General features: G+C 45.3%; 2 protein-coding genes and 3 long non-coding RNA genes across 6 annotated transcripts; 1 reads left to right on the forward strand and 4 right to left on the reverse strand.

Annotated features, from left to right (window-relative positions):
• Positions 1 to 1762: 1762 nt before the first annotated feature.
• Positions 1763 to 2728, reverse strand: LOC119454409 (microtubule-associated protein 1S-like). The gene has a single exon (XM_037716355.1). The coding sequence runs from the start codon at positions 2726 to 2728 to the stop codon at positions 1763 to 1765; it is 966 nt and encodes a 321-aa protein (XP_037572283.1).
• A 16724-nt stretch (positions 2729 to 19452) lies between these two features.
• LOC125945993 (uncharacterized) lies at positions 19453 to 25838 on the reverse strand. 2 transcript variants are annotated; one of them, XM_049668462.1, is made up of 4 exons: positions 25696 to 25838; positions 24028 to 24069; positions 23024 to 23206; positions 19453 to 20578 (listed from the first exon to the last, which is right to left on the reverse strand). In XM_049668462.1, exons 1-4 carry the CDS (start codon positions 25829 to 25831, stop codon positions 20358 to 20360), a joined length of 582 nt encoding a protein of 193 aa, XP_049524419.1. In that variant the 5' UTR covers positions 25832 to 25838; the 3' UTR covers positions 19453 to 20357. The 2 variants fall into 2 exon arrangements, with proteins under 2 accessions (XP_049524419.1, XP_049524420.1); XM_049668463.1 differs by lacking the exon at positions 24028 to 24069.
• Positions 25839 to 35112: 9274 nt separating this feature from the next.
• On the reverse strand, positions 35113 to 59040 carry LOC125945997 (uncharacterized). The gene is made up of 3 exons (XR_007467304.1): positions 58959 to 59040; positions 36960 to 37132; positions 35113 to 35217 (listed from the first exon to the last, which is right to left on the reverse strand). It is a non-coding gene; the product is annotated as an uncharacterized LOC125945997 (long non-coding RNA).
• Positions 39161 to 42661, reverse strand: LOC125945996 (uncharacterized). The gene is made up of 3 exons (XR_007467303.1): positions 42288 to 42661; positions 40832 to 40935; positions 39161 to 39283 (listed from the first exon to the last, which is right to left on the reverse strand). It is a non-coding gene; the product is annotated as an uncharacterized LOC125945996 (long non-coding RNA).
• On the forward strand, positions 48875 to 51939 carry LOC125945995 (uncharacterized). Its single transcript, XR_007467302.1, has 3 exons — positions 48875 to 49208; positions 49309 to 49378; positions 50450 to 51939. It is a non-coding gene; the product is annotated as an uncharacterized LOC125945995 (long non-coding RNA).
• Positions 59041 to 70676: the final 11636 nt, after the last annotated feature.

Genomic DNA, 70676 nt, shown 5'->3' on the forward strand with positions numbered 1-70676 from the left:
CGAACTTCTACTTCAGCCACGGTCAAGTGAAAGTTTGTGACATTCTCGGCACTGTGGCTCCGCTCGTCGCTCGGACGCCGTCGTGTGATTCATGGGTTTCGTTCCATCCTGGTGGGACGACAGCAGCAACCGCAACCGCCGGCGCCGCAGAAGCCAGCTCGTCTGGTTGTTGTTGCACACTCGGAAAACGACAAGAGAATGCACCTGTTGCGCCGAAGAAAACATGCCACGAGCGCAACGAAAGCGCGCCCCAACGGCTTTTCTCGTCGAACCTTCAGCAACGAAGCTGGCCGCCCCCAGGCTACGGTGGCCTTCCGCCGAAGAGGCTCTTCGTGCCTTGGCCGCCATGGCCAACTCGTTCAAGCGCTTCCTGACCGTCAACGGCTACAAGCTGGACCACAAGTGGCAAGTGGGGAAATTAAAGGCTTGCGTCAAGAAGACCGGCAAAGGCGGCGCGCCGGCCTGGAGCAGCGTTCACTTTCCCATCGACAACCTGCGTCGCAAGAAAATGATTCGGCAAGTTGGACGACAGCAATGTCGTGCCCCAGGAGTAGCCAGCCTCCGGGACCTACTGTAACTATACTGGCAGGTAGTGACAGGTCCACAACCTTTCCTTTCTAAGCTTCAAGCCCTTCATCAAAAACCACGTTGCTGCCTTGTTCCTGGAAAACCTACCTGTCCTTTCATCTCGCCGTCCTTCCTCGCCTTCCTTCAAGAACAGCCCTTCTACGAAAGGACTTCGTACCGGACTCCCGTTGTACCGAAGTCCTCCCAAGCCCCTGAATTCAGGCCGTTGTTCGCTTACCATGCTTCAACTCGACGCCTGCATCTGTGAACGTCGTTGTATCTCACACCGCGCACTATTGTACCTCTGTCAACTCGAAGCGTGAAAACGGCCGACGGCAACCGTCGTTTCCTGCAAATATGTTATCGTCTCGTTCCTATAAGATCGACCGACTTCATTAACCTCCGCCACGTCCGACGTGCTTCCAACCCATCCAGAGTCGTCAGCCAACTCCAGTTTCTATGTGCCACCCCTCTTCACTGCACTGTGGACCGGATGTTTTCATGTGCTATAAAAGGTCGTTCCTGATACGTAGTACTGTCGATCGACCAGCAGGACCGACGTCCTGTGCAGCGTATCTACCTTCTGAAAGCGCACACGCGCAACGCGGCTGTGGGAGTGTATTGAAAACTATAGAAGAAGAAGAGGTTTATAACGCGTGAGTCGAAGGCTCGCGCTAGCGCCATCGTACCAGTTGGTTCAATAAACCACAACCGGTGGACGCACAGTCAATTCGTTCCTTACAGGCCATACAGTTCTTTCGCATAAAAAAGGAACCCTGTCAATGTAGAGCACACACTTCAAAGCCCAGTAGAAGTTAACCAGCCGAAAAGGCTCTCGCCTTTACAAGCGGTACGAATAGTACCTTAATCCTTTCCTCATAGACGGCTGGAGAAATGATCCCGACGTGTGGCCCAACGGGAAATTCAGCGACACATATGTTTACCTCGGGAGCACACCTGTGTAGGAGGGACGTGACGGCGGCTGTACGAGCCGTGCCGTCGTCCCTGATAAGAAGGGCGAAGGCGGCGAGCCGAGCGACGGGGCTGCGACGACCAGCGTGGCTGGCTTTTTTTTTCTGGCTTTTGGAACGACCTGCGCGTGCTGAGCTTGCGCCCCGAGCACGCGCTGCGCTTCTTTATTTTTCTTTCTTTACAGCGCCGACCATAGCGCTCCGCGCTGCGGCGTTGGTTGGCGCTACAGGTTGGCGCTACAGGTTGGTTGGCGTTGCGGACGCACGGTACACAGAAGGCCGGCACGGAGAGGGTGAAGGCAGACGTCTCTGCAGCAGTTCACGCAGACCTGGCGGAACGAACGGGAACCGTGCGCAGTCATTGGTGGGCATGACAAGCCGCTAGCACGGTCGTTACGCGCTCGCAGATGCGTCAGCTCTGGTGGATGTGGCTTAAGCGCGCGCTTCTCAGGGTTTGCCCTACCAATCGTAGAGGTCGCAAGCTGCAAACATCTGCGCGCGACACCACCCGAGTCAAGAGAAGAGGGTCCGGGACGCGCGGGCCGGAGTCTCGGTCTTGCCACGGTCAACGGCCTTGGGTGTGAGTAGCGCTCGATACGGGCAGGAAGGCGTCGTCGGACGACGCTCGATGACGGCACCGGCGCAGGCTGACGAAGATCTCGTAGAGCCGGGGCAGCAGGTGCCGGGTCGTGTTGCTTGGCGAGCGCCAACGTGGCCACGACGCGAAGGACCGGATCAGGTGGTGGGTGCGAGACACCATCAAGACTCGCGTCGCGGGATGGTGGAGGCAGCCCATCTGACGTATCCTCGTCGCGCGCCGATTGTGCACAGCCGTCAACCTCCGACTTGGCAGAGTAGTCGCTAGAAAGGCCCAGCGGCAAGTTGACCGAAGGAGAGGACGAGGAGCGCTGGGCAGGGAAGAAGGTCGCTGCTGCTGCTGCTGCGTCGCTCTCGCTGGCGGGTAGATTTCGCGGTGTAGCGACAGCTGACACGGTCGGAGGCAGCGGAGTCGGCACGGGGCAAGGCTCGTGCGCTGACTCGGAGGCTCGCTCAGCCGGCAGCGTGGACGAATTCGGTGAAGGGTTCGTAGAAGCCCGAACGGCAGAAGCGACGTCGTTGGTGGCAGACCCGATGGCGTGCGGCCCAGGAGCCGGTGTAGGGTCGGCGATGGCACCACTGTCGCGTGTCATCGTTGGAGGCGAGCAAGGCGATGACGTGGCCGGTATCGCGGTCGTGTCGAGCGCTACTCACACCCAAGGCCGTTGACCGTGGCAAGACCGAGACTCCGGCCCGCGCGTCCCGGACCCTCTTCCAACGCCGCAGCGCGGAGCGCTATGGTCGGCGCTACACCTGTACCAAGCACAACACAGGAGCAATGAAATCGCGCCGCTCGTTTGAGGCGTACGGAGTTGCCATGGAGGGACATGCACGGAATATTTCGTTGAGCTCACTAAACATTGAGGGTGCAGACAATTGTCATTTACGATCAAGAAGCCCGATCACTATTCAATAGGCCTGGATCGAACCAAAGCGCGATGGGAAATGCACGTGTGGCAGCAATTCTTCCACACCTGGCTAGGGTACAACTGAAAGTGTCTGTGTGGTACGAATCGATGCGGAGAAGGTTGATTTGTTTGTTCAGTACAGTAGCAAATCGCTTTTTGTTCACCCCAATCTAATATAATATTTCAAATGGACGGCTGTATACGTGTCATATGCTGTTTTCATCACGGGAACTCCAACGTAACTGCATTTTTTGTGGCGTTTGCCTCAAGTTGCCATTTGTCGCTGCACATTGCCAGCACCCACGTTTGCTCCCACTTCTCGTCTCTTGGGAAGCTTAAATTGCCAGTACTACTGTTTATCTTGCACGATTTACGCATCAAGCCGCGCAATAACTCGCCAGCATGACGAACCGGCTCGTCGGACGAGCACTAAGGAAACGATACAGGAAACTGTAAGCTGATACGTACGCGGGTATAGCGCAGTTTTTGCCAACAAGTGCTGCCACGTGTACTCCAAAATCACGGGACCGACTCGTCGTGACGTGGGGCGGAAGAGGTCGATTCCTGTAGTTCATGCAAGCAGCGGAGCTGATACTGAAAGACAGAAAGTGATAGTTTTTCCAGCACTAGTAGCTAGTAGGCAAGGGCGAAGGTGACGTATCGCTGCAGATAACCACGTGAACTGCGCTCCCTTCCACCGTAGCTGTGGCCGAGTGGTATGGGCGTCCGCCACAGCTACGGGAGGTGGCTGGTTCGAAACCCACCGGCCGGTACCCACCGGTTTAATAAACATGAGTACAGGTGTCCCCCGACCCGGCGCCCGGTTTCCGCAGGGGTGTTAAGACCTGGAAGTGATGCGTGGAGTCCCGCCGCGCCCAACCGGGCAACCTGTTTCGACGCTTGAGCCCGAAAGGGTGGTATTCGATATATGTGCTTGTCCTTGTGTTTCACCCATCAATGTCCACCTGCCTAGCGCGCACATGACTGCTGGAGCGTTACGCCAGCCGTTCCTTCTCGCAGCGCGTCTTGCGTGCAGGCTCACCTCAAAGCTCAGAACTCAGTGGCTGCATGTCAGGCGGGCACTGCACCATGTCGATCACGCACGCTTTTTTTCCGCGAATAGAAGGCAGTCTCAGAGGACAAATAAAAAGGGTTATTATAGAGTACTTGCATTCAATACTATTTCTTTTCCACTTCAGAATCTTCTACGAAATCGGGGATCTCCCAAACAGCAGGGGAGAAGCTTGATATACCCAATAACACAAACATTTTTGCAGGCATATATTTCAAAGCTACAGTTTAGCGCTTATCCCCTGTTGCGATAGTGCCGGCACCGATTTCTTCATCCGGAAACCAAGGCGAAAACGTTGCCTTAAATTGCACTTGTACCTATGAAGCTGGCAGAGAGATCTATTTTTTTTCGGTTAATAATAGCAAATCTGAGATATTGAGAGTGACTTAAGGCTTACCACAAGATGTATTCCTGCTCTCTAGTCTTCTTATATACATTACAGTCCTAATTGTAAAGGTGCCCTTCAATAATTGCATGCTTGTAGATGACTGCATTATTGACAGTTATTTTGTTATTGCTATTATTACTATTCACTATTATAGTAATTAGACTTGCAGCCTTGGTGCCCACAGTAAACGCATGCCTACTCAGCTCTCGAATTTTTTTCTGCAAGTAGTAGCATTTTTATGAGCCGGCTGGGACAAACGCGCGCACTCTAGCGTTTCACCTGACAGGACGATGAGCTTTAACGTTTGTACTTTGGCTCGCTATTCTATTGCTACAATCCGTGCGAACTGTTGCAATCCGGTGTAAGACATGGCGGTGGTAATGCGCCGGCATTGTTAACACCTCTTCGCGCTTCGGACGTGGCTCACCAACCTGCTCCTCTCCTGCACCCTCGTTTGTGCCAACCGCAAATTTATTGGGACGACAAAAACGAGATGTGGCGTCTCCATCAGTGCTTCTTGTAAGTTGACATTACCAGTTGCCGAAAAAATTACGTATTCTTTAGTTTTTTTGTGTTGAGCGTGTCCTCTCAAGCTATTCCTGCACACATCACTGACCATCTATTCTGACTCCTATTCTCTTTTCTCCATGTGGTTGAAGTCGAGAGCGTCACAGAAGCCCGTCTGGTTGTGATTATGCATTCTTGAAAGAAAGGATCAGGACACAAACCAAGGAGGGATTTAAAATCGTTAACACGTTCCATTTGATTGTAGACGACAATGCTTTGAAACGCCCAGATGATCTTTTCATCTGGCCGATAGATTGCTTTTTCACGGTGTTTTGTGGATAGTTGCATCATGATATGTGCCACCCTTCTGAAGTGGCCAAATTTGTGCAAAATGTGTAATTTGGACATCTATGGCCAAAATGCTCGAGCCAAAGCGCCTCGAGGTACTAAGGCGCCTGAACACTTTGCTAACATTGTTTCCCCATGTTTCAATATTGCTGTTCTAATTGAAACCTTGTTGTACAGTTACATATTTTTGTCTGACCTGTTCCTGCTGAATTACGATGTTACTCGCAGTGACAGTCTTGTCTCGATCCAAACAAACAGGCGGCGGTGTCATAATCGCTGTTGAAAGCCCCTAACTACGTTAAACGCCGCTACATAGAAAATACATAGCAATAAGTATGGATAGAAGTAGGTGGGAAGCGTTGTAGAAAGCAAATATTTAGATGTTTTTATGTACCACTTGAATCCTGTCAAGGCACATGAGGTCATCACATTTTTTGAAAATGTTGTTGGCGAGTATGTAGAGCACCAAATACTTATTCTTGGTGTCTTCAATATAGCGGGTGTTTAAGTCAACAGCAGGCGTGTCAACTACGCTTATTCACACTACAATAATTTCACAGTGAAGTAATGATACACTCTAAAGACTAGGCAGAGTATCACAGGCGTATAGGGGTAGATTTACTCTTCAAGGCATTGTTTTACTCTCGCAAAATGTCGGGTGGAGGGAAATGCATTGCTCACTCTGTCCGCAGGGAGAGAGTGAAATGCTCATTATTCTGTGTCCTTCTGAGAGAGAGAGTAGAATGCCTGTTCTACTCTTGCGGTACCAGAAAGCAAAACATAGCGTATACTGTTGCTTAAACTGCAGGAGGCTGGTCCGAGCGTGGCGATGTATCCCTCACGCACGCAGAGCAAAGAACACATCATTTTTCGTCTAAGAGAACAGGCATCCAGAGCGCAAACGGGTGTGGAGATCAGCGCACTATTTTTTTATTCGGAGTTGCGCCACCGCGCGCCCACACGACATCACGAAACAGCACAGCACCGGACAAAGAAGATCCGTACAGCGGGCAGGCGGCAGGCGCCAAGGCCATGCAAGAAAGGTCTTGCGTTAGCCATTTTTAGCCGCCGCGAAAAGAGGGCAGTCGTTCATCGTTCTTTGGGTTGAAGAACAAATCCTCCACTGTAAGTGATTTCTAACTTACGTGGCACACTCTTCGTTTATGATATGCTATCGCCAGGCATTCATCGCGAAGTATAGCTGCCGCGATTGACATCCCACTAGACATGCGTGCCGCTTCATTCGATGTCAATCGAAAAAGCCGCTATCCGCAAGAGCTTTGAAAATCGCGAACGTTGAGTGAACCATGGTGTGTTCAACAAGAGCTGATGCGCGGAGTCGCATCAAAAGGTTTTTCTACTAGCACATGATTCGACGCCCATGCGGAGCGTGCTTAGCGTGCGTTTTATGTGTTTGAATTTATTTAGTTTGGCAGTCTACTGTGTGCGCAGCGCGGTTCAACTAATGAGTTACATAAAGAAAGTTAGCAATCAGATTTTTTTTTATTTTTGTTCCCACTCCTGTAAGAGCCTGTCAAGGCTTACAGTAATAATAAAATAAAATAAAATAAATAAACTAAAGGCGTTAACTCGCTGGCAGCATGTTTCGTAATGTTAGGCGCGTGCTTCACAGTGTCTTTCGCCCATGGGTAATCTGCGGCCACTAAAGTTACGTGCAGCGCTAGTGCCAGTTAGAAACTGCACTCTGCGGGAGGTCAGTTTAGCGCGTAATGTTCTTTTGGGCTGAATATGATGGACCTCTTTTTGGTCATGGATTAAAATGGCGTAAATTTACGTCTGACTTTGTGTCTCGTGTTGCGGTTTTCGAGCAGGGTGCGAATCTGACACGGCGCATATGGCTTATCCGCAAATTATGGCGTGATTAGTGGCATTACCAGAGAAAGAGAGACAGAGAGAGAGAGGGGCGGGGGGGGGGGCGTGCAAACTGGGAACGTGCCTAGGATGTGTTACAAGCGGTCTGTGTGACACATCTGAGTTCGTCATACAGCTTTGCGCTGTTTGATTTTTGGTAGGTTACACAAAGACAACACGGTCCACTGTTCACATTTAAATGACTGCAGATATGAGTTCTTCATATTGTAATCCAGCTTCAACTGCAGCCTAAGCAGAACATACAGAAATGGGCCTCATAAGTTTGGAGGGTTCCGTTAAAGGCGGTTTAACTCCTTGTCATGTCATGTTCCCTAATTCGTCTGGTACCACATTTGCTTTATTATTGGCCACTTGTGTACGCCGATTGTAGTCTTTACACTTTTCTTAACTGCACTCGTTTTGTTCCCTTTGCTTTGGCGGCTGATTTCTTTTGTTTTAGATGAGCCAGAATTCTCTTTAGGAATATATGAGTTGATAACATAAGAAATTAGATGCGCACCAAACCACCACTGCCCAGCATTCATTCATACTCACGCTCTTTCCCCAGAGGAGGCGAAGCGTTTAAGAAGCGTGCCAACATTGACCAATATTCTATTTTTGACCAGAAGTATTGTAACATTGGTGCTTGACTGAGACATAAAACGTGGTTATTTATTTTTTTCTTTAAATCTAGACATCGAAATTATTTCAGCAGTTCACTACTGCAGTAATATAGATGTTTGAAATGATTTTTTCGGTAGAAATACTAAGTGCTAAGGCTTCTCTTTAGTGCAATGACCTTTTTCCTTGACTCTCTTGATGTGGTTTTACAATATTTCATCGTGTTCATTTCTGCCCACGGTATTTTTCAGGCACCCGTTTTATATAATTCAAGAAGGCAGTTGCAAGGACACAAGGGCATCAAGGATCCAGCTCAGCACTACTCCACATGGCGCAGAGGAGCGCTCCCCAAAGCATCCAAATGCGTTGCCATGCAATTTGAATGAGAAAGCTAAAATGTAGGTATACTGGGTGTATTATGTAACTAAATGGCACTAAAACTGTCAAAAGACAGTATGCCACACTAAGCTGAAAATTCCTAAATGCTCTCGGCAGTCATCCTGACTTAGTAATTTTTGTAATGTCTCTGATGGGCAAGTGAAGATAAAGTATGCTCTCTAAAGACATACACATAGGAAGATGTGTCATTGAAAAGTTTGAAATATGTTTTGAAAAACATATGGTACAATGAAATTGCACATTTGCTTAGTGAAATTAAACGTACTTGCAATGAGCAGGCTGCCTGTGTTGACTATAAAAAGAAAAATGTCATGCTATGTTTGCTGCTGCCATAATTTAACACCACGCAAATATAAGGGAGCAAATACAAACTACTGTCATTCTGAATTTTAAATGATGACATGAAGCAGGCACAATTTCATGTCTTCTCTTTGTTTTCTATTTTTACGAGAAATTTCAGAACTATGGCTTCCCTACTAGGATTCATGAAAATGGGAGTATTAGGGGCAGATCACTTCAGGTTTAAGAAGGCTTTATCGTTTAGCTACATGCTCACGGGACCCGTTCATTAAAACCGCTAGAGCCTAAGGAAGCGGGAGCAAGGCGTTTGACGGTTGCAGACACTGTGGTGCACACCATACGTCTTAATTAGAAACCACAGAGTCGCTTTCAATTGAAAGATTTGACACATATAAAATTGTGGTACCTCCTTCTATGACAGGCTCATCTTTGTGCTTCCGGCAGGTATTTGATATTTTGATGGTGGTGACAATGTACCTGCCAGCCAAGTTTGTAAGTGGAAGCAGGGATGTGTTCAATGCAATGAACTGTCAAAGCATCAGCGTGGAACACTTGTTGAGCAATTGGCGGATGTGAAGATACAATCGAGGAAGAAGAAAACCCCCTAGCTAGGTTGATGGCTCCTGCAGGCAAAAGTTCTATATGGTAAAATAAAATAAAACATTTTTGTACATAACAAATTTCTAGATTTTAGAGTGCACATTGAGGTGAGAAAGATGACAAGGGCTGTTCTCGGTAGGTTAGAGAGCAGTGGTGCCTATATTTTCATCGAATTCTTTGCGAAGTCTTATGCACGCCATCTAGCATAGGTGTCACCGTCAGTCAAAGATCCGTGACCTGTTAAGCTTACATTTCCATTATAAGACCCAAAACGCACTTGTTGAGCATCTTAGAAGTCTTGAATGACAACTGGAAGAACTGATTCTGCCAATGCAGAGTCCAACATCCAATGCAGAGTCCAACACTGAACACATCATGTGTTCTTTCAACCTTACAACTTGTGCTTACAACTTGTACAACTTTGTCATGGTGCACGTTTGTTGTCAAACAAAAACAACTCACAAGATAATGTGAACAAATACGCTCAAACAAGCAGCAGGCAACGTATAGATGTATGTTTCCACTTCATGCTTCGTTATGATGAATGCTCCTATAATTTCTCCTGTCACCAGGTCACGATGCCAGTGCAGAACCTGCACCGTCTCGATCAGTGGCTGGCATTTACAGGCCCAGCAGTGCTTTGCTAACTGCGAGCATATTGCTGCCTTGATATTGCAGTGTTTGCTAAGGCACTTATTAAATGCCTCCCTGTCTACCTGAAGTAGATGTACTTGAAGGAGAAAGGGATCTCATGGATGGCAGAGCATGCGTATGTACCAAACATGGTGGCAATACTCGTTGTGAAATGCCTGCACTCTGAATGTCCCTCTCAACTTCCTTCTTTACCTTGTCCGGACTTCCGAAAAGCAACGCGCCTACGAAGACCGACAGCGAAAACAGATTCCAGAGTGCAATCGGCGCCGGCGGGCCGTAAACACCAATTGTCCACCGATCAAGGCAAGTAATGACCACCAGTCAGGACAATAAATGTGTGAGCGTACCTTTCATAACGATGACCACTAATCAAGACAATAAAGACGTTCGTACCTTTGTTCAAAATTTTTGGTCATGTCTGTGTCGTTTGCTAAACAACTTCGCTGGTCATCCGCCTTCAAACAGTGGAATAGCTTATGATTTTTCTTCCTTGTCAAACATTTGCTGGATGCTGTGATGAGAGAGTCCAATGAGGTCATCTTGAAGTGCTCTTGCTGTTCTCGTTTATATTCCGGAGAGTGCGGTAAGAAGCGTAGCCATGCGTTCGTGTCCAGGCATGCGCTGTTGACATTATGCATTGCCTTCGGATTTGTTCTCAAATTAGTTTTAGGCGGCTCCTGCTGGGCCAGCATGATAGGAGCCAAGGGGCTTTAGTTGTGCTCTTGAATTCACTGACCACCCGAGCGCTTCCTCTACATGAGAAGTGACGCTACTGCCCCCTTGTGCATCAAACTGTTCTTGCTCATATGTTGCAGTATTGGTATCTCCTTTTGATCTTGGGGTATAACGTGCAGCGAAAATAGGCACTATTGGTTCCAATCATTTGATGTGTGCGTATGAAACAAAAATAACCTTGAAAGTATCTTGAAAGCCAACTGCGTCGGGGACAAAGTCCGCCGTGCGCGGTCTTTTCGCGACTTAGTTCGCGTTGAGACGCAGTACGAAGGTCACTTCGTTCGCTGCTGCAGGTGCGCTTCTTCACACCAGCGTTTTGACAGCGAGTGTCCGCGGTCATCGAGTGCTAATGTTTGCCTGTGCATGCTGACACCATGCTTGGTAATTTAGTCAGTAAGCGAATGTTTAAAAGTTTATACGACCGGTAAAACTACTATTACAGGAAAGCTGTATATGACTAGGGCATGTCCATTGTCCGCGAACAAAAAAAGGTCGGAGGCCTGCGCGGCACACGCAGCACAGTCACAGCGTAAGCTTGTGGAGCGGCTCAAGAGTAGCTCCAATTTCGGCCCCACGCACACCAGGGTCGTCACGAGAGTCTCTTTGCCTCGTTTTGACGAGAACGATCTGAACTGTCCGCCGGGCGTCGATGGCGAGCTGCGCACGATGCGTTTGCAGGCACGTTAACTAGATGGCGCCACCATACATGCGGAGACTGGGGATCGCGTTTTTTTTTTGCGCGCCCCGTTTGAATGGCATCTCTGCGTCTGCGCCTTAACTAGATGGCGCCACCAAACTGGCGGAGGCTCGGTTCATCTGCGTCTGTGTTTATAAGGTTTTTTTTCCGCTATCACAAGCGCTTGCGAGGCTGAGTGGTAAGGTATCCGACTCGCGCACAGCGGTCCTGGGTTCGATTCCGGCAGAGACTTGCTACCTTTTGCTCATTTCCGGCGAAAGCGTTATGCGGCATCATCGCGACCCTAAACGGCAATTGTAATAAGCCTATAACAGCTGACGCTGTAAAACTATCATCATCAGTAATGGCTGGAATGTTGTCGTCGTCTTCCACAGCTCGTTGGCGCCCCTCGGCGCAACCCCGCGAACGCGCTTGTGCCACTGCTGGTGTGTTCGTCCTCGTCTTCTTTCACAGCTGGCTGCGTTGTGCAAATCACGATCATCATCGCATCGAAGCGCACTTTAGCTGCCACCTGTATCCTTGAAACGACATCTATCAGAGACTGTGCTGGACTTTAAGATGAAAATAAATGCTTTCTAACCTTGGTTTCTTACTGAAGTATCTTGCTTTCAGGTTCAGAAACCTGCGCAAGGTTTCTGAAACAGCGGGCGGCCGATAGGCGCAGCGCGCGTCGTGATCAGCCATGCTCGAGCGAACATTTCTGAGGTTCATTCGAGCGGTGAGGGTTGACTCGCAGCGCCTCCGCAGAGTTGCGGCGGTAGGTAGCAGCGGCCGCTCTTCCACAGGCCGTAAGGAGAGAGGGAGCGCGCGCGTCCAGACCGGCCGTGGCTGATTATCAGGGCTAGTTTTAGAGTGTCCCGCTCTCTGAGGCCATGCTTTCTGTTGGCCTCCCATCGTACAAGGTGCGTGACTTGCCTCTTGGACTTTTCAAACGGTGGCCAGACTGCCACCGTCCTTCGTGAAAGTAAAGTCCAGGATACCGAGTACGTCCACCTTGGGTATACCATTACTGGCCAATGTTGGGTTTTTTGTCTCCTGGGCAGGTCGCCCTCTCGTCCCCTATTTCAGGGTTAAAAGTAGGTGTGTGCAAATATTCAAAACTTTCGAATAACGAATAGGCACTATTCGTAAACGCGAATATTTTTCGAATACTTTGTGAATATTTCAAAACGTCCATTGTGTCCCAATAAACATAAAATTGGTACAAAAATATGGTAAAGTTTTACCCCCGCAGGCATCGTATAGACATAAAACATGAAAACTTCCGCAGTGGAACAGGCTATGTCACTTTGGTAGCCATATTTAAAGGCTGTACAGAGACCGTTCGCACTCTCTGAAGAGCCCTGTGCACGTGAAGAAACATGTTTTCCCCAATTCTCCATTTGTGTTTCTAATAAAAACAGTTCATAACGTACTATCTAATCAAACAAACTTGCTCACATTAGGAATACTGGGATCTGAACATTGTTTTATATTATTTATGATAACGGCTGTTCACTATTAGAAAAGTATTCGATATGCGATTCGGCCTCAGAAATCACTATTCTCACGCTCCTATTTAGAAGCTCCGACTTTTCCGGGGTGCACGAGAGACCTTAGCTATGTAGGTAGAACTTGTTTTTGTGCACGGCTTTTTGTAGGACGTCTTGTTCTTCGCCCGGCAATCCCGCGCAAGTCCACACGGTTAGGTCGTCCGCATGTATGGTGCGGCGAATACTCTTGATGTTTCCCAAGATGTTTGGTGGTCACCTCATCGCTATATTGGACAGCAACAGGGCGGTCACCGACTCCAGGGGGGTTCCTTTCCACGGCATTTAGATCTTTCTGGTCCTGATGTTCAAAAGGCCTATGCTCGCCGCTCGACCCATCTGGAAGTCCTGGACGTAGTGGTATGTCCTTAGTCCGCAGTTAGTTAACTCTAGGCTATTTAGCAGCATTCCGTCGGAGACGTTATCGAATGCCCGCCTCACGTATAAAGCCGGGAAGGAACTCTTGCGGGGGGTGCTGAGGGCGTAGATTACTTCGTTTAGCAGCTGAAGTAGAACGTCTTGGGCGGAGAGGTGAGACCTGAAACCGTACGTTGTGTTCGTAGGTGCATCCCTTCTCCCAGGTAGGGAGAGAAGCGACTGTGAACCATTTGCCCGAAGTGTTTCCGCGCGCACGACGTAAGGCAGATTGGGCGCAGGCTCTGTAGCATTATCGACTTGCTGGTTTGTTTGTATCGTCGTTACGTCCACGTGCTTTTAGGCTGCTGATATACTGATGTTCTCCCAGCTTTCGTTGACGTAATTTAGTAAGCTCTCTGTTGCTCCTTCGTCCAGGCTATGCAGGATCTAGATGTTAATTTTATGCAGTTTGGGCGTCGCGTTTCTCGTGAGGTTTCTTAACGCTGCTCAAGGCTGCTAAGACCACTGGAGCTTAATTTAAATCGACACATTCCTGTTAGCTTACCCTTTATGCTTTAATACTTATACATGCTTATAATAATACTTATACATACTGGATGAAACACCAATGGCGCAGGTAGATAACGACGCATTGCACCACCGAGAAGAACGTTTCGGCGATGCTGCTGTAGGTGTCAAAGTTTCACTCGCTTTAGACTACTCGACAGAAATCTTTAGCAAACGGGTGCATCCGTTAACCTGTTCTCTGATGTTGAATGAATAAAGCTTTGGTGTTGCATTTATACCGAAGCCATGATACTTAATGGTTCACTTGCGCACTACGCGGGGGTTGGCCCACTAGCTTCGGGCTTGCACTTGTGAAAACACTTGGAAGGGTGCAGTGCTATCCACTGTCAATCCTTCACTAACGGGCGACCTTTAGCGCGTCACTGGACATTTGTTAAAACCCTATGCAGTATCAGCTACCCATGGCACCGTCTACAATTCCCCACCGCAGGTTTCAAGTGCTGTGGCTGTAGGTGGCTTTTGTGCTGAGAAGCCCATAAAACGACCCTTGAACATTGCGGCTCAAGTGATCGTTTTACATTTCTCGCTACTGAGCAAGCGCAGCAAGCACCTCCATGGCGGCGGTTGCCTGATTTTGCGTCTGTGCCCTCAGCTGATTACTCGCTATCGAAGAAAATATCAACGAATAAAGGTTTAGTTGAGCAATTTTAAAATGAAACCAGTAATCGCCCAGCCCTAGTAAGTTTCATGGTGATACAAAACGTGCGTAATTCATGAATGTAGCTATATATGAATCTGATTTCTCTGTGCGTACACTGGTAATCACTGTTCTTTCCTCGATAACCATTACACATCATTTTCGCCCACGAGACACCGCTGCGTCTGTGGATCCGCCTGACTTGCTGCTTTAATTTTCGCACATATTGTGAGTGGTGTATTGCACAGCCATAAAAATGTTACGATGGTAATGTTTCCCGCCTTAGGATGGATAAAGAAATATTGCTTGATATATTCCACCATATTCTTAGATGTGTTGGATGTCATTTATTTTTTTGCTTCTCCCTATTGGTCATATACCTTTCCTGTGCTGTACGTTTCTCAAGTTTTTTTCCTCCTGCTGCTGCGTACCTAACTCCTGCCTTTACGTGGACTTGGTCAGTATCATTACAGTAGTAGCACGCTGGATTTATTTATTGATTGATGTATTTATTGATTGAAATATTAAATAGTGTATCATGTTTCCTGTAATTGTTTAGTTATTTAATTAAGATATTGTGACAGCCCGAATGAACTGCAGAAATGAGTGTAGAAGATAGAAAGAAAGCGCAGTTAGTGATCGCAAAAGAAGGTATACGGCATTTTGCGAGGCCATATTGAATGGTTGAGCATCACTTATGACAGCAATGGTTGTGGGAAAGTGGCGCTATACGTCGGTTCTGACCAGCAAAAAAGAATCGTTACGGACATCGGTGGTAAACCTGCCTGGAAATGATGGTAAACGTGCATGTGACGGGGATCGCTTCTAGGCTTATATGCAGCAAGGGAGATGAAAAAGCGTCTGTCGAACAATTTGTCACGGTATATTTGAAGAAAAAAAAATATTTAGACGAGTGAATTAACGGCCGCGAAAGAAGACAGACAAGCTGAAAGGTTTGTTCTTTGTCGGCACTGTCCGGACGACTTGAGACGATTTATACAGATGAGTGTAGAAATTACAGCACTCAAGCCTACTTTTTGGCGAGAAGCAGACCGCCTTAGTAACACCCGACAACTTCAGAAATTATGCTGATGTTAACTAGCGCAGCAGTGACAAAGGAGTGCACTGCGTACCATGTGCTTTGACTTAGCTGGAAAGCAGCTTTATAACTTAGTTTGCAATACAAGCATTTTGTGATAACAATAAATTATTTAATGATGACATTAAGAAGGGGTAAATCTGAGGTGACATTAAAATGTCATCTGAGGTGGCCAAAATTATACCGGAGCCCTTCACTACGGCGTGCCTCTTAAGAACTGGTTTTGGCACGTAAAACCCCGGAAAGAAGATGAGATGTACCCATTCTTATGTTCTGCGCGTCCGTATGTCCTTTATTGGGCGAAACAAGTTTTTAATTTTATGGTAGAGGCTTAGCGGCAACACTTTCTGCCTGTATATTTGATGTTTCCAAGACGTCACTAGGCAGCGTATAAGCATAGCGAAACTTTCTTGTTGACCATCGAAATTATGTTCGTTTGGGGAGAAACATTTATTTCACTTTCTATACAGCAAGTAATCTAGAATTCGGTGAACTCGCCGGCAATTTCTTCGTGCTAGCCGGCCATCCATGCATCACGAGGCTTTCCCCTTCTGGTTTAGAAAGACATATTTCTTCGCAGCTATATATGGCAATCTGAAAAATAGAAATCGCTAGGGTTAGTGGGGATGATTGGAAAAATACGGACATAGATAATTGTTACTCACATGAGGTTGCTCTTTCGAAGCGTAACTCCTGATATTCTGCCAAAGTCGCACTAAGGCGTCATTGCACAGTTCTTTCTGCTGTTTTTGCTTAACTTCCCCTGTAGCAAAAAGGAACAATAAACACCAGTATATATATATATATATATATATATATATATATATATATATTGTGACACGTCAACCGATGCCTTGCCTTTATTTCCGAGCAGTCACCCGAGTCAGAGACGAAGCACCGCACGAGACAAAAGATGCTGAGTTAGTTGTATGTACAGATGACGACGACGATATGCGCAAAATGCGCTCACACTAACCCCCCCCCCCTTCAGGAAAGCGGTCAGCAAGACCGCAAGCTAGAAAGGATAGGTACTGCGCAAGTACGGTTTCAGGCGAGATACGTGAAGGATTTCCGTAGTGCGGCCGCGGCGGTCAGTAGCTGAGCTGACAGGAGTGACGCGGTAGTTAACGGCCGAAGTTCGTTGCAAAACGGTGTAGGGGAGGAGATATCTGTAGCGAAATTTTTCACAGAGCCCCGGTGCACGAACAGGTGTCCACAAAAGAACTTCGTCGCCTGGGCGGAACGAAGCAACGCGACGCGTCGCATCATAGTGAATTTTCCTTTTGTCCTGAATGGTAGCGGTGTTGGCGCGGGCAATTTCACGGCAGCGGGAGATGCGAGCGGCAAATTCTTCAGGAAGAGAGGCAAGCAGGTGCTGAAAGGAGTGTAGTGTCCAAGACGAAAGACGGCGCACGACCGTACACAAGGAAAAAGGGACTGTAATTGGTTGTACGTTGGACGGCAGTATTATACGCAAACGTCACGAAAGGCAGGATGGTGTTCCAGTTGGTGTGATCGGGTCAAACATACATTGACATCATGTCAGACAAAGTTCGATGAAAACGCTCCGTAAGCCCATTTGTTTGCGGGTGGTACGATGATGTGGTGTTATGGGTGGTGTCAGAGGCCTGGAGGACTTACGTAGGACATGCGATAGCAACGTCTTGCCACGGTCACTCAGGAGGACACGAGGTGCGCCGTGGCGCAAAACGATACTGTGCACGAAAAACTCGGCGACTTCGGAGGCAGTACCAGAGAGAAGAGCAGCTGTCTCCGCGTACCGCGTTAGATGATCCACTGCGGTAACGATCCAGCGGTGACCAGCGGGCGTGAGTGGAAGGGGTCCGTACAAGTCTATGCCCACAATTTCGAAGGGGGTGGACGGGCATGGTAGAGGCTGCAGAGGACCGGCTGGAAGGGATGTCGAGCGTTTTCTGTATTGGCATGACGCGCAGGATCCAACGTATTTGGCGACAGAGTTGGAAAGGCCCGGCCAGAAACAACGCGTTTTGATGCGGTCGTAGGTCTTATGAAAGCCCAAGTGGCCAGCCGTCGCGTCGTCGTGAAATGCTTCTAACACTTGGAGTCGAAGTGAGCGAGGTATGACTGGTACCCATCGGTTACCGGAAGGATGGTAGATTGATCGAAATAACGCTCCACCTTGAAGCTTAAAACGCGAAAGTTGTCATCTTAAGCGACTGTTGGGGGGTCGTGCCAAGCCAGTAAGTCGGTCGATCAGCGTACGGCAGTATGGGTCAGTACGTTGGAGTGAGACGAGGTCAGTAGACGGGAGAAAGTCAACTGAGGCAACTGACTGTCCCGGGCTACTGGGCGTGTGCTGAGACGTGTGGCTAGATGGTGACGTGCAGACCGAAGGTGAAGCATGGGCGTTTGGAGACAGCGGGCAGCGTGACAAAGCGTCGGCATCTTGATGTTGCTTGCCGGACCTATACGTGACAGTGAAGTCATATTCCTTTAAGCGCAGTACCCAACGGCCGAGGCGTCCAGACCAGTTTTTCAGGGACGACAACCAACAGAGAGCATGATGGTTGGTCACAACTGTGAAATGGCGGCCGTAGAGATAGGGTCAAAATTTTTGTATTGACCACACGATGGCGAGACATTCCTGTTCTGTAATTGTGTAGTTGCGCTCAGCAGAAGAATGAGCACGACTTGCATAAGCCACGACTTGCTCTTCGGACTTTTGATTCCGCTGCAGCAGGACAGCACCAATTCCATGCCCACTGGCATCAGTGTGTATACACACTGATGCCTTACAAAAAAAATTGTTGAAAAGTTGTTGAAAAGTCATTGGTCAATGTCAACAAATAGCATTGAAAGCACATTGAGGCTTTGTTGAAACATTATTGAGGAAATTGTTGACTGGTGTTGAAAATTGGCCCGCGACATTTTGTTGAAACACCATTGGGTCGTTTCAATTTGAGAAGTCATTGATGGATTGTTGAAACCATGTTGAATTCCAATATTGAAAACCCATTGAAGAACTGTTGAAGATGTGTTGAATGTCAGTATTGAAAACCTGTTGAGACATTGTTGAAATATGTTGAATTCCAATATTAAAACCCCATTGACATAATGTTGGAACAGTGTTGAATGTCAATATTGAAACCCCATTGAAATATTATTGGAGCAGTATTGAATATCAATATTGAAACCCCATTGAGATATTATTGAAGCATTGTTGAACATCAATATTGAAACCCCATTGAAGTATTATTGGATGAGCGTTAAACGTCAATATTGCTTGATGGAGGCAAAAGGTGCTACATATCAGAAACAGGACACAAGAGGAAGAACACAGACAACACACACGTTAAGCACCAAACGTGTGTGTTGTCTGTGTTCTTCCTCTTGTGTCCTGTTTCTGATGCACTACACCTTTTGCCTCCATTATACCAACAAGCCCAACGTGCAATGTTAGTGAATAGTGCAACACCATTTAAATATTATTGGAACAGTGTTGAACGTCACTATTGAAATCACTTGAGAGCCCACTGAAATATGCTGTTTGGTGAATAGTGTTGAAAACTGCACTAGACTTTTCTTTAAATACCGCTGAGCTACGTTGAGTCTCATAGCATTACCATTGATGCCATCCATATTGATGTGGTCCTTGCATACTAGAGGACAGGGGCAAACTTAAATGCAGGCACTTCTGTATTGCAGACCTGGGTCACCCAGTGATCAAAACCACTTTTAGATATAGCCTGTAATAAAACATATTATAGAGCTGCTATCAGAACCATTAGGCCAGTTTTTGAATTGGCTTAACACACAATAATACTCCTTCACGAAATCAACAGCTCAAAACTGATGTGGACAAAAAGCATTTTTTTATAGATGAATTGTTTATTGAAGCCAAACATTTGTTAACTGTACAGCCATGTGTGCCTTGAGATCAAAAAATTCCTAACACAATCTACAATCTGCCAGCAGCTTGATACAATAACGAAATTGAATACTGAGACATGCAAAGTTTGCGTGGCCCTAAAGTAAAACATTTCTGAAAATTGAAAGAAATAGAAAATAAATATTATACAAGCATTACAGTAAATACCATTAAAAATGTACTTGATTTCTCTATTTGGTAGCCAGTAACTTAATCATGGCACAATTTGCATGAGCCCACTGAGACTCTTATTTATTGGTTAAATGGTGTGCCCATTTCACTAAACGTTATCTACCTCCGAAACGACATGGTAATTACAATAACGTGTGCCATGGCAGCAGTTTATTGTGCTGCATTGCTTGTTGCACGATCCAGTTGCGTTTTCTGCCATGATTACTAGGTTCCTGGGTAGGTCATTACATACCAAGCGATTTACTCACTTTGACTACTTAAGATTTTTATCTGATACACAGTGGCCATTAGTTACCTGCTGGAAGACTTAAATGAAACTGGCATGAGGAAATTTTTTTTAATTTTTGAGTGCCGCAATACAAGTTAGAATGAAAGAATTTGCAAGAAATCAGGTTCATGCGTACATGAAAGAAAGCAAATCGCTGCCTTGCCCGAGAACTGTTGTTGCACTCTGAATTTTAGCAAACTTTTACCACTTACTTCTTACTATTTTGAATAGCAAAATAAACCATTGCTGCAAACAAATGTTAATATGTAGTTTTTCTTAAACAGAACCACTGTTGAACATATACAGATTCCACTTTACAGTGTACCTATGAAACCTAATTTTCTGTAAAATTTCTCACTGGGCCTACTTTTACTTTATCAAACTTGAAATGATGTGCCGTCATGGAACAGTCTTGGCATGAAGTGACCCGAGACACCTATGAAATAAAATAGTCAAGAAACACTATCTTTTGTAGAAATATATTAAAGATTTACATAAAAATGTACTAATATACAAACCGCAACACTTGTGCAATTAATTATTAATCACAACACAGTACTTGCGTCTGAACCATCCAACCTGGGCTTTTCAGGTGACTAGAAACATAGTAATAAAAAAATGTTGAGGGCTGCAAGTGCACAACACTTGAACTGTCCACAGACTTGAGCTCTTCTGGACACTTCAGGTCCCTTGCGAGAAGTGAGGCCAGAGTGTTCTTAATGTAGGCCATGTTTGTCCCAGGAAACTTGTGACAGGTAAAGCCTGTAAAAAAAAGGAAAAACCGCATGACGTTAAAGATCAATGTTCCACATGCAAAAGTGCGACATACAGTACGCCCTGTTATAATGAAACTGTTTAATTTTTTGTTTATTCCAAGTTTTCACGAGTTCAATTCTAGAGAATGACCAGCTTTCAAAGTGGAGTGGCACCGGAGGACTCCACTTAATACAATATGGAGAAGGCCAACAGGAAAAGCCCACTGTGGCAGAATAACTTCATAAATATCCTTGGTGTGAAAATGTGAACGTTGCTTGCTTAGGAACAAAATGGCGGAAAAAAGACTTCATACTGTTGGTGGAAAAACTTAAAGATAGACTACTGGCAAATAAAATTAGTTCTCTCAACAATCATAATCAAAATGTGCAGCACTTTATTACTCCACTTAATACAATATGGAGAAGGCCAACAGGAAAAGCCCACTGTGGCAGAATAACTTCATAAATATCCTTGGTGTGAAAATGTGAACGTTGCTTGCTTAGGAACAAAATGGCGGAAAAAAGACTTCATACTGTTGGTGAAAAAACTTAAAGATAGACTACTGGCAACTAAAATTAGTTCTCTCAACAATCATAATCAAAATGTGCAGCACTTTATTGCACTTTTCCTTGCAGGAGTTGCTCCAAATACGGTTATGCCGCCAGAATTGAGTATGGAATATCTGAATTTGTTTTACGAGCTCATATGCTACTGGAGTGCACTTCTCGCATCGTGATGACCATTATTATGCCTCTCTACTGAAAACAAAATACTGCTTATAACGAGGATTTACTGCAGTTGCACACCGACCTGGTTACACTAACACAAATAAATGAGAAGAAGAAATACGAAGAAATGCTCAGTCTTACAAGAGAAATATGCAAGTGGAGTGACTCTGCTAATCCTTTGAGAGTCACTGCCATGCATGTAGAGTGGTGGAAACAAATCGTGTGGTCACGACCATAAATATGAGGCGGCGAAAGAACATATAAATAAGCATACCTTTTAAGAATGAAGTGTCCCCAAGCAGCACATTACAGATTCTGTAACCTTCTGCGACTTCTACAAATATCCTGATTGTGCTGTTGCACCTTGGCTTCTTCCAAACCTGATCTTTCTCTTTATTCTATGGTGCCCATCACTGCAGTAGTTTGGGAGTATTCACCTAGTTTAATGTTTTGTGAGTGTCATTACATTTAAAAAATGTGATTATGCTAGTTTGCCCTGCATGCTACAATAAACATGGTGTATAACAGCGGACACTAAGAAACTTTTGTCACTTTGTGACCTAAAAAATTATTTACCCATTTTTTTTCTCGAAAGGTCACTCTGAGGAACAATCCAGAATAAAAATATAACGCTTAAATTGGGGGACGTTTGCCAGAAAATATGTGATCCTCAAAGGGTTAAACATGAACACCTACAAAGCTCATTTAATCTTTGATAAATCTAAACCCATAGTACTTGAGCACTGGTTTATAATAACGCTGAAAACAGGCAAGTGCGTCCTTGAAGTAAGAAAGCAGGAGACATTTCCAGCAATTTCAGAGTGGGAGTTGTGGACATGCCTCATGTTCTGTAAGAAGCTTTAGTAGTAGCTGCCAAGGGCCTATTGAGTACTGATCATTTTATGGGAACGTGAGGAAAAGTCAAATAAATACCTCTGTTTTTCCACATCCTAGAATACAATGTGATAAATTGGATCTTAATTGGTTGAGTGCCTAGAATGAATGAACATTGCTAAACATAGCAATGTTGACAACGAAGTTCGCAACTGTTCCTATTGTTGCTTTGATCGAAACAACCAAACAATTATGCCCCGTAACTTAAGCTCCCTCTGCTTAAAGGCTACTGTCTGCCACCAGATGGACCTCCTTCAAGACAGGAGCAACTTTAATTCAATGTGGTCTGTTGAAATAGGTGAAACCACTATGTTTTGCATTACAGAATCAGGAGGGCCATTTTGATTGCTGAAATTTGGTGGAAGTGCTGTCCCTCGAGTTGAGAGGTAACTGCACTTGAGCATAGCTTCTCCACAATTCCTATATTATAACAACACTTTCAGGCTACTTAAGCATACCCGCTATAGCACCAGATTGGTAGCAAGCTTCACAGATTGGTACTACAGATTGGTAGTTGCTTCATTGCAACTGTTCATTGCAATGACAGTCAAGTAGTGCAACTAATGCGCAAATACACCTAACTTTGTCAGTTGGAGCCACCAATCACTTCTGGCGGTTAAGGTTGCTTTTAAAATTTAGCACTTTAGTATGGAGGCGTTAGAGACTTGAGATCAAATGAACATTCATTCCAAATAGTAGGCTATTGTAGCACGTAGTTGCAGACACAGGCTACTTGAAAGTCATTTGTTGTGCTAATAGCAAGCTGGTAATTCCAAGTACAAAATGTGAATGCAAAAATGCAATGGGAAAAAGGATGTACGGTACTTGCCTATAACAGCGTTGACCCTGATAAGGCCAAGAGCCTCTTTTTGCCTATTGGTGGTGTTGTTTCCGAGAAGTGAGTGGCCCATGAGGTTCTCTGTGAACACATGGTGAATCAAGGCCCTTGCAAACTTGCCTGGTCCACCATGGCAAGCTGTGCCAGGATCATCTGAATGAGCACTTCTCCAACCTATGTTAAACGGCACGTTTAGGTAAATATTACTGATGTAGTTTAAGGATTTTAAGCACATTTACACAACAGCCACACTCTGCATAAATCACAGAAATACTGCCTGCTCCAGACCTAAAATGTCAACTAATGTCACTAATAAAAACAACTAAAGTTAATGTCATAGCTTGTTATGCTGTTAGGATGCCATGTGCTTCAGAAAAACAAGGATTCACCCAGTAGAAAATAAAATAGTAAGTAAACCAAAGCATTGAAAACTTTAAAGCAAGTAGCATTTTTAGGATACTTCACATTCTTTCGGGTGTCTGTCTTTAACTAATTTCCAGCCAATTTGTGTCACTTGATGGTCAATGGCCTAATGGGTAGGGCTGCTATGTAGACGGGAAGTGGGTTAAAAACCATCTGATGGACCTGCTTGGATCTCTGGGTATGTGACTTAGAGTATGTGCCACTCTTCAATGAATCTCTTTCACGCCATCGTGGGCAACTGCTGCTTGTGTTGGCAAGCAGCAGTAGCAGCTCAAACAGGAAGATAACTGTCGACGTTAATGCGATTACCACTACACATCAGATTCGCTTGCTGTGTCCCAGACCTACTCAGCTGAATGTGTACATAGGACACAAAGACAGGGTGTGCCAACTGCCCACCTCATCAAATAAATGAATCAACTCGCAAATCAAAGGCTACGCAAAATCGCAAAGGAGACACTTAATGCTACCCTTTTTACTAAATCTTAAGCATACCTCCCAGCAATACATTCTCCTGGCAACAGTGCATTTGATCATGGTGACGCTAGACGATGAATGGCCAAAGAATTCACCTTTCGCATTCCGGCTGTGGCGTCTCCAGGCTCGTTTTGATTCTGAAAACAGATGTCAGTATTAAAATGTGACGCCACGATAACTCAAAAGCAACAATCAAAACATCTACATGGACGATTAGGCCGACATAAATGGATGGATATAAATGAGTGATTGAAAACATTAAAGCATGGCTGCTCTTGCCACTGGCAGTGTGAGGTGGCCAAATAATTTATTTTTAATTTCTCTCCTAAATTTTCAAATTATTTTTGCTCATCTACTGCATGAACTGCTGCGGCCACATCTTAAAGGTAGCTCGTTCATATAAAACCTGTGTTGCATTTTTTAACTCCCCATCTAACTGCTGCTACTGCAGTTTGCTTATTCTCTAAGTATTCCACAGAACTGCTCCAACAACAAACCATTGTTCCAAGCTTATGGCAAAGCGTCATTTAGATCACAAGGATACGCTCCCCTTTAACTCTCTCTCCTCTTTAGTGTGTGAATTCAAAGCAAAAATAACTTATTGACATAGCTGTCTGCTTCTATCTCATAAAAAGCCATGCTATTTTTTGACATTTGTCGATAACGCTTACATGCCACTGGGAGCACAGTGGGACGACACGGCAAATATGCCCAACCATCTCGTTCCTTTACTGATTTTCGAACTCGGTTAAATCAATCAGTTACTGAAGGGCCAAAGGCTGAAACTTCACACGATGACATTATTTTGAATGTTTCATCCCACTAAAGCAGAACATAGAATCCCACAGAATCTGCCTTTTCCGTGAATATAGAGCGCCTACGCGAAGGCGTTAGCGCTAAGTACTCGATGGCGGCGAAGGGAGATAATGGTTAAAAAAAAAGTTCACCGCCCGCGTACCTGCGGAAAACAAACCACACATAACCTGATGATTTCACGGCATTCACTGGCATCAGCCCTTTTTTATCTCACCTATCACATAAAATCACATATACGCCATTGCAATTCTTTATTATTATCGCGCCACAGCGCGTGTCTACCGCACGGCGTGTCAGTGGACTCTGGCCACTCGATCCTGAAGCGAACAGGGTAGCAGAATACATTACAACGGCAAAACGCCCCGCGCATATTTTCGCCGATCCCGACACGCCATGTAGTAGATGCACGTCAATGGACGGCGTTGCGCGAACGAAATATACTTGATTACAGTACAGTTCGGATTATTTCGCGTCGCATTGTTTCCACGAAAACGGCAAAGCACGAGCGCTCATTAATAAGGCTAATTTCAATCGGTGCTGGAACACCGTACCAAACATCGTGGCGCGCACAACATGCCCTGTTTTAGCTGGCTCCACATAGCTGCCCACCAAAACGGCAGAGCACAAGCGCTCATTAATAAGGCTAATTTCAATCGGTGCTGGAACACCGTACCAAAAATCGCGGCGCGCACAACATGCCCTGTTTTAGCTGGCTCCACATAGCTGCTTTACGTCGCCGCAAGCGGGCTGTGAAGTTAAATCAGGACAAAACTTCATGCTCAATATCACAAATCTAGTGCTGCACAACCAATTCCTTGCAACGGAAGGATAGTACTAGAAATGAAAACGAGCACAGAGGCGCGTGGAAGACACGCACGGGCTCTGTACGCACTTTTGCTGATAGCGTCGCAAAGAACGAGCAAGTGGAATTCGAAACACTCACTCACCTTCGATGTGGCTGAGTCGGAGGCGATCATGGTGATCTTCGAGGCAACGTGTAGCCCATAACGAGCGAGCAACAAGTTGGAATATACCAAAGATGTCACAGCGAGGCAAAGGGCACAGAAAACGCAGCAAACTCATCACGCAACCCACACACATACGTCGCACGCACAAAGTTCCGGAATGCGCCAAAGAGTCAACAGCGCAAGCGCGCATTCACACAAAAACGCGCATACAAATCCATGCTTTCATAGATATGAATTGCCATATTTATTAACAAATCTTGTAATATAATGGTATTTCTTAACACTTTCTGTGGTTTGCAAGAGTGTGAAAGTTTTCTGCTTAGCTTCCTTGAGGAACTATTTTCTTTATCGCGGTAACGCAGTGCGCCGACCGGTCACGTACGGAGCGCGCGGGAAATAGTGCAAAATTCAAACGTCGCAAATGTCGCGCCCTGTGTGCGCGCACAGCTTTAATCGTTTGTATTAAAAAGAAATATTTATTTTAATACGTGAAGCAACCAGCGCGAAATGAACTACGGACCAGTAACGTACACAATTGTCGCTGTTCGCGCTTGTTAGTTTGACATCATGACGAACGGTAGACAGCATGCCGTCCCATTGATTAAACATTTGTACCTGTGCTTCTGCGCTACGATTTGCCACCGGCAAAGTATAACAGCGTAGATTGTGCGTGGTGGCCAAGCAGTTTCCCAGCACACTGGCCAGCACCCGTCTCTACGTGTTACAGAATAGACCTAGACTTTCATGTAAAATATGGGCACCACGTCGCAGAGATCACCCAAACTTGTTTCATTCTTTTGTGCGCTAAGGGCTAACAACTAAACGAAACGCACTCTTTAAAAAACATATTTATTTATTCTGCTAACATACTACTTTTCCCACCATCTTGCCCATAATTAACATGGAGGCAATGCCGTTTTCTGACACAGACAGGGCACTGGCCACTTACAATAGAAGCCGATGGGAATCCAGGAGGTGCCCAATCATCGGTCATTGGTCACTGCTTATTGAGACGTTTGTCTTGTGCTCCAATTTTGTGTATATATATTCATACAGGGTGGTCATTTTTAAGTCTTACGGAATTTTTAGAAATCGCCTGTGGCAGGTAGCATAATTCTTATCATTGAGCTGGGTTAATCGATGAGGCGGACATTAGTAGCACGAGCAATCGAAACATAGATTAAACTAATTAACAACAAATCACTAATTAGCTTCTTATCTTATTACTTTACGACACATTGCGATTTACGAATTTGAGCCGGTGAGCTTGTCAGGCGTATCCACTTGGAATGAATTTCCAAAATGACACCAGTTTGGAAATATGCGCCATCAAACTCGCCGTAAAAATGCACTGTTGTTACACTTACTTTGTTACCAAAATGCTGTTTTACACATTGAAGCACAACAGTAACTAAAACGCCCATGTATTTCGTCCCACACTTTGGGCAATAATATATCGAAACTGGTGTTATCCTGGAAGTTCATTTTAGGTGGATGCGTCTTGCAAACTCACCCGCTACAATTCATATATTGCAATATGTGTCGCAAAATAATTAATTAAGAAGTTCATTTTTCAATTTTTGTTAATTATTAGAATATTAGTTTCAATTTCTTGTGTTACTAATGTCCGTTTCTTCGAATAACCAAGCTAAGCGATAAGAATTATGCTACCTGTACAAACGATTTTTAAAAATTTTCGTAAAGCCTATAATTTTGAACACCCAGTATATACAGGGTGTCCGAACTTTCTTGCACCGACACTTAACTATAGGCAAATGCCACGTAGCTGGACAGAACCAAGGTAATGTTGTTTGCCGTCACTTACAGATACTCAATTTTTTGCGTTAGATAAATAATTAGATAGTCATTATAATTAATCATTATTAATCAATAAATAATAAATAATTAGCTTCTCAGATATTATATTTAGATGAAAAGTGTTAATCAGAAAATTATAGAGCAACAGGAAAAACTCCCGATACAGCTTTCTGTTGCCCAATACGTGGTGCATTAAAGTGTTTTTCCGAGCGTGAAAGAAGCCCGCGGATACACGCATAGTGCCTCGAGCGGCTAGTTGTGGGGCAATTTTGCGTGTATTCGCGGGCTTCTTTCACGCTCGAAAAAAAAAAAAGAAAAAGAAAAAAAAAATCAATTTTATGTTGCACGTATTGAGCAATAGAAAGCTGTGTCGGGAGTTTTTAGTGGCAGGAGCGTCGAGTGCCATTTGTTCTTTGGACAGTACTTCTGGTTCACCTCCTGAGATGATCAAGAGGTGAAAATAAATCGAAAAAAATTGTACAGTACAAAATTCACGAATTTCATTAGAGATATGATATCAGAGCATAAGTTTAGCTATAAGTTGAGTTACTGAAGTGTCTGGAACAATTAGAATTAATTAGCTGAGACGACCGGGGACGCAATCCAAGTAAATCAGAAAAATAGAAAAAAATGGTTCATTTCAGAATTCATGACTTTCATTATAGATATGATATCAAAGCATAAGTTTTGTTGCAAGCTGACTTGCTGAAGTGTCTGAGATAATTATAACTAATTAGCTGAGACCAGATTAAAAATAAATCAGGAAAAAAAGAAAAAAAGTAGTACAGTGCAAAATCCATCGGTTTATTTATAGACATGATATCAAAGCATAAGCTTAGTTCAAGTTGAGTTACTGAAGTGTCTAGAATAATTATAATTGATCAGAAATCACTTATTACTGCTTGCCAAAGCACAGAACACCAACGCCGGGATGCGAGTGCCAAAAAGAAACACCTAAGTCAAACTTTAAGGTTGCCTACTCTTTTAAGCATGAAATGCTTTTAGCTCCCGTTGTCGGCGATCTTCAAGTGACCTTGAGCCAAAAGCCAAAGCTGTTATCCGGGGCATTCAAAACGAGAACATGCCGGCAAGTTGAAAATGAAATTTAGTCACCCGTAGGCACGAGTACAACTGTGGCATGGACGTAGAGTGCAATATAGCGTACCGTACATGCAATACATTGTACTTGATATAAGCAAAACATATGAGCAAACAAAATAGTAAATGGTGTCTGCTTGGCACTGGCTTTGCCACACATCAAAAACCACTATGACAAGTTGCGAGAACAAAACGAGATCATCCGAGCAACCAGTCAAACTTGAAAAAAGGTGGTCTCTGGCACCAACCCTTTACTACACATGCTAGTTACTCTCCAAACAAATTACAAAAAAATTGCTTGCGAGTTCTTCCCAATGTTTCTTGACAACATCACTCAAGCTGTAACTTCTATTACGCTGAAGTGTTATTTGTCATTTCCAATGGCGACGTTCAAAAGGCAGATAGATACAGGGGCAGATAAAGTGGGACGATCCTGGAGGCAGTGCAGAAAGGGTCCAAGATCAATGGCACCCCTTCTATGTGGGCCGATCCTGGAGGCAGTGCAGAAAGGGTCCAAGCTCAATGGCACACATCCCCTGTGGGCACGGGGACCTGTAACGCTTCCTTGAACTGCCCTTGTCATACGTTGGACCCAAAGAGACAAAATCAACAGCCCTTCCTCTGTCGAGAAAATGGAGTACTGACTATTGATATGTTGTTGGCATATTGCTGAGGAATTGTTGACACAATATCCTTTCAATAATGCCTCAATAGTTATTGAACGTACACAACAATACCTCAACAATAATGTTGTTGAGCACTTCACAACAGTAAAGTCATTGACTAATTGTTGTTGACATATTGTTGAATAATGTTGAGTATAATTGAGAAGTGTTGAGCAATATTGACATTGGATATATATATGAAAGCAAAGCTTGTCGCCATAAGCATCTTACGTAAGCAAAGACATATCTTACGTAAGCAAAGCTTGTCGTCCGATTCTAGCATGCTGATTCTAGCGTGACGGCTTCCGAAGCCCAGGAGAAACGTCAGCGAAGAGCCGCCGACCCTGAATTTAGGGCAAACGAAGCGGAACGCCTGCGGCAGCGTCGTCTTGCCACAAGCTCCCCCAGTTACGACTCGAGAGATAGGCATTTGGTTCAAGTTATGTGACACTCTATATATTTAGTGGTGATTAAGTGAACAATAAAACAATATATATGTGTAAAACACATACACGTCTACATGTGTGTGTTTCAGATATATATTTAATGTCAGTATTGCTCAACAATTCTCAATAGTACTCAACATTATTCAACAATATGTCAACAACAATTAGTCAATGACTTTACTGTTGTGAAGCGCTCAACAACTTTATTGTTGAGGTATTGTTGTGTACGTTCAATAAGTATTGAGACATTATTGAAAGGATATTGTGTCAACACTTCCTCAACAATATGCCAACAACATTTCAATAGTCATTTTTATAAGGGAGAGTAGTAGGGGCCGTTGCATCGAAATGACGGAGCACGGGCCCTGACCTGAGAACTCGTTTGACGGTCTGGAAGGCGGCTTCACAGTCTTCCGACCACACAAAGGACGCGCTCGAAGTCAGAAGTTTGTGTAGAGGAGTTGCCATCGTGGCGAAGTCACGGAGAAAGCGGCAGAAGTAGGACGCCAGTCCTAGAAAGCTGCGGAGTTCTATTAGTGCGGCTGGTGGCAGAAATTGCAGTACTGCAGCGATTTTATCGGGATCAGGCTGGATGCCATGCTTCCTGACGACGTGGCCCAATACTTCAATGCTTCGGCTTGCAAAGCGACACTTTTTAGTAGTGAGTTGCAGACCAGCTTTTTCTAGACACGCGAGAACTTGGTCTAGACGTTGTAGGTGCTGGGAGAAACTCGACGAAAAGATGACAATGTCGTCCAAGTAACAAAGGCAGGTTTCCATTTTAAGCCCCGGAGTATGGTATCTATCATACGTTCAAACGTAGCTGGTGCATTGCACAGTCCAAAAGGCATCACGTTAAATTTGAAAAGGCCATCAGGTGTAGCAAACGCAGTCTTTTCTTTATCTGGCTCATGCATGGCAATCTGCCAATATCCGGAGCGCAAGTCGAGGCTCGAGAAATACTCGGCACCTTGTAAGGTATCCAAAGCATCGTCAATACGAGGCATTGGATAAACATCCTTACGGGTAATTTTGTTTAGCGCCCTATAATCGATGCAAAAGCGCACAGAACCATCCTTTTTTTAACAAGCAGAACAGCAGAAGACCAAGGGCATGCTGAAGGCCTTATAATGTTGCGTGTCAGCATGTCGTTCACTTGGTCTTCTATAACTTTTCTCTCCGAACGTGATACACGGAACGGGCGACGGCGAATGATGCGAGAGCCGTCTGTTTCAATTCGATGATTAGTTACAGTGGTCTGACCCAGGCCTCGCGAAGAAACGTCAAACAAGCTTCATGCTTCATTAAAATGGTGAGGAGTGCATTGGTCTGGGCCGGATTGAAATCTGCACTCAAGGTGGCCCTAATAGCACTATTGTGGCCTTCTGCGGGCGTACATTGCGCGGAAGATGTGGCGGGCGAAACACTGACGACACATACCGGCGCAGCGTCAGCGAGCTTGGCGACAGTAGACCCTTTCGGCAGTAGTAGTGGCTCAGGAGTCGTATTAAATAAAGGCTGCGAGGCTGGCATAGCCACTCGAGAACCGGACTAAGCAAGAAGCGATCGCGAGTCCTCGAGAAATGCAACGGTGAGGAGGTACAACCAATGCGTCTCCGTCGACAATGTCTGTTGACCCAACGGTAATATAATACGTTCTTCGTCTGGTGGGATAAGAAAATCCGCTGCTGCAATAAGGTTGGGACACGGGGAATCGAAAACTGGATAAGTCTCGGTGTCGCTGATGTGAATCCTTGGGTCGCCGCACGAAATTAGTGCAGAAGCAGCGGACAGGAAGTCCCATCCTAATATAATCTGATGAGCGCAAGTCAAAAGCACCGCAAGTTGCACATGATGACGAATACCGTCTATCAGAACGCGAGCTGTGCACTGTCGGGTAGGAAACATGGGAACGTCATTGGCACCACATAGGACTGGACCAACATACGGCGTTTGCACTTTTCGCCGACGAAAGCACAGTTCACGATGTATAACAGAAATAACGGCTCCAGTATCTACAAGGGCGTCGACAGAAACACCTTCCATACAAACCGATAGCAAATTGGCGGGGCGAGCAGGAGGAATTGGGACAGTCCGACACGATGCAGTTTCTACTCCAAAAACTGCAGCCTCTAGTTTTTCGAACGGGTGTCCAGAACATGGGAAGCAGCGCGCAAGGGCGATGAGGAACGGCGGTAAGGTGAGGAGAGCGACGCCGGGGCGAGCGGGATGCTCGAGCCATGTCCTGGGAAGGTGAAGGAGAGCGACCAGAGGAGGTTGTGTACGGTCCGGGAACGTAGTAATCTGGCCCTGGTGTCCTGTCACGCTCAAAGTTGGCGTAGCCTCGCCTTTCACCTGGGTGACGCCCGGGAACGGAGGAGTCAAACCTAGGTACGCTGTCTCGCTCAAAGGTAGCATAGCCCCGCCTTTCATCCTGCTGACGACGACGGCAGTAGCGAGAAATGTGGCCGCGAATATCGCAGTAGAAACAAACCGGGCGCGACGACCGCCACGGAGAGTAGTACGGCTGTGCAGGAGTATTCGCTGCCCGCGAAGCTAGGGGGTCGTGGTAAGCTTCGGCAGGTCGAGACCGAACGGTCGAGGGAGGCCGGGAGGCAATTCCGGCATAACTTGGCGGACGAAATGGTCCAGTAGACTTTTCCATTTTAGCGTTTGTCATCGACGCCAGTTCGTCCTTGATTATGTCACGCAGTCCAGTAGGAGCGGGGCGAACGGTCGCAAGCGTCGCAGGTCCAGAAAGGTGTCCGTGAAGTTCCTCCCTGATGAGAGTGCGTATCAGGGCTCGCAACTCAGCATCACCGTTGAGACGAGGGTCGCAAGAGGCGCGTGGCAGGCGAATAGACTGGAGCCTGTCTAGACGTTGGCATGCTGTGATAATATCACCAACGCAGTTTGGGCTCTGCATGACGAGAGCATTGAAGGCGACTGTGTTGATGCCCTTCAGTATGTGGCGAACGCGGTCAGCTTCCGCTATGTCACTCTGTGCGCGCCGGCAGAGAGCGAGGACGTCCTCAATGCAGGATGTATAAGACTCGTCCTGTTCTTGTACGTGCGTTGCCAGCCTCTGTTTCGCGATTTCGGAGCGTCCAGATGACATGCCGAATATCTGGCGAAATTGCTGGGTGAATGATGGCCAGTCCGAAAAGTCACTTTTGTGGTGAAAAAACCACGTGTTCGCAACATCGGTTAGGTAAAAGGAGACATACCGCAATTTGTGCGTGTCGTCCCAATGGTTGACGTCGCTTGCTCTGTTGTAGTGATCGAGCGAATCTTCCACGTCGTCGCCGCGGAGGCCGGCAAAGACGGGAGGATCACGGTGATCACGGGAGGATCACCGCCCAGGTAGGCCCAGCTGGCTGAGCAGAGGTGGTAGCAGCACTGGTGGATGGGTTGGTTTCTGCCATCACCGTGGTAGGCGAGAGCAAACGACGACCGGTACGGACCGGAGCTCCAGGGGAATCGGGAAAGTAAGAGGACGTGGGAATCGAAGCACGCTCCACTACTTGTGAGACGTGGACCGATGCGATGCCCGTATTTCCGAGCAGTCGCCCGAGTCAGAGACGAAGCACCGCACGAGACAAAAGATGATGACGAGTTGTATGTACAGATGACGATGACGATGTGCGCAAATTGCGCTCACAATATATATATATATATATATATATATATATATATATATATATATATAAAGTAACTGGATATTTCAGTAGGCCGAGCGTATTTAGAAAAATGAAAAGCACAACAAGAACAGTTATGGTCGGTGCACCGATCAAAACTGTTGAGTAAATAAACCTAAGATAACCGCGAAGTTGTGCTTCTCATTTCTCTCTCTCTTTCTATATATATATATATATATATATATATATATATAAATACATTGATTTTACCGAAATGGACATATCGCAGGGTAAGATAGCTCAAGAGATGAGGTTCATTCCTCTCTTTTTCTCCACTGCTCAGCATCTTGAACAGTGTTCTTTACTGAGTAAATTTTTTGACACCGTTGCGTTCTTAGAACAATATAACCAGTTGATGGCACAAATACTTTATTAAGCCTGCACTGAATATGACGGCAGCAGCGCAGTAGCTTTACGACGCCCTGCGCTGCGGCTAGTCTATATACTACGTAAGTGAGCTCACACGGCAGATGCGTGTACAGCACTGCTGCATATCTATTTATTTTTATGCTTATTTCGTAACTCATTACATCTCAGTTTTCGTGCTTATTAGTGCTGTAGTACCTTATTGACTATATTGCAACAAAGTCCCACCTGTGATTTTTAACCATCAGTACTGTAGAATCCATATTATTGAGTGACTGACACCACCGGATTCTCTGGCCTCACTAACTACGCTTCCCTTCTCTTGGCAACCGTTCCGCAACTCTATATAAGAGACCTCCGGTTATCCGCCTCACGCGCTACGCGGCCGTCTCAGCTCCATTCCTGCCTCCTAATCTGAACTATTAAATTGGTTACTCCGTTTTGCCATGTAATCAACACCACTGTCTTCAGGTCTCTTAACTTTAAATGATGGGGTTTACGCGCCAGAACCCCGATCTCATTATTAGATTACGAGGCACGCCGTAGTGGGGGACTCCGGAATAATTTGGACCTCTAGGGTTTATCTAACGTGCACCTAAATCTATGTAGATGGGTGTTATCGCATTTTTCCCCATCGAAATGCGGCAGCTGTGGCCGGGATTCGATCCCTTGACCTCGTGCTTAGCAGCCCCACACAATCGCCACTAAGCAATAACTGTGGGTATCTCTTAACTTCCTCAAGTGCCTTAAAGCGGTAGGTTTGGCACATATGCACATACCGAAGAAAGTGGACCGAGAAACAGCGGCGAACGTCTTCTACGGGGTCGGGTTATACTACCATCGCCATAGGTGCCCTTGTGAACATTATCATAAATTTAACCTTAATCACACTAAGCCAGCATACCATTTGCGCCATAATAACTTAGTGGTGGAGATAACAAGATTGTGTCTGCTCATCAAGAAATAAACATTGTCGCCACCCTGTGCCGAGTGGTTTTGCGACAAGATTTGCACTCGTTTACTAATATGTACTGAGGGGAGGACAGACGACATAGACGCACATGGTTTCATGCCCTGCATAGAACTGCAAGCACTGACTTTAAAATAGTGTCCTTGTTCAACCGCACCTGATTGTTGCGTTACGGACATCAGACTTCCCCTCCAACACAATCGTGAAGAATTTTTACAACAGAACACTGAACTATTGTTTTGCGAGTCACTCGGGCAACCAGAACGTTGCAGTTCAACGACGCACCCGACCGCAAGAGAAAAAAGAAAGAGAGAAAAGAAACGTTTTTTTTTTTACCTGTAACCGCACTTATAAATACTGCAATCAGGATAGTTCCGATGAGAGCGAAAAAACTACTCCAGAAGTATGACAAGCGCAAGATGAAGAACGTTTCTTCTGATCTGCATAAAAAAATCAGCACAGAAATGCCTAAGAATAACGTTTTCTTTTTTATGAATGCTGTCAATTTCGTTTTAACCGACAGCTGCGGTTTGGCAAGCTTATTATTGACAGCATTAGTACGGTAGTTTAGCTCGGGGCGAGGGGCGTATTTATATGTAAATATGTTGTTGGTGGATGAGCAATTCAATTAGATGACTACCATAGTGTTTTGATTGAGAAATATTGTTCCCTGAAATGAAGAGAAAAACAAGAATCATTCCGTTGAGTTTTCGAAAAGGCATTACTTAGGCCAAGAATTTCAGAAAAAAAAAGGAAATTTGGAAATGCAGTGCAGTTTCCCCAGTTGCCTAAACTGGTGGCGAAATATGAAATGGCGGTGAATTATTAGAAAGGATGGCGCATTATTTCACAGATTGCGCAAAATAGGTTCATTTGTCACTCACCCTCACACACCGAAAAACTAGCACCATGATTCATAGCGGCATCACATAATTAAATAATGTCTGTTTCATATGTTCGTATAGGTTCAGGAAACAAAAATGTTATCGTGATTTATTATGGCGGATTTAGTGTTCTATACTTCATCCTTCATTCAGAAAGTATTTTATTTTCACCTGTTGCAACAAAAAAAATTATGACCCAGACAAAAAATAAAACACTGCATGCGCTGCCTGTAACATATTTATTTTAACATGAATCCTTGGTTCAGTGGTTACCGAGAAAGACCTTCTATCTATTCGGTATGTATTTTTATAGAAGGTCTCGAGCTAAGTTGTCCTGATAAGGCTCAGACAACAGATTCTCTTATTTGCTGTGAAAATGTACCGCTTGAATCTTATGGTCGACTTGGCTATTGCATAAAAACGAACAGTATGCATACAGTGCAGATTTATTATTCACCACCTTCACATTTATAAGCGCACAGCCTGAGGAAACTTCCACATATAGAGAGCACAAGGAGCTATCCTATAGCTTGTCATAAATTAGTGAACGTTAGTGCAGCTATTCTGAAACAGCGTTGCCCGTCTCTTGGTAACTTCTGCATTTTTATTTCTCCATTGTTCTGTCATGTTAATGAAACATGCGGAGCCACATTATGCCCAACTTTTCCCTCACCTAGTATTAGGCTCTTACCACACGTACGCTTGCTCGCGCGCAAGCTCGCGTCTACGCGACTTGCGCCTGCCGCGCAACGAGAGGAATTTCGGTTTACATCCACAAAGACGCGCGACACCGCGCGCTCACTGGGCTCACTCATAGGCGCCTTGGCAGACGCAACTTGGTACTTTGATATGGGCAGTATTGTAAAATGCGTTGATATCTATAAATCTAATTGTTATATTCTTAGAGCTTATAGATCAGCCCAAAAGTGAAAGAAGAAGCACTTTCTTGCATGATATGAATCTGTTTCACTGAGAGTTGAGTGTACCTCGCTCTAGCTGCATATACAGGCTCGAGGCAGCCTAAGCGCGCGACAACAGAGGAGCTGTTCACCGAGATCGTGCCGCGTTCCGACGCGTGCGAGCCGTGCCGCAGCGTCTGCGCATGCGTAGGGGCGCGCGCGCGCGAGTTTGCGTGCGTCTGTAAGCGTACGTGTGGGCTGGGCTTTAGTGCTTGATCGCTTGCTGGCAAATAGTGTGCTTAGGCTACAGGAAGTAATTAAACGTTTCCTTCCTTAAAAAAACTACTGCTTATGTTTAGTTAAGTACAAGACCAAGGGTAGGAGTTTTAGTGTACTTACTCAAGGTTTGGTACTGTAAAGGTAGTGTTAAGTGGTGAAAATGTGCTACTGTGGTTTCCAGGGCAGTAATCAAGAGATACCGGAAGCCTTGCAGCTCTTGTTCCACTTTTGAGAGTTTCAGCCATGTGCCACAATTGGTAACCGAGCATCAAGAGTGTCGCCCCACCAGCACCCTGCATTTGGTCATTACAAATATATACAATTGGTCAGTGTTACAGATGTCTTGAAAGTGCAACTGTAAATTAAGCCTGAAATACGTATCCCTTTTATTCACAGTGTTTCACAGTACATTCCCGCTAAGAACTCAGTGTATGCAAATCTGCACGTTTTATCATATATTTGTGGTAACAGCCGTGGCCAACCAAAATAAGTCTTTAGTATTCGCACCTGGGTGTCAATAGAACACGAACAAAGGTCAGAATCATATAAAAAATGGCAAATGAAAAATAAAAAAAATAAATCACGCGCCATTCCACTACTGTGAGTGTGGATTACCAGCGAAGCAGTTTAGCACACGTGATAGAGTTGACAAAGAATTTAGATCAAAGGTATGAAGAAATTTTGTTTCTCGTTTATTTTACACTTTTATTTTGATTGGCGGTCTTATCGGTGGCATACATTCGCGTGGAAGACTACCGCCACCTCGGGGAGACGGAGTAAACTAGACACGCGCGACGGGACCGCCACCCGGGAGATCTGAAGGAAACAGGTAAGCAAGCGTTTGGAACGACACAAAGAGAGGGCGGTGCGAGCGTACACATAGCCGGCGCGGGTCGCACAGCGGCAAATCTTTGAGAAACCTTTATTATCTACATGAGAGTGTACTGATTTTGAAAATGGTACCTCATGATAACTAATCTAATTAAGATACATATCCAGGTGATGATACGTATACGCTTTTGCATAGAATGAAATGATTTTGCATCTAATTTTGTAAGCTGAGTTTTTGCACACGCAGATCTGTTGACGGACACGAAAAATCTAGGGAACCCTAGCCAAACACAGCTTCACTGTAAAAATCCGCAGAACCCGTCTCACTATGTCTGTTGACGGTAATGCGTTAAGAAATAAATAAAAATTGCGACACAACGTATTGCCACCGTCGAAACGAGTTATGTATTAGCCGTGTACTGCAGCGGGCACTTCAAAACACGTGGCGCTGCCTAGTGGCGCTGCCTAGAAGTGGAGTGTGACACGCCGGCGCTTGCAAATGATGAGAACGTTTCCTCAATCGCCGCACACCCAGTGGCACATGCCCAGTGAGCCATATTGGCGACAGGTTCATTTAAGACGTACCCAGTTCATTCATGGCGCAGCTCGATAAAGTATTTGCGTGAAACATGTTCTATAAAGAGCGGCACATACCGAGTACATTTGTGCTTCAGCATGTTAAAGCGGCTTGTTGTTGTCCTGGATGAACCCGTGTCACGTGGGTTCAATTCCGCCCAGCTTCGGATAAATTTAAAGGATCGGTGTTGTCGTTGTAGAGCGGAATACACCTACTGGCCCCAGTGATTCAAGTTGGCACCGAACAACCCTTACAAAAAATTCTAGTAACTTTCAATTAAATTTTTTTAGACAAATGTTACTAAAACCTACGAACGGTCTATTGAAAGTTCTCAAACCGTTTTTAAACTTCCTAAGTACTTCATACCAACATACTGTCGACTATTGGCCACAGCTATTCAATTAAAATTTCATTTACAAACTTTCTTGAAACGATGAATGAACATCCTTCAAACATTAAAAGCAGGGCATCTTTTTACTTCTTAGAAACATGCTAGCAACTTTTTTCCTACTTTTTGCCGTTCACCTTAGAAACATCCTTGTAACTTTTTTCCAACTTTCTGTTGCTTCACTAGAAACTTCCTAGTAACTTTTTTCCTACTTTTTGCTGTTCGCCCTAGAAACATCCTTGTAACTTTTTTCCAACTTTCTGTTGCCTGACCTAGAAACATCCTAGTAACCTTTTTCCTACTTTTTGCTGTTCACCCTAGAAACATCCTTGTAACGTTCTTTCAACTTTCTGTTGCTTGCTCTAGAAACATTCTTGTAGCTTTTTTCCAACTTTGTTGCTCGCCCTAGAAACATCCTGGTGACATTTATCGACTTTTTCCAGCATTTTTTAAACTTGTCTTGTAGTGCTCTGATGCAACCTTGAACATATAAAAGTATGTACCTGTTAGCGAAACACACCAATCTTTTCAAACACTGAGGTTTATTTTCCAACCCTTTCATACATGCCCTAAGAAGCCACAAGCAAGCAGTGACTATAATGTGGTCTGGATATCTCCCGTGTTCTTGATATCCCTCTTGCTGCAAGCCTAAAGGAGGAAGAATGCAATAATAGTTAGCCTTATGAATTGTATCTGGTCAAGATAGCATGATGCAGTCATCCACAAGAATTTGACTTCGAATGACCCACAATCAAAACGAAGATTTCAACTGACTGCCTTGCCACACATACTTAGAATGGCATTCACACCTCTGGGGTGCAAAGCTTCTTGTTGGGCGACGTCCTTGTGAGTATTGGAACACCACCCAAAAAGTGACTGAAGCATTGCTGAAGCAAAACTGCTGCACATGATATGCATGTGTTACATGTAGGAATCGTACACTTGTATAAAGTATCTGTAAATCAGTTGCAGTAAAGATACTCAAAGTTTTTAGAATGGCTTCAGCGAGATATGCCGAACTCAATAAATGCGATGACATGCGTAAAGCACTTTTTGCCTAAACCATGTCTTTAGGTGGTAGAAAACATTTTTATAGACCCTCTGGTGCGCATTATTCACAGTTTCAAAACTCAATTTGCTAAAACCACAACAAATTATTATATTAAAAAGTGACTATTTCAATATTTCCACCAAGTGCAGGGCAGCTTGAGCATGAAGCAAGCTTCCTTGTGACATCTCAGTAAATCCGAGGTAGTGAGCATGTGGTACCACAAACCACAGATGCACACATGTTCTGGGCAGTAGTCAGCAGTGTTACCATGTCACTGGAAGCTTGTGTATTAGGCTGCTGACAAGTAATAGGAAAGAAAAGGTAAAAAGGATTGTTTGCATTTCAGATAAGTGACAGCAAAGAACAAGCTTTATCCAATGTCAACTGGGGAATGGAAGAGACATGCTGAAAAAAATGCCAATGTAAAGGCGAACGCTCAGTGTTCAGCTGCACTGTCGTGGCTTGCTACTGCCGGCAGAAAAAAAAGTGCCAATGTAACGGCGAACAGTCAGCATTCAGCTGCCCTGTCGTGGCTTGCAACTACTGTGCTGTGCGGATTGTTGTGATTTAGCAGTTTGCGTTACCACCTAAAATTTCTGTAAAATACAAAGGAGACCAGCTTCCTGCTTGAAGCCAACTTGCACTTCGGGTGCATATTGAACTTGTCACATTAAAAGGTTATTGGTTAGTTATATGCTTGAGGAATTACCTTCTCATACTGTGGCTAGGGATTCAGCAGCTACCTAATAAAGATAATCTTGCTGTTTGTATGATAATTTTACGAGATGAAGTACGGTACAAAATACATAAGTGTGAGCGATTAGAGGGAACAATATAGGCGCACAGGCAATAGTGTGAGAAGTGAGCTTCACAATACTCCATAATAAAAATGACAAAAAGATACACATCTTGAGACCTCATGCTTCTCAACGATTATCTTAAAAAGGCAAACTGACTAGATTAATATACAGTCTGTAGAGAGTTTATCATGCAGTTACTCAAGTAAGGGTTATATTTAGCTCAGAGGAGGCTAGTTAAAGGTAAGTTAATTAAACTGAGGACCCCCCAGATGACCAAAAGTGATATGCAAGTGATTTGCCACTAGAAATCATGAAAATGGCACACACAGTAAAGTTTGTACGCACCTTTGTAAAAGCACGCAGATCAGGTGCGTTATAGTGGTGCTCTCCAGCTTGCAGCAGTGCTGCAGGTTCCTGTGGGATGCCTCCAGAATCCGCATAGCCTTCAACTGCAAGAAATGAATAATTTATTGCAATGTAAATCTAGAAACCTGTCATATCAGTGTAATACTGAATTGCAAAGAGCCTCACACTAGCAGCTACATTAATGCGCGTCTCGTACGAATCTTTCCACTATATCTCAGGAGGTTACACAGTTATGTTGTAACAAGTGAGATTCCATGCGGGAATGCAGCAAACATAAGACTACCAGAAAAATCACCGAAACTAAAATATGTAATAAAGCAAAAGAGCATTGGATTATGAAGAAAAATACTGAGCACATGAAAAGTATTTTGAACCCTAGGCCGTGTTTGTTTAGCGATGATATTCCTTCTTGCTCTTCGTCAGTGGTTTGACCGACGCGCCGCCCGTGTTATGAACTGGAATAGCCGGCCGTTCACGGTGGGTGGTAAGAGTGACGTAGGATAGAGCGCAAAGTAGCGCCACGAAATCGCAGCCCTTACTTTATTACTACAAGGCACAGTCATTACCTATGACTGGAAGAGCTGGCATACTGTTCTTTAGATGAATATGTATATATAGTAAAAGCCAGCGTCTGATTGGGATGTCTCGATTAAAAAGAAACCTCGTCATTGCAATATCTGCGTATATCTGCCTTGCAATATAGAACACGACAGGTTCTATAGTTCAATATAGAATACAGACAGGTTCTCGCGATGCGGGCTTTGAAAGTGAACTGTATACAAAAAAGTCTTCATACAAGCTAATATGTGCGCATGCGTCAAACATAGCTATCCTGTGCCAACGCGTGAAGCCCATAACACATCGACGTATACGCACGTGCAGTGTACTCACGGAAATGCTTAAATACGGAATAATTTTCTGCCGGGAAACTACCCAACAAACAGTAACTTGCAGTGTTTCCATAATTGTGTTCCCATTCAGTCAGAGCTGTTGCGTTTGCGCACCGCTTATCAGCCAGCGCCCAAGTCTGGCTAATCTGTTCCAGACGATAATCTGTTTCGCGCATGTGCGCTGATATGTTTTCACTCGCCCTTTGATCACGGCGTTCCTTTATAAAGGACTGCGGATCACGCCATTGGCGCTTCTTTTTGTACACCTTCTTTCGGCAAGCATGCCGCATTAAAAGTACGTTCTTCCTTCTCCCGGCTTTGAATACAACTCGGTCAAACGTAACAGCAATCAGATGGGGTAGCATATTTCACAGGAAAATGCAAGTACGCGATAACATCAACAGAAGCTTTCGTAAAATTGCTTACTATATGTGCACCAGAAACATGGACAACTTACGCTCAGAATGCGCTCTGCTCTTGTTACACAAAGCTCATTACATGAACCATAAGCTACAACAACGCGCACAAGCGCCAAACTTGCTTACCTTTCAAGACGTAGTCAACAAACGCTCTTTCGTCTCACGGGTACCGTGGCACCAACTCTCTTTCGGGCGCAAACACTGTAGAGCTGCCGATGAACTACAGCACCACGAATGCACAACCTACAACAAATTCCTCCATACACTGAGATGAAGCCCCAGTACCAGGCTTTTGACGAGAGAGCGCAGGCAGGCGGGAACAAAGGCAGCTTGGACGGGCGCAGTAAGACACTGTTGACACTGGCGTATCGCACGAAACCCACGGCGAACACACGGCATTTCACGAGTCCAGAGGTCGTGCGATGGTTAATGCACACGATAAGAAGCACATTTTGCCTAGGCACTTCTAATATAAAATTCAACTACCACCTCACTGCAACGAGCACTCGCACACAGCCAACGTGGTCCATGCACTACAGCAACTTGGATTGGATTGGATTAATTGGCAACGATGGATGGATGGATGGATGAGGCTGAACCCTTTAAATCGGGCGGTGGCATACGCCACCTAGCCATGGCTATTAACATAATTTGTACTTTGTGGTGGGTGAAATTTCACCCCTGCCTTAATTTTATCCACCAATCAGATAACCTCTGTTTGGTTATTTCTACCCGCTTAAAGTCTATTTTGCCTTCACTGTCCCTAAACCCCAATGCTTTGAAAAAATCACCCCCGTTGCCTTGCACTGTAGGGTTAAGCCCCTTACAGAAAAGTATGAGGTGTTCAGCCGTTTCCTCTTCTTCTCCACACGCACAGCACAACGTGTCTATACCTTGGTACTTGACTCGGTACATCTTAGTCCGTAATACTCCCGTCCTGGCTTCAAACAACAAAGAGCTTCCCCTAGAATTATCGTAGATATTTTCTTTGGCAATTTCTTGCTTGAAAGTTCGGTATGTGCCCAGTGCTGATTTCGTCTGCATCCCTGTTTTCCACAGACCCCTCTCTGTTTCCTTAACCTTTTTCTTAACCGCTGTTTCCTGGTTTGCACCCCTCCTGCAGTCCAAATATTTGATTGACAGTTTTCTGGTCAGCTTCCTCTATTTTGTATCAACATTCATCATGTACAAATAACTGAAAACTCTCCTTGCCCACCGCTTTTCTGCCATCTCTCTCAATCGCTCCTCAAATTCTATCTTGCTTCTGGCTTCCCTGCACTCGAATGACGTCCATCCCATGTCACCCTGTACCCCCTGATTTGGTGTATTTCCGTGTGCTCCCAGAGCCAGTCTACCTACCCCTCGCTGCTTAACTTCCAACCTTGCTCGAACCTCTGATCTCATGCACAGGACCGCATTGCCGAAAGTCAAACTAGGGACCATCACCCCTTTCCAAATCCCTCTCACCACTTCGTACCTATTGTAATTCCACAGTGCCCTATTTTTCATCACAGCTGCATTTCTGCTACCTTTAGCCGTCACATATTTTTCATGTTCTGTTAGGTACTCAACCCCATTGTTTATCCACACTCCAAGATATTTGTACTTATCCACCACCTCCAGCGTAACCTCCTGTATCCTATGCTCGCTGCCCTGATTATCATTAAAAGTCATGACTGCCGATTTTTCTTTACTAAACTTCAAACCTAAGCTATCTCCCTCTTTACCACAGATGTCCATTAATCTCTGCAAGTCTTCCTTGCTGTCAGCCATAAGTACAATGTCATCTGCATACATCAGTCCTGGTAATGACTGTTTAATCCATTCTCCCTGCTTGAAATAGGAAAGGTTGAAGCCAAGTCCGCTCCTCTCTAATTTTTTCTCTAATCCTTGTAAATACAGCATGAACAACAGAGGTGACAGAGGGCACCCCTGCCTAAGCCCCTGCTGTATCTCTATAGGCCCAGATACCTTGTTTTCCCATTTTATAAGCACCCTGTTACTTTTATAGATATCTTTTAAAAGATTTCTTACTCCATCTTCCACCTCTAGAGTGCCCAGTATGTCCCACAAATCCTTTTGGATTACACTGTCATAGGCTCCCTTGATATCCAGAAAGGCAAGCCATAGGGGCCTGTGTTCCTTTTCTGCTATTTCAATACACTGTGTCAATGAGAACAGATTATCTTCTAACCTTCTTTGTTTCCGGAACCCAATTTGTAGTTCCCCCAGCACCTCCTCGCTCTCCACCCATGCCTGCAGTCTGTCCTTTATAATCTGCATCACCACCCTGTAAACCACTGACGTCACTGTTATGGGACGGTAGTTGTTTATGTCGGCTTTGTCCCCCTTTCCCTTATATATCATGCTCATCCTGCTCAGTCTCCACCCGTCGGGGGCTTTACCGTCCATTATCATTTTGCTCACTGCCTCTCTTAATGCTTTCTTAGATTTTGGGCCCAATGTCTTTATCAACATAATTGGGATGCCATCAGGACCTGTCGACGTGCTACTAGGAACCCTCTTCTCTGCCCTTTCCCACTCGCTTTGTGCCAGTGGAGCCACTGCACTGACTAGTCCATCCTCACCTGATTGAGCACATGCTATGTTTCGTTCTTTAAATTTTTCTGTCATCATTGTTCTTATATGTTCCATTGCCTCATCTCCCTCTAGTCGAACACCTTGAGCTGTAACTATAAACCTCTGCTCTAGGCTAGTCTTATTACTCAAGGAGTTGAGATGTTGCCAAAATTTCTTCGCTGCTTTTCTATCCTTTTTGTTTACTTCTGACAACCATTGGCTCCCCTTTCTTCTGATCTTCTCATTGATCAAATTGGATGCTTCCCTTCTACAGCTTAAGAAGTTGTTCCATTTTCTGCCTACATCAGCTTCTGGTTCACCCCTCTGCTTTGAATATCTGTGTTCCCTGGATGCTTCCTGGCGTTTCTCTATGGCCTTCTTAACCTCCTCATCCCACCAGCTCTTGGGTTTACGTCTTCTGTTCCCTTTTGTCCTGACTCGTACCTTAGTAAGCTCTAGCTCAAATAGTCCTGTTAAATTTGCATATGTCCATTCTGTTTTTGTATCCTCTGAAATTACTTCCTCAATTTGCTGGGTTGCTATTTCAAGCTGCTTTTCCGAGTAAAATATCCCACCTGGTTGTTCATCTTGCCTCCTACCTACTTTCATTTCCCTTCTAAAACTCACCTTAATACGTTTGTGATCACTACCTAGACTTCTGGAGCCATATTCATCTATGCTCATTACATTTAGCCTATCGTGCATCCTATGTGACATTAGTGCATAATCTATCGTCGACTGCAGGCTCCCTACCTCCCATGTTATGTGCCCTTCACACTTCTCAGTACTGTTGCATACAACTAAGTCATGCATTTCACACATATCCAGCATCATGTTGCCTGTTGAGTCTGTGTACCCGTCCATGTCTTCTATGTGTGCGTTCATATCTCCTAGTATAATAATCTCGCACCCTTCTCCTAGCTCATTAATGTCACTTGATATGCATTCCAGCATTTTTTTGTTTTCCTCTTTGGCATTTGCTCCTGTCCACAGGTATACAAAGCCAAGGAGTGTCTGCTCTCCTGCAACTTTCCCTTTTAGCCATAAATGCTCCTTGCATTCCTGTTTGACCCTTTGCCAGTTCATACTTTTATGAATAAATGCACCAATTCCACCCCCTTTTCTGCTGCCCTCTGTTCTATTGCAATATTCCCATGCATAGTCAGGGTTACAGGGAGGTTGCTCCATGTCCCTAAGATGTGTCTCCACAAACCCGTATACCATCAGCTTTTCTTGCCTTAGTTGCTCGTCTATCTCCTCCCACTTCAGCCTATTCCTGCCACCTTGCATGTTAATGTAACCTATGTCAGAATGACCTTGCCCCTGGTGCTTACGTCTATTTCTTCTACCGATTCTACGTTTCTTGAATCTTGGAGCCTCTCTGGGTCCGTCTTCGTCTACACTGGTGGTCTTAGGGCTCTGGGTCCCCCCAAAAAAGCCGTAGCTTGGCGCCCTATCCTACTACCTACGCTCCCGCCTGTGGCACCACTGTAGTGAATGCCATCCTGTGCAAAAGGCTGGGAGCCAGACTCGTACACTTCCCGGTTTACCTCCATTACACCGTACCCAAGTGGTCTGCTCAGACCCCTAATGACCCGGTTAGCCTCACGCACCCTCCATTCCATCGCGCTAGCCTGGCCCCGGACATGTGGGATTGTGCATATGGTCACATGCACTTTCACAGAGGTTTCTCTGAGTTTACGCAACCCAACCTCTAACTGTCCGTTTAGGTTCTGGCTCCTTCCCTTCAGCACATCGTTGAGACCAGCATGGATAACGACCAGATGTTCATGCTCGAGGTTGTCCGATACCACCTTCTGAGCTTCTGCCATTGCGTCAACCATGCACTTCCCTGACTGGGCCTCCACCCTCACCCGCCCGTCTGCCTTCACTGTTGTAAGGACGCCCTCCTTAACCCTAGCTACGTTGGAGTCCCCCACCACTAGGACCCTTCGCTCTACACGTTTGCCTCCCGCCTGCGATTGTCGTCCTCCAGTTCGCGCTAGCTGGTTCTCCACCCGCCCTGCGCCACTGACACGTGACGATGTGCTCCCTGCCGTTCGTCCCTTCCCACCCGAAGCCTGCCGCACTACCTCGCTGTAGAGTTGTGGAACCGCCGTGTTGCCGCCGGCTCTCGCCTGCTGTTCAACGGCCCCTAGGCGTCCCTCCCTGCTCTCATGGCATGCCTCTGCCTGAGTCGCCGCGCTGTCCCCGCCGCCCGCCTGAGCTGACCCGGGATTACGCGCCGCCTGTACCATTAGCGCCTCCACCCGCTCTTCCAGCACGGCCCGCTTTTCCCGTTCTTCTTGTAGCTCGCCAGCTATTCGCTTTACCAGGACGGCCTCGGCCCCCTCCCTGTTAAGCAACTCGCCGATCCGAGTTTCGAGCTCAATTCGCCGCTCTCGCTCCACCTTCAGCTGCCCTTTGAGCTCTTCCACACTGGCTGCCCATTCCCCTTCCATCCGCCGCACAGCTCCCTTAAATCCTTCACACGACCTGCACGCGAAGCTAGCCTCCTCAGCGTCGGCTAAACTGGCGAAGTGCGTCTCGTCCAAATAACACCCCGTACAAAAATGACTGTTGATTTTCTATTGACGTATTGTTGGGGTATTGTTGAATCAACGGACTTTCAACAAAGTCTCTAAAGTCTTTGAGTTCGCTCAACAGTTGCACAATGATATTACCATTGAGAGCTTCTCAATAAATAATTTATTGAGTAATTTGTGTTGATTATCGTAGTTGTTTTTTTGTTGTGTAGCAGTTGAGTTTAGCATATACTAATTAGGACTCGCATATGAAGGCGACATTTCAAAACTTTATTAAGAAGCAATCTTTGCCTCATTCTTGTCACTTTGCGGTAGGTAGGTAGGTACTAGTTTGGTCTAGCTTTCGTAAAAAGAAAACAGTGTGTGACCGACTTTGGCACCGAACGTTGACCTTCGAGCGCAGCAGCCCGGTGCTCTAGCCTTTAGGCCACGAGCGCACGCGTACGTCTCTCGTTCCGAAACCAGTCAGCGCTTTGAATGCTCGGCGCGCGCGCGCTATGTAACTTCCTCGTCTTCTTGCGACAGCTCGCGCTTTGAGGCGCCATGTTAGACTGTACTATGTCCGGGACCAGCCCGCTTTCGTAGCCGTTTACGCTACGTAGAAACTGCGACGTTGAACCATCTTCATGATCACCCATGAGTGACTTGCTCGCCGGCGTACAAATGCCATCGTCGTTTTAACACACAACATATGACATAGCCATAGGTGCGATCCAAAATGCGCACGTTTTAGGGAGCAAAAGAATGTGAAATTCACTTGCAAACACGGTGACTGCGTGCATGGGAAGTTCCCCAAAAGTAGACACGGCGGCAGCGGGGATGGTGGCGATAAGGCAGGCGCCGACAAGCGACGACGCTACCTTTGAGCATCGGACGCGCTGTGCGAACCGTAGGATGCAAGCGCGCACAGGCTGTAAACATACACTTCAGAGGTCTTATAATTTCCTGTGCCACACCCTGTGTCTCGAAAGCATAATACATTTTTTTATCCAACGGCCGTGGTACTAGATATCAAACAACGAACGCGCTTTGAGAGCACAGCGCGTTGAAAGAGTTTCGGATTCAGCAACAGCCGCAACATTACGCAGCTAATCGCTGTCTCAGCGGCTGCTCCCGACACTCGCCTTGCAGAAGCATGCGATAAAATTCTTGCCATGGAAGCCTCCCAAGCCTGCAGCTCTCCTATGTTCAGTGAAACAAACGAAGGCCAAAGAGAAATGAAAGAATTCAAGCAACAGTCACGCGCCCACGTTATACCTTACTTTTTACCGCGTCATCTGCAAAGATGCTGCAAACTACTTAAACAAGTTGTTGTTCATAAAAATAAAGATATTAGTAATAACTTTTACTCATAGGTGACGAAATAAACGCCAAACCAGTGTTTGAGCATGAGTATTTAAGTGTGTGCGTGCGTGCGTGACTTTATTCTGAGCAGTCTTTTGCAACGGTATCCAGTGTGCCGTTAGTTTCGTAGTCGCAATTTTGTTAATCGTATTATTTATTTTTTACGCTACAAATTAAGGTTTCCTTCAAAATTTATTATGTTTTTTTATGAACAAAAATTATCAATCATTATTTATCAATTTTAGTGGTTATTTTTAGTAGGAACGATTTTATTAACTTAATACGATACTGAGGCTGTGACCGCTTTTAGACTCTGTCACTCGTCTGAACTTGTGCGGTGGTTCGTGCCGCGCGTGCTTTGTTGGAAGCATTTTTCTTTTGTTTTTGGACATCATGACGCAAGTTTTAGTGAAATTGCTCTATGATGATAAGTGGGATGTTTATCCGTTGAAGACGTTTGCTGACGCAGCTACTGGTCTTCGGGTGATGTTCGAGCCTGGCAGTTTTGATGAGTTGCGCGGCAGAATTCATGATGGAAGGAAGGCGAACAAAGCCGCAGTCTGACTTCTGCACACAGGTAAGTGATTTCGTTTTCTTGATCACATAGCCGCGTTTCTTTTTTTTTTTTTTCACTTGGACGATCGTCAGATGTTAAGCACGCCGTTCAATTTCTGCAGGCAAACCGCATGCCCTGGAGCGAAAGCGCGCGAAGCTAGCGCTTGCTGCCGCCGCTGCTTCGATTGAAATGTTCGTAATATTATCTACTAATTTGCTATCGCAATCGATGCTTCGCCTTTGGAGCGACACTGCGATATTAAAAAAAATATTCTTAATCTGTAGTGGCTCATCGTATACCTTAAGGCTAGTGTGCACATTTTTTCGCGTATTCGCTAACTGCGCCTCTATTTGCGTTGTGGCTAATGTCGCGGTGTGCTGCAAAATATATTTCGCCTTTTCGGTATGTGCGGAGAACAGCCTACCGATAAGTCCTGCATCGGCGCGATGATTACACGGATACACATCGTAAATGAACAGTGGCGTGGTGGCGACGTCGGCAAAGCCGCCGACGGGCTTGCCTTATCACACATCGCCACCCCAACCGCAGTAAGCATATTTATCAAACGTGACGTGTTGCCGTTTAAGGCGTACTGCACGCTTTTAATAGGCGATAACTCAAGCGCGCCGCCGTTCTCTAATACCTCTTTGAGCTGGGCCGACTCGAATGTGCGTTGCTTGCAGAAACGAAAGGAACGCCAGACGGCTCATCGGCGCCTCAAGCTAAGCGCCGCACTCGAGCACCGTTAGCGCGGCGAGGAATGGCACGTTCATGAAGATAGCTCACTGCACAGACGCAAGCGTGCAATGCGCACAGGACGCGTACGCAACGCGCGGCACACAAATCGCGCGGAATGTTCTTAGCCACGCAGCAGCGGATACTAAGCTTCAAAGAAGCGGTGCCGGTTCTCACTAGCACGCTCGCGCGCGCATTGCTCTCGGCGAATTTTTAGGTCTGCCCTGCTGCTCCCGAAGATTCGGACTGCTGCTTGGTATCGGCTGTGTACTATAGCATGGTCTTTCGTGTTGTGAGAGAGCCGGGAATATATTTCACCGGTGTGAAACAAACATCGGTGTGCGTATCTTTGGTAACATTTACTGTAACAATCCATTTCATCATTTTCGCGACGGCCCTCTTGAAAGAGACGCAAATTTTTAATTGCCAGTGTAGTGCGTACTAATATTTAGTGCGTGGTTATGTATATTGTGTGACAGATTTTTAATTTGCATTTTCTAATTCTGTCTACATTCCCTTCTCTACAGGTTACACATGCACCAAATGCCCAGGTGCTAACGTGTCGTTCGTCAAGAACAGCTTGGCGTCGTTTCTCGCAAGAGACATCCATTCATCTGCGGCTGATTCACCAGGAAGCTCGCATCTCTGTTGCCACTCTGCGTCAAGTGGGATTTCTAACTATTTTTTATTCTGCCCTGTGGTGTACGCTGTGACGCTGTGAAGACTTACTTTCATGGACGCCGTGAAGGCTTACTTTCGATGTGTTCTGCCTTTTAGTTGTAAAGAATTGGCTACCTTGTGAGTGGAGGTAGTTCCTTTTTCTTGTGAGAATGTTTATCAGCCTAACCAAGTGGTACATGCGTACTTGAAACAGCAGCACAGACGAGGATAATGAAATAAGTAGGAACACATACAAGCGTCGACTCAACTAGAAGTTTATTCTTGAAGACAGGTTGTAAACACATTGGACCTTGACAAAGATAAGAAACCATGTATGTGTGGCCTTTGTGATTAAACAAAATTGTGTTATCTGCTGTAAGGGGTAGAACGAACAATTGTTTCATCACAAAGACCAGAACACAAGAGAAATTACGGAAGCCTTATTTATTGATTGCAAAGAAGACAAATGCATAAGCTATCTGTTGCTCTTAATGGGAAAGAGTTGGGATTTTTAAAAGAGCTCTCCTTGTTTGGTGGTATCATTTATAGGACATCTTTCACTGTTTTCTTTTTTACCTGCATATTTATACTACAAAACACGTCTTTCGTTCCTTTTTTTTTTTTGTTGCACCGGGCTGTCTGCCACGCATGCATGGCTATTTCTTTGTCAAGTTGGCCAGTGTGCTTAATATCTTTGTCGTCACGAACAAACTTCTAGTTGAGTCAGCATTATTGTGTGTTCATACCTTATTTCACCGTTCTCATCTTTGTTTGAGCTGTTTGTAAAGTATGTACACACACCAAATTACCAAAGTATCCGTAAAATTGAGATACATGAAGTTATTTGCACTATTCATTTCTGCAAGAACGGTATAGCTTCTCATCTCGTTTGTTCTTAACGTTGTTGTACAGTTTCTGTAATATATAGCTTGGAAAGACGTTTTCTGTCTGATTAAATATGCATGTATGTCACTTTCGATATTTTTTTTCAACATGGGTAGTGCAGCTCCTTCCGTCTTTCAGTTACTGCTTTGTCGCAACTTTTATATATTTTATGCAGCGAAATGCTGGTGGAATTATATATATTTATGTGCGCAAGTGTGGTAAATGGTGTTTTGTATGTACATTTATTTGCGTTTTTTACTAGCTCTCCAATCTGGCTGTACAGTTATTGAAACCTTTTCTCATGCTTTATAATGAGTTGTTCTAGGCTCTTTGATGATGCAGGTGACCATTTATTTCACTGTTGGGTATTGCGTTAGCTGTGTGTCACTCCAGTTGTCTATGTATTTTATGTCACTTCATTATATCATTGAAAGTATTAGCCTTGCATTAGCTTTTTATTAACCGAGGTACCAGTCAGTTGCTGTGTAGGGTGAAAAAGGCCCAAAGAAATGATTTCATTAGCTTTGTTCAAGTCCAGAAAAAAATTCGCTGATGAGCTCACTAAATTAGAAAATGCCACCAGGAAACTCTTCCGTACCCAAAAGTAACACAAGAAATTAAATACTGTTCACACTCGAGAAGGAAACAGCGCGAAAAAACTCGACAAGAAGGGAGACACACACCAGCGCTTCTTGTCCCTTCTTGTCTTGTGTTTTTTTGCGCTGTTTCCCTCTCGAGTATGCACCGACTAGCCCAATCCTCTACTGTCTTGAAATACTGTGCAGTTCTTGACTTATGCCAGGGAGGTAAGCTGCTTTTACAGCACAAATGTTTTAGAAGTTTACCTCGGAAAAACACGATTCAGGTGTCTTGTATATATATACATGAAGTCATTTGTTTGCAGTTTACTTGTTATTTTGCCTACTCACAGGCAGCCGTAAACCCTTCTGTGAGTGTTTACTGGGTGTGTGAAGCATTTTACTGTAAGGTATCCAGTGGTCTTCATTTTTGTATTTATGCATGCAAGCCAAGAGTTCATGTGTTCAAAGTTACTTACAAGGGTATGCTTAAGGTCTGCCTTTTAGTTACTTGACTGTTGTTTTTACAAAATATTTTTTTCTGCTGTAATTGTGAAATATAATTCTTTCTGCTGTAATAAACTTCAAGTTGAGTGAGCATTCGTGTGTATTCTTATCTTAATTCAGCGTTCGCATCTCTGTTTGAGCTGCTGTTTGTCAAGTCTGTACATACACCAAATTGCCAAAGTGCTCGTAAAATTGTGACACATAAGGCTATTTGCATTGTTTATTCCTGCAAGAAGGCTATAGGTTTCCATCTTCCGTTTGTTTTTAACATTGCTGTACATCTTTGTAGGTCAAGTTCAACGAGTCCCATAGGTAGCCAATAAGAGTGATAATTTTGTAAAATTTATCAATTTCATCCATCATCATTGCAGTTTTAAACCCACTAAGTTCTACTTTTCAGTTCTCATGACCCTGCTTTGTGCTGTGCTGTACAGGCACAGGAAGCTTTTTTTATGCTGTAAGTGCAGGTGGTGTTGTATATCTTCCAGAAAAATTGTTGCGAGTTTAACTAAGCATGTGTATGCTTTTGCTACATTTTTTCAGCATGTGTGCTGCTCCCTTACAGCATGTGTGCTGCTCCCTTACAGTTCTGCTCCCTTACACTTAATAGCACTGTAGGCACTAGCGTATGTCTTCAGGTTTCATACAGTTGTGCCTTATATACTGTAATAATGTGTCATGTGCACGCTATATTACATATTAGGGTACATTAAATATGTCAGTCGCTCCTTTGCTTCCATTCGGATTAGGGAAACTTATGTGAAGAGGCACCGGAGCATGCAAGTGTAAATAGCAAAGCAATTTCAAAATTAAGTGCACTAAAATGCCACAAGCCCAACAAAATATCAATGATATTTCAGTGGCAATTTTCGAAATATCAATGCCATCTCAACAGGCGCACAATGTACTTTTCAATGCTGTGTCAATAATCACTCAACAAATGGTCAACAGAACAATCACAACAGCATTTCAAGACTGTATCAATGGAAACCCAACAGAAATTCAACAGAAATTACACAATGATATGTCTAAGCACAATGTGCTTTCAATACTAACTCAACAACTATTCAACATTGACTTGCCCAATTGTGTTTCAATAAAATTTCAGTGGCCAATATTCAAGAGCCCTCAACACCTTGCTCAATGATATCCCAACAAACTCCCAATGCATGCTCAATACGATACTCAACATTGACCAATGATATTTCAATGCATTCTCAACAAAAATTTTTGTAAGGGACCAATGTTTGCACTCCTCGCACTGCACCAGCTCGTCATCACCCCTGTCCTTCCTAGCCTGCCGCGCCATTGTCCACCCGTCCACCTAACGAGAAAGCCCAATAAAATACCTGATCAAGGCCCCACGGTAAGCCGTACGGCAAACTCGCTATCCGGCTACCTCCGTTAGCTTCCCTAACGCGGTTTAAAACTGCCGCTTTACACTGCTTTCACCATGCAACACGTGCGCCACAACCCGCTTCCAAAAAAAAAATTTAACAAATTGAACTATTCGCTACCTACTAACGTCCTACCAAACTAGCCAAGAAACTAAAAAAGCATGAAAAACAATATATATAGATAGCTCGGGTACCCTAACACTTCTATCAACCAAATAAGAATAAACAAAAATTGAACTTATTCACTGCTCCTGCTGCGCTGAGCTCCACTCGGCCACGACCGTCCTGTTCGGCTTCACTCGAGAGAGTGAAGCCGAACAGGACGGTCGGACAACAACAGGACAACAAAACACTGCAGCAGCGCCACACTGCGGTTAACAAAAAGGAACCTGCCTCCTTGATTCGCATCGCTTCAGGAGCATAGCCTTCGAGATTCGCATTTGTCACTCAAGGGAAGTCGTAGCTGAAGCATGAGCCAATCCACCCGCCGCCCGTTCGGCTCCGTCTGCTTGAACTGACGGACGGCCTACGGGCTAATATGACACTTACCGAGCAGATATCCGTGGTCACCGCCCATATACACGTTAATTATGGCGTCAAGTGTAGTGTTTTCGAGAATATGTGCTTTCATCTTGAATTGATGAGACAATATTTCCTCTTAGCGTCAGAAATAAAGGTAACAAAACGTGGCGATGGCTGGCGTGCTACAGCAGCTGAAGCTTCGGCTGAAGTGCAACAGGCGTACTGCTTGCACGCAAGCGCAAACAAACAGATAAGGCCATGCCAGGTACACAACTGACTACTCAGTAAACTGACAATCGTAAATTATTCACTTCTGTGCCCACGCAAGCATTTACGGAATCCTTGCTGCCGTACGAATCCCGCCAATATATCAACACAACAATCACCCGCAGTTTTGAAAAGAAAGGCTCTTTTAACAGTGACCGCAGGTACTGCATTTGCGAAAGTTTTGTGTATAGTTTGCATAAAATCGTAAAGGAAAGGTTTCTTAAGAATCCGAATTCTGAAAAAAGGTAAGCGTAGTGAAAACAAATAAATGGCCTTACGACATGTCAAAAAGTCTAGGCATTGCATAGTTCCTGCTCGTGCTACTGTAATACGTGGAGTAGTGGTAGCACCTCTGCCTCACACGCAAAAGTCCCGGGTTCGAGTACCAGACAGTGTACAAGCACCGGATATTTTTTATGAAGTAGGAAAACGTTATATACAATTGCACTGGGCAGGCTAAGATATTTTACCTTAGCTACTGCTAATTATATATGCACGCGTAATAACAAAAGTTATTCTGTCTCCTCGCTTTCTCTTAAACTGCAGGAAGCAATTATCAGTATGACACTTAGTTTATTCGTACTAATTATTGTATTACCGATATTGCATGTTATGCTTCTTTATTGCAGTGTTAAATGAGCAAATGAATCAAACAAATACAATTGTTATAATTTTCATTACACAGAAGTAAAGACAGAGCCTACCAACTTTCCTTAAACTTTCTTTAAACTTTCTTCAAACGAACTTGCTTCAAGCGAAAACAAGAACGGAGCCTATCAACTTTCTTTAATGGTGCTTTAAACAAGCTTTCTTCAAACGAAAATAAAAACAGAGCCTACTAACATTTTTTAAGCTTTCTTTGAACAAACTTCGTACAAACAAAAGTTAAAACACAGCCTACCAACTTTTTTAAAACTTTCTTTAAAAAAACTTTCTTTCAACCGAAGTAAAAACAGAGCCTACCAACTTTCTTTGAAAAACTTCCTACAAACGAAAGTTAAAACAGAGCCTAACAATTTTCTTTAATCTTTCTTTAAACAAACTTTCTTCAAACCGAACTAAAGACAGATCCTACCAACTTCCTTGTAAGATGTGTTAATAGAAAGTAAAACTACATAGTGTGTTACTAAAGTTGATAGAAAGTTGGTAAGAGTTCTAACGAAAGTAAGGAAGTATTTTTGTATGGGAAGTTCCTTGAAGACCAGTACAGACCGATTCACACATGCGCAGTGCTTCTAGTCGGCGTCAACGCGATTCATTGAAGAGCGATACATACTCCCTTCTGCATCTACATAGACTCATGTCGGCAGAAAAAAGGTCAGTGGAAAAGCGGCACATGTGCACATTGCCACATACTCCGACTCAAGTTGGTCAGACGGTTGATTCTCAACCTTTTTACTCGGCACAGCAGCAGGATGCTGTAACCATTAGACCTTGGCCTAGGTTAGCGGGAGAACGGTAAATAAGTACATCGATAGGTAGCTCCTGGAACGTTTTTGAAGTACCCAAAGAATGCTAAGCACTAACAACAGCAGTTGACGTGATTGTAAACATTGATTAGGCCGCTATTTTGTCCGAGATATTTTGGGCTGCTTCTGCTGAGTGAATCGTGCGAAATTTTACCTAAATTCTATAAGAACACTTCATTACCTTCATTTGATTAAAAATATAGTGGGTTACCAGCTTCGTCATATGTGTAGCATGACTATTAACAACACTATATTTAGCAGAAGCTTTCTTTGCCTTTCCCCCATATTTTGTGGGTGCTGCATGCTGGTCGTTGACTCCTGCTTGCTGCACTGCCGTGTAAACAACTTGGCCAACTCAGTATGTGCCAGTGGGTATGTGCCCTTACCAGCCCAATCCACAAATATGGGTATGTGCTCCCATGTATGTTCCGGAATATACAAGCAGAACAAGAGGCAAAAATGAAGAAGTGGACTATAGAGAAGTGAAGCCATGAAAGAGGATCATCATCATCATCAAGAAGCGGCAACAGAATCACCGTGTGCGGAGAAAGTGAATGAATTGAGAGCAAGTTGGTATTTTAGATGAGTTCGAGGCGCTCTGAAATACGCGGCATCAATCCGAAAATTTTTGCAAGAGTGCATTCTGCCAGCCCACGCAGCACTGCTCTTGAAAAAGCTAAAGAATAAAATGACAAGGACGGCGCGCCAAGCTCCAGTGTTGGGAGTCTGGATTTCTAGGTTGGCGCGGCCTGAATTACAGAATTAATGTTAGTGTTGAAGGTGCTAGCCTGGTTCGTGCTGTTGCCGACATACAGCAACATACGTAAATCACGTGATACGCACCTGCCTGCGATACTCTCCTAATACCCTTCGTAGCCTTGCTGCACTCAATCTGTTGTGCTAGTGGACGCTGCGCAAGTGTTGCTTAAACCAAACAACGGCATAGCCGTTAGCGTTCCGCAATTCGTTTAGTATTCTGCCTCTACGTGACATGAAAGGAACGTTCAGTCATTGTTCAGCATATCCGAGATTTTTTTTTTGTCTACGAATTTATGCTTAAGGGAGGATGGCACAAATCCACACATTACACCCGCCGTGGTTGCTCAGTGGCTATGGTGTTGGGCTGCTGAGCACGAGGTCGCGGGATCGAATCCCGGCCACGGCGGCCGCATTTCGATGGGGGCGAAATGCGAAAACACCCGTGTACTTAGATTTAGGTGCACGTTAAAGAACCCCAGGTGGTCCAAATTTCCGGAGTCCCTCACTACGGCGTGCCTCATAATCAGAACTGGTTTTGGCACGTAAAACCCCATAATTTAATTTTTTTCCACACATTACATTGAACACACATGCTGGGAGCCTGTTTAGCAGGATGCTCTTCCAATATGGCCTTCCAATATTTCAAGAGCAGAGAAGGAACTTTCACAGGATGGTTGGGTATATGCTTATGAATTCATTAGAACATATACTGGGTCATATATACTACGTAATTCAACTTCGGTTAAAGTGCTATGGGCGAGTGCACACAAGGCCGGTAACGATTACGTAATGTATACATTGACCGTAAGTGTAGGTTCATATGGTGCAAATATGATTTCAAAAATGTTCATGTTTATGCACCAGAAAGGTTTAACATTATCCTGATACAGCGATTTATGTTCGTGTTTTGCATCATCTATAATCTGTGCCGAATTGCAAGCACCAGTGTTCATGCATGCGGACGCAGCGACGTCACGAGATCCAAAGCGTTGCGCAATCCTTGCTGAAGGAAAAATTGTCATTTGGTATGTATAGACACAGTAGTATGACGTTTCCGAGTGAGGCAATGAGCCTAGTTAGTTCCTTCGTATCGCTTACGGGATAATGATGCTGCGTAGTTCAACATGGCACTTTTCGTATTTCACGCACTTTGAGTATAGCACAGAAAGAAATAATTATGGAAGACACTAAGCGCTGAAAACGACTAAATGAGGAGTCGCAGGACGCATTAACAGCAGTTCCATTGCAAGTTACATTCTTAAAGCGAAAAAAAAAGCACGTCTTCAAATACACTTCTCCAATGAGCCAGGAGATTTGTGCACAAAAGTTTGCCCTGGTTGCGGTACAGGACTTATGACCAAAAATTGAGTGTATACTACTCGAGTGTCTTTAGGAGCTTGTTAAACAGCATCTTAAGGACGCTCTGTATAGCAGCTTCATAGGAGACAAGCAATATCCTGCTCAAAGTGAGACCCTTACGTTCCTTCAGATCACACTTCTGTTTCATACCAGGGGAACATTTACGATTCTGGGGTGGAAAAATAACACTGCTATAATAAGGACACAAAATGCTGCTATAAATAGTTGACCATGCAGAACCACCATTTTAATCTCTCCTACAGTCATGGTTGCGTGTTTTCAGTAGCAGAACTAAAGAAAACATTAATGAGGCTTTATTGTTTTGCGGCCTCTCGTAATCCTGTGCGCCGTTCTTTACCACTTAAGCAATTGCTGTACAGAGCCCTACAAAACTGTGACAAAGAACAACACGAAGAATAGCTGGCGCTGTCAAGCTCAAAGTCTGAATAGCTCACATTTTGTAACTTTGTTATGGTTGCATTCCCAGGCTGCATTTCTTTGGGCCTACGACTTTCGTAACATATATAGGGACCAGTTGACGTACCTCCCTAAAGACCTTGCACAATGCGACTAATGTGACACAGCGTATTTAAAGCAAAGCAAGATTAAAAATCTATTTATTTGCCTACGTACCTTGCAGTGAACAAAAGGAAACAACACAGCCAGAATGCACAATCCGACAAACGGCGCCGTGAATGCTGTGTTCACCATTAGAAGTATCTGCAAAGAGTGTGATAAGTAGTGTGAATTGGCAGCACATGGTATTGGATATCGCGCGGAAGACTAAATCTGAGAAAATATCCAGAAGCCGGTGCTTTTACACCGCAGGATAGCATGTCGATCATCGCACGACATTGTGCCGTCGCAGAGTCAGCCCATCGTATCACGGGCCAAATAAACGAGTTAGGAGAAAGGTAGCAAGTGACGGCGCTCCTCGTTGGGTAATTAGTTGATAACGCTTAGCCTGCTTGCAGGCCGAGTAGTATATATGAGAGTGCGAGAGAACAAGCGTTATTGTAGAAAAAATTTGAAAAGAAACGAAATGTAGCAGAATTCTGCTACAGAACTACAATTCTCTAAAAGGAGGACATCATTACGCATGAAGTAAATGTGGATAACCGAATAAATATGTTTAAAAAATTGATCATTAACTGTTACATTTGTTACTTTATGGCGCATGTTTCGCAAGACATACCTACTTCGGAAGTAGGTAGGCCCCGCAGTTTCTTATTTCGTAGGTCATATCCACCTGAAACGAATTCAAAGGCTCACACCCGATTCAAGATATGTTTTCCTAAAATTTGCGACAATATCCATTGGCGTTTAATAGTTATTGTGTTCCAATGCATAAAAAGAAGTTGTCGCAGTTTCACCTGAAAGGCGAAGCATCAATTGCGACAGCAAATGTGTAGAGAGCTATACGGAGTAATGATAGTAGCTTTATCAGCTGTATAAGCTTGGACATGCAGCAGCACCGGCAACACGCAGAACTGTTGTCGACGCCGTCGGCGTTTTGCCCGCGTTCGCACAAAATGCGTGCGGCGTTGGTGACTGTTGCCGCAGCCTCTGATATAAATAGGCACTTGGTGCCGCAGCTAAACGTCGCCTCCCTTCCCTCCCCTCCCCCCACGGCCTTTCGCGCGTCGGAACAAGGCGCGTTTGCTCTACATATATGGTGAGTGTAAAGGAGGAAAGAGACGCCTACTTCTGCAGCCCTTAAGGGAGCACGGCGCAGAACGCGCGTTTGTTCTCCGCCGTGGGTTCACTCCCGGTGAAAGAGCGCGTCCCTCGCGCCCTTTCACTCGCACATACAGCGTTCGGCGGCGCGCGGCGACGATTTCATCTCCATTGACGTCATACGGAACCTCACGGCAACGGCGACGGCGACGCCGACGGCAGAAATCTGCTTTGGAGTGTCCATATAATTGTTATCGCAATAAAAGGATACGGGGATGGGGGTTGACGTAAGTCGCGCAGTCCAATACTCTCGTTGGAGGGGGAGGACGTGGGGCGCGCCAACCAATGTCGGTGTGCGAAAAAAGTGGTCGCAGTTTCACCTGAAAGACGAAGCATCAATTGCGATAGCAAATTTGTAGAGAGCTATACGGAGTAATGATGGTAGCTTTATCAGCTGTATAAACTTGGACATGCAGCAGCACCGGCAACACGCAGAACTAATGTCGACGCCGTCGGCGTTTTGCCCGCGTTCGCACAAAATGCGTGCGGCGTTGCCGACTGTTGCAGGTGCCTCTGATATAAAAAGTTGTCGCAGTTTCACCCGAAAGGCGAAGCATCAATTGCGATAGCAACTTAGTAGAGAGCTATACGGAGTAAGGATAGTAGTTTTATCCGCTGTACAAACTTGGACATGCAGCAGCACCGGCAACACACAGCACTGTTGTCGACGCCGTCGGCGTTTTGCCCGCGTTCGTACAAAATGCGTGCGGCGTCGGTGACTGTTGCCGGAGCCTCTGATATAAATAGGCACTTGGTGCCGCAGCTAAACGTCGCCTCCCTTCCCTGCCCTCCCCCCCCCCCCCCCCCCACGGCTTTTCGTGCGTCAGAAGAAGGCGCGTTTGCTCTACATATATGGTGATTGTAAAGGAGGAAAGAGACGCCTACTTCTGCAGCCCTTAAGGGAGCACGGCACAGAACGCGCGTTTGTTCTCCGCCGTGCGTTCACTCCCCGTGAAAGCGCGCGTCCCTCGCGCCCTTTCACTCGCACATACAGCGTTCGGCGGCGCGCGGCGACGATTTCATCTCCATTGACGTCATACGGAACCTCACGGCGACGGCGACGGCGACGCCGACGGCAGAAATCTGCTTTGGAGTGTCCATATAATTGCTATCGCAATAATAAACACTTGGTGCCACAGCTAAACGTCACCCCCCCTGCCGCCTTTCGCGCGTCGGAAGAAGGCGCGTTTGCTCTACATAAATGGTGATTGTAAAGCCCCAACCAGACGTACGCGTTGGAACGCGTCCGCAGGCGCCGTGCGCCTGAGAGAGATTGTGGTTGTGAAGAGGAAGAGGCAGAAAATAGCGCCACTTCCTCCTCACAACCACAATCTCTCTCAGGCGCACGGCGCCTGCGGACGCGTTCCAACGCGTACGTCTGGTTGGGGCTTAAAGGAGGAAAGAGACGCCTACTTCTGCAGCCCTTAAGGAAGCACGGCGCAGAACGCGCGTTTGTTCTCCGCCGTGGGTTCACTCCCCGTGAAAGAGCGCGTCCCTCGTGCCCTTTCACTCGCACATACAGCGTTCGGCAGCGCGCGGCGACGATTTCATCTTCATTGACGTCATACGGAACCTCACGAACCTCACGGCAACGGCGACGGCGACGCCGACGGCAGAAATCTGCTTTGGAGTGTCCATATAATTGCTATCGCAATAAAAGTGTGTAACATTGCTACATTATTGCTGAGTTTACTTGTGCTTAAATGGAAAATAATGCTAGTTTCAAAATTTGTTCTAATTAGTTGTGCCTTGTGAATCGGGTGACTACAGTACGTAAATTTCAACGTCTGTCCGAAAGATGAGCTAAAAAATTGACCAATCAATTTTTGTTTACATTTGTCAAATACGTAAATTGATTTATTTTGGATGTAATTTACGCTTCTTTTAGTTATCCAGCACAAGAAACCTGATTCTCGTGCGAGGTCTGTTCTAAAATTTCAATCAGTGAGTCTGCAAACAAAGGCGAAGAGGGTAGTAGCATTGCCATTCTCGCTCACTCCAGTCGAGCGGATCAGTCAGACCTAGCCGAGCTATTGTATGACAAGTCTGAGATTTTTGAGGGCACATTTTGTGCAACCTATTTGCTATATTAGTCGAAATGAAGATAGATGAACCGACAGTACAAAGGCTCAATATTCAATTTTTTTGTCAAACTGGGGCTAAATGTTGTGGAAGTTCACGAAGGGCCTACGGAAAGGATGGCCTCAAAGAAAGATCTATGTCCAAATAAGTCAAGCGTTTACGGAAAGGCTGTAAAGACCCCAAGAGTGATGCCAATCCGGACCACCCTCTCCCTCGTCTATTTTTGCAAAGCGCACAATTTAACAAAGACAACATAAAGTCTTGATTGGTTTCAGCGCTGTGCAAGAATGGATAGATTCGAACTCCCCTGCTTTACTGTTCTTCTAGTCTCCAACTCGTGCACAAATCAAAGGACCGATCGTGTGCGTTCACTTATGCTCAGCGACTGTTAAAATGATTTTGGAAACATTTGACTCGGGAAGCGTGTCCGTTCACAGGACGTGGCCGGTAAATTCGGAAATTAAAATATATGCGACACGATGGTGCCAAAACTGCTGACTCCTGAGAATCGTCCTTTAAATATGTGGTATTGCGCGCCAAAATCACCATCTGATTATGAGGCGAGCCTTAGTGGGGGAGTCCAGAATAATTTGAACCACCTGGGGTTCTGTAACGTGCACCTAAATGTAAGTACGAGGGGTTTTCGCATTTCGACTCCAACAAAATGCGGCCTCCGTGGCCGGGATTCGATCCCGCGACCTCGTGTTTAGCAGCCAATCACCATAAGCACTAAGGAACCACGGCAGCTCCTGAAAAATAGTTGAGCTGATAAGAATGTTTGTTGCATTGAATGGAAACCTTTAGACAACAGCGAATGATTCTTGCAAGGGGTTGTCGTCGGTGAAAAGAATTTAATTTAATTATGCGACATGAAGCTGAAGTCACAGAGCTAGGACTGAAAAAGAAATATGAAGAAAGGAAGGAAAAGCGCGGAAGAACAAAGCAAAATTCAACTTCATGTTTATAGTGTTGCTTAAGTGCGATGCAGCTGTGCACCGCGAATGTGCACCTTAGGGCCAAGCTGGTCGATGCAGCTTTCTGCATTGGCAGGTCTGAGCGTGTGAGAGATGCTGTGCGCCGCGTGCGACCAAATTTATGGAAAGATGGGCGCTGTGTTCTTTATCTCAATAATGCCCCTAGCCTATGCTCTCCGCATGGATATATACCCCAACTGTCTCCATACTCGCTGGATTAAGTGTTCTGTCAATTTTGTATGTTCACCAAATGCAAATTGGGCTGAAGCAACATTATTTTGTGGATTTGACAAAAATTAAAAAGGAACCCACATTAGTTCTGAAGCCCCTAACAGGTGAGGGTGTAATAAGCGCTTGAATTCGTGTGTTGTGTCTGATTGGGAGTATTTTAATAGCGAGCACATTTTTTGTGTCGGAAAGCTTGTTAAATTATTTCTCTAAACCTACTTCACGAAATTTTGGGACAGAGCTCGGATATGCCACAGACGATTTATAAAGTTCTGTTAGCGCTAAAAAAACAGAGTACCTGATATACAACCACGCACCACAGGCGTCATGATAGTGAGCCGCTTTCTCCTGGCATATAGCTCCACTGATGGAATGCCTCAGTTACAGAAGTAAGAGCAGTGATAGATATGGTTTAAAATGTGGATTTAAAAAGCGTGAACACAAGAAAGAAATGCCGACGCAAGTGTCTTTTGTTAGTTCTACGCCTAACGTTTCAATTGGTGAATCTTTGCCAAATTTCTCAGCTTCCTGTCGTTCCAAGTTAAAGGACCAAAGGCCATTGAGAACTATGCGACAGCATTCAATCGTAGAGAGAGGTAGAAACGGTTCTAGAAGCGCCTTCTCGAAGAACTCGCGAGACTAAAAAAACAGCCATATCGTTGATGACGAAAATATTTATATGAAGTAACAAATCAGTGATGTAGACAAAGAAAGGCATTCAAAACTAGATAGAAAACAAGATTTCAATTATTGTCGGCGGGCCACTGCGGATGGGGACTTCGGCCACAAATGTTAGGTGCTAAAATTGAAAGTGCTGTATAAGGTTTGGGACCCGATATTAACAAAGTAAATCGTGATTCCCAAAATGCAACTCTTGTTTCTGATGAACTGAAGGTGCATTTCAGCGCAACTGAACTGGTTATGTAATTGCGGCATTGTCATCAGCCCTAAATGTAGGTTGTCTTCAACGTATGGAATATGCAGATTGAAATTTAGCACGAGATTCTGCATTCCCTTGCGTCTCTCTCTAGTGTCCTGTTATGAACATTTACCGCATCATTATAAATTACGCGTTGAAGAAGTTGTGCGTGAGCGTTGGGGAAAAAACAAAAACAAAATACAGAGCTTCCCACACTGTTTTTATATATAAAATTATGCACTGAAAGATTACTGTGATTTCCTATGTTCACTAATTATACATGTCATCGCACAGTATTCCGAAGGCCTGGAAGAAAAATTACGTTACAGCACATTTGTCGACTCGAGGTCAGTAATATTAGTTTCTTCAACAACTGTTATGTTACTGCACATTTAGTAATTTCAGCGTGACACAGAAACATGAGCACCTCGTTGCCAAGCCTATACTTGCCAAGCGTATACTTGCCAAGCGTATACTACTGACTAGCCAGCCTGCCATTCCCGGATGCCGATTTTTCGCCGAACGGCTAAAGTAATCGTCATCGGACTATTTCAGTAAGCCAAGTGATCACAATTACCCGCCTTGGTTGCCTAGTGGCTATGGTGTTAGGCTGCTAAGCACAAGGTCGAGGGATCGAATCCCGGCCACGGCGGCCGCATATCGATGGGGGCGAAATGGGAGAACGCCCGTGCACTTAGATGTAGGTGCACGTTAAAGAACTCCAGGTAGCTGAATTATTGCGCATTCCGCCAATTCGGCATGCCTCATAATCAGATCGTGGTTTGGCATGTAAACCTCCATAATCTATCTTTTTTTTATAAATTTTTTATTCACAATTATCCTAACCGGCTGTATACAGGCGGTGCGCACACACAACTGACCAGCCTGCTGCATATCAGAACTAATAAAATTCTGCGGATGAAGATAAGTTATCTATAATTTGACGTGGCTATCAGTGAAGCCCCACATAGTTAAGCCGTGCATATCTGCGTGTATGCATTTCCACGACAGCTTTTGTCTTGTGTTGAGTGGGGCAGTCGGGTAGCCAGTCTTTTGAAGGCGCTTCAATAAGCAATACAATTAACTTATTTTAGGAGTAGGGAGCTTTTGAAGGAATCCATTATGTGCTTCTTCCAAACTTGCATATACCTAATCTGTGCACGCTTTTTCTAATGTAATATAATCGCGGTTAATGCACTCCCCATATTCGTCGCTTTGCCTTGAGTGTGTCATTGCGAAATGTGAAACGAAGCGCTAGTTACTTTTGTTAACAGCTTGCAGATGTACATCTTCGCAGGAATGAAGCGTTATGTTAAGGAGGAGGAGGACGAGAGAAAGAGAGAAGGCATAACATAAGCGTTATGTTAAAAGCAGCGAATGTTATTGCACCAGGCTTAATGGTGATAAAAAGCGTACTGAAAAAGTGTATAATCTACCGTGATAATTACTGACTTCCTTTCTACAGCGTCGTATTCAATTCCAGATGTTCTCTGCTTTCTGCTTTTTACTTTATCAACGGTATTATACATGTTATTGATATCGTGTCGCTGCAATATCTGAAAAACAAAGTATTTACTTACTCTGGTTAATGATCCTACGTGTACAACCAGTGTGCTGTACGCTGTCATTATGACACCTAAAATAAAAGCTGTAAAAATTTGCAGTAAATTGGCATAAGAAAAACAGCTGCGACAAGTACATTCAAATTTCCGCGTCAGAATTTCCAATGCAAGCGCAAATTACCACGGACACGATCATTATTGATTCAATGGCAGACTGAATAGTAACTGCATATTGGCTTTCCTTTAATTTGTGTCGACCTCACCAATAATGTCTTCGAGAAAAAATATTTCGTAAAATTGATTACAATGAGATGAAACGTGCGATAGATGGACGGGTGGCGTCATAAACTAAGTCACTCGCGCTATAAAAAACATCAATGAAAACATAAAAAAAACTGAGCCAGTAGCCATCGATTGCGCACAACAAAAATTCCCGTGGTTTAATTATTTCAGTTATTATTGTGCCTGTGCATCAAACCTTGTAAGGCCACTACATAAAAATATCACAAGGTCAAAGAGCAGGCGTGACGATGTGATTCTTAACAAATAATGTCCGTTTATTTTACTAGCATTAGCCGCGGTGTTGTACGGTCGCGCCTGATTGCAGATGCTTTCAAGCTATCTTGAATGTGCGTAATCGGTTATTTATTGAGACCACTTTTCAATGCGCGCGAAGACATTCCGAAGAGGCTTTCACTTCTGAGTAGAATGGAATACGAATACATGCCGAAGAGAAGCATAAATGCATTTTAATCAAGCACTGCGGTATCAGCACGCTGGTCCAGCGAATTCCTTTACAAGGAAAAAAAAATCACATCATCTCACCCTACGGGCAACCATGGTGAGGTGCGAAAGCATCGCGGGGGGTGCGCATCGAGTTTCCGTTTTGTTTCACTTCGCAACACAACCCAATGAAAGTTGGAGTCTCCTGCCGACGTTGACGTTTACGTTCAGCTTCCCTGGCCTGAAGTTCGGGATCCGCTTGCTGACGCTGACGTTTACGTTCGGATTCCCGAGCCTTCCTCTGCTCCGCGGCGGTGGCGCTGCCGCTGCAACTAGCGCCGACGTTGACATTGTTCATGGTGTTTCGCACATCGTTGCACAGGGAGAGAATGACGGAAGCACAGCGAACGCGCGCTTTATTGACCCTTTTCGCGGAGCAGTTTGTTTTAGAGAAACGAGATGGCGCTAACGGCGGCGTGCCATACCTCTCCTCAGCGACCGCGCACGAATACGAAACCATTACCGCGTTTACCTTGCTTCTGTGCGATCAGCTGTCGGGAATGCAACTGAGTTTTCGCTAACGCACTGTGCCTCATCATGCTAGATTGAATCATGTGGATTGAAGACGTGTGCTGTATTTGGCTGCAAAAATAGTGACTGGCATGTTAAGGAATGGAATGAATCTGTGTGGCCAAGTTCGCGGACCGCTGCTTCAACTGTCCGAACGTGTTACCGGCACTTCGAGATGTACGGCTTTCCTCGAGGATACAGAAATTTGCTCTTGTATCGCTAACCTTCAAAGAAAGGGCTTCAGCAACAAAACGTCGGCAAGGGTGAGTACCACACGTTAAACAATGAGAAAAGGAGTTGTGCCATTTCCTGTCATAGTAAGTTTTGTGCACGTTATCTATACACATCTATACCAAATGGCAGGAAAACTTACGCACAGTCCATCGCCATCGTATCAAGAATACGTAAATGGGCTCATGAATATATGCGCACTATATACGCACAATAAACTACTGAATACACCGACGGCGCACGAATGGTCGAACCTGAATGTTTCGTGACGGTTCACAAGTGTAAGCGAGTTACTAGCGGTAATATATATTTGCTACACGGCATTACAATGTACAAAACAGCTAAGTTGCAAGCCGTGCGCGCAACAAGAACAAATCTATCGGAACTGAGCACACCCGCGAACGATTAGGCAGAAAATCAGATAGTGGCTGCACCGAGTAACATCACTGAGTCAGAAACTGACAAGCCGCTGCTTCAAAATATTTGCCAAATAAACAATAAAGAGCAAAACACACTAATCTTGATTTAATTCCTGAGCGGAATGTTTGGATATATTGGAATACATATTTAGCCCCGCGTTTAGAACAAGCACCTTATACGCTGCTCGCGTCGTTAGGATAAAGCTTAATGAGCTTCGAAAGTGCTTTTACATGTTCTCTGAAGCTGTGAGCAAAGCTTCGTGTCGTCCACCCAGCCACCGTCTACGATATCTCCCAAAATAGAGGCTTTCTAAACCGCGCTGGCGTCATACACTTCGATTTTAAACAAGGAGGCAGCGGAGGCAGTTGAGGCAAGCAATGGACGCGTCACCACGTGATCAAACGTGGCCGCGCCCACGGGATCGCCGCGAAAAGGGTCAATACTGCGCCGCGACACTTGCGCAGCCTACCGGCGTACCCTTAGAGAGAGAGGGAAAGAGTGAGAGGGAGAGTTATATGCAATGAGTTGTTGCGCCGCACCTGTGGCGGAGAAGCGGAGAGGGGAGGAGGAGAGCGCACACCTGCGTAGGAGAGGAGAATGAGGGAGAGTTGCGCATGCGCAGTATGCGTGCGGCCGCCGCAGTACGAACACTGCCCCGCGCATAAGATTCCTTCGCATCTAAAAGATGGCTTTCACATCGGCGCACTTGTTCCAACGCCTCACACACTACCGCTAAATGCGATATATATGGCGTCCAATTAAGCTGCCAGAGAATCCATACGCTAGCAGTATCGTGGCCGACGCACAGTGGCGCTTGGCGGACGCTTGGTATGCCGCATAGAAACGGTCGGTTCACGTAGCCGAGCGCTCGTCCAGATTGTATGCAGTAGCATGGAGGCTTCCTATAGTTCCCTCTCCTGTGTGACATCACCTCGTGTGCTCTTTCACAAGTGTCGCGATACTCGGCGGTGGACTCCCCACTAATCATTGTGCCCCTTTTTTTCGGGACGTAGAGATCGCGCTAGCGCGATTATCTGCAGCTGCCCTTTGGACTCGCTATGGGACGGACGCGTGTCGTTCGCTCGGAGGAAGAAGAGCGGGAATTGAAGGAGAGGCTACGCGCACAGAAGCGCGAATGGCCGCGAGAACGACGTGAAGCAGCTAGCGCCAGCTTCGCTGTGCTTCCTTCTTAACAAGTTAGAAGGGCTCTGGCTTTTACGTAAGAGAAAATGATAAATGATAGGCAGGAAGGTTATCCATGACTGATCCCCGTTGGTTACCCTGCACTGTGGGAAGGATATATGGGAGAGAAATATTAGGATAAGATGAGAAACTCCGCTGTGTATATCGTTGCGGTAGTAACAGTTATCACTTTACGCAAAGTTAAAATGTCACCTTTTCACGAAACAAAAAAAGTCGCACTTTCGCCCGAAGGGCAACATCTCTATTGCGATAGCAAATTAGTGGACAGCTATACAAAGTGAGGATAGTAGTTTTGTCGGCCGTATAAACTTGTAAACATAGGCACACTAACTAAATTAACGAGCATGGTGTCACGCGCGCAGAATCAAACATGAACGCATCTCACTCGATGACCGCGTAAACTCTGTAAAAGCTCAGCTTGCATGAAGTACATATATTATACGCATGAATCTATAAATATAACCTTGTTCTCTACGACAGCATTTGTACAGCGAAGCTGTTAAGGGCTAGGTTCCAGGGGATCCTGTTCGAGTGAAGAAGAGCCACGTGACCTAGCGCGAGAGGATATGAAAGGAAGAGCTCTACCATGTGAGAATGCTATGAGAGGGTAACGATAAAAAAAGTTGTCGCAGTTTCACCTGAAAGGCGAAGCATCAATTGCGATAGCAAATGTGTAGAGAGCTATACGGAGTAATGTTAGTAGCTTTGTCAGCTGTATAAACTTGGACATGCAGCAGCACCGGCAACACGCAGCCGAACTGTTGTCGACGCCGTCGGCGTTTTGCCCGCGTTCGCACAAAACAGATAAAAAAGTTGTCGCAGTTTCACCTGAAAGGCGAAGCATCAATTGCGATAGCAAATGTGTAGAGAGCTATACGGAGTAATGATAGTAGCTTGATCAGCTGTATAAACTTGGACATGCAGCAGCGCCGGCAACACGTAGAACTGTTGTCGACGCCGTCGGCGCTTTGCCCGCGTTCGCACAAAATGCGTGCGGCGTTGGTGGCTGTTGCCGCAGCCTCTGATATAAATAGGCACTTGGTGCCGCAGCTAAACGTCGCCTCCCTTCCCTCCCCTCCCCCCCCACGGCCTTTCGCGCATCGGAAGAAGGCGCGTTTGCTCTACATATATGGTGATTGTAAAGGAGGAAAGAGACGCCTACTTCTGCAGCCCTTAAGGAAGCACGGCGCAGAACGCGCGTCTGTTCTCCGCCGTGGGTTCACTCCCCGTGAAAGAGCGCGTCCCTCGCGCCCTTTCACTCGCACATACAGCGTTCGGCGGCGCGCGGCGACCCGGCTGACAGCGCTGCAGGACGCAGGCCACCCGGTGTCCCTGCACTGGATCCCCGCCCACGTAGGGATCCCGGGCAACGAGGCAGCCGACACTCTGGCGAAGGACGCCCACCACACCACTGTGCCCCTCAGTCGGGCCGTGACGGAGGGCGACTTCACTGGACTGAGGCTGCGGCGACACCTGGCGACCCACCACCCAGACAAACGTGTGGCACTGGGATGCCCCCCACGACCACTCCCCCAGCGAGGCCTGGCTCGCAGGGAGACCTCGCTCCTTCTCCGGCTCCGCATCGGCTGCAGCTGGACGGCAGCACGCAGCTACCGACTGGGACGAGCGACGTCCCCGGCCTGCAGCTCCTGCGGGGAGCCGGAGACGATCGAACATCTCCTGCTGGCCTGCCCGGCGTACC

The sequence above is a fragment of the Dermacentor silvarum genome, chromosome 5 (genome assembly GCF_013339745.2).
Source record: "Dermacentor silvarum isolate Dsil-2018 chromosome 5, BIME_Dsil_1.4, whole genome shotgun sequence".
Lineage (NCBI taxonomy): Eukaryota > Metazoa > Arthropoda > Arachnida > Ixodida > Ixodidae > Dermacentor > Dermacentor silvarum.

What these genes read in the sequence shown, in the direction of transcription:
- LOC119454409 (XM_037716355.1), bottom strand. Translation starts at nt 2,728, where the DNA reads ATGACACGCGACAGTGGTGCCATCGCCGACCCTACACCGGCTCCTGGG.
- LOC125945993 (XM_049668462.1), bottom strand. Translation starts at nt 25,831, where the DNA reads ATGAGTTTGCTGCGTTTTCTGTGCCCTTTGCCTCGCTGTGACATCTTT. An exon ending in CCACAGCCGGAATGCGAAAG is followed by an intron (nt 23,207 to 24,027) that starts GTGAATTCTTTG and finishes CGTTTAACATAG; the next exon opens with GTTGGAGAAGTGCTCATTCA. An exon ending in CAGGGTCAACGCTGTTATAG is followed by an intron (nt 20,579 to 23,023) that starts GCAAGTACCGTA and finishes TTTTTTTTACAG; the next exon opens with GCTTTACCTGTCACAAGTTT.